At 37.9% G+C, this 72,089-nt stretch overlaps 1 protein-coding gene and 1 non-coding gene across 2 annotated transcripts; one reads left to right on the plus strand and one right to left on the minus strand.

The window, feature by feature from the left end:
* Positions 1-3,098: 3,098 nt before the first annotated feature.
* Positions 3,099-57,564, minus strand: LOC142532318 (uncharacterized). The gene is made up of 7 exons (XM_075638639.1): positions 57,444-57,564; positions 55,485-55,622; positions 7,276-7,514; positions 7,075-7,173; positions 5,728-5,861; positions 4,492-5,092; positions 3,099-3,296 (listed from the first exon to the last, which is right to left on the minus strand). Exons 1-7 carry the CDS (start codon positions 57,562-57,564, stop codon positions 3,099-3,101), a joined length of 1,530 nt encoding a protein of 509 aa, XP_075494754.1.
* LOC142534000 (small nucleolar RNA R71) lies at positions 42,618-42,728 on the plus strand. The gene has a single exon (XR_012816872.1). It is a non-coding gene; the product is annotated as a small nucleolar RNA R71 (small nucleolar RNA).
* Positions 57,565-72,089: the final 14,525 nt, after the last annotated feature.

Below are 72,089 nucleotides of genomic sequence, written 5' to 3' on the forward strand. Positions count from 1 at the left end.
GCTCAAGAGAGCTTCAAATGAATATTTATGAACAATATAAATAGGCCCAAATAAAATCAAAGATTGTCTCAATCATATATGTCTTTGCAAAAATTTATTTCAATATCAAATGAAAATCGCAGAGTTGTTTAGAATTTATAAGTGTCAAATTTACCAAATCTCATGATTGTTCTCTAAATTTTTCAAATTGATTGATGAACATGAATGAAATGCGTTATCTTTCTTCTCAACACACAAATTTTTTTCATCATTGGCCATTTCAAATAAAAAATTTCATGACTAAGACACTACAAACACACAAGAAAACTCAAAAGTAAATAAAAATACTCAAATATAACTAACACTACAAACACACAAAATAAAATTCTCTCCCCCAAACTTAAATATGTGCATCGTCCTCGATGTAAATGATCGTGAAAGTTAGGGAATACACATACCTCGGGCAATGACTGTCAGTGGTCATCGCCATCCTCATCGTCTGCTCCTTCTTGTGGTGGGTGGTACTCAGGCGGATCATATGCGGGTGGCCATTGCGGAGGTTGTGGAAATGGATTACCAGATGTGAAAGCTGATGGAAATTGTTGAGCCAAGACAGACATGAAATCCATCATATAATCCATGAATGTATCGATCCTAAACCGAAACGCGTCCATGTCTTTGCGTTGTTGGCGCATCTTCTCTTCCAAATAAGTTAATCTTTCTCGCACATTTCTTCGTTGCGGTTGTGTTCGTTGTTGTTGGGCCTGAGCATGGTCACGTCTTTCAGCAGCTCTTCGGTTGAATTCTCTTTGAGCTTCACGTGTATCTTGTTGATCAGATGTCAGTGACCTATGTGGTTGAATTACCACAATGGCATTTTTTGGTTTCAACAATTCTTCGTTTGCTGCCCAAGTCACTCCCGCATAATGGCATAAGTCTGTGATAAGAGAAGGGTGGAGGAGTCCACTAGGAAAGTTACCTTTTGCATAATCTAGCATTGAGTTCTGAAGCAATTGACCTAAATCAATCTTCTTTCCTGTTAAGATGCAAAACGTCAGGATTGCCCTCTCCTTGATGACAGTAGTAGTATGCTCAGTAGGCTTAATCCTAGCCGAAATGAAGGAATACCAATCCTTCGCAACATTTGTCAAATCAGATTTGGTGATGCGAACACGGATGGTCAGGCGCCAAGGAAAGCATGGGACCCTTTGGAGTTGCCGGAGGGACCAATCACGAGGGGACGATTGAAGAAGTTCAAGGAAGCGTTGCACGGACTTATGAGCAATGAAGAAGGTCTTACAAGCAAGGTGCAAAGTGCTGGAGGGTTTTTGATGCATGGAAGTGAGTTTGGAAGTCACAAGAACATTATTCAAGTGATAGATGAAGTTGAGTCCAGCAGCTCGGCGCACGAGCGGTCAAATATTACCGCCCGAGCGCCATACTTACTGTCCGAGCGCGAGTAGTACAGAAGCCTTGGCGCTCGAGCGGTAATATTCTACCGCCCGAGCGCGAGTCAGTTTCGGGAAGAATCCTAGTTTCCTAGTTAGAGTTTTAATTATTATGGCAACTAGAATTTTTTTTGTTATCTTTTGATATAAACATATGTTGCACAAAATTTTGGAGAAATTTTCAGATTCATTATTTGATATTTTATCAAAGTTTAGAGTTTTCTCTCAAACTTTTCAAAGCTTGGCTTTGTTATTCAAAAATCAAACTTATCAAAGTTTTTAACTTTGTGGCGTTTGTCGATCGTGCTTGTGCGGATTGTCGTCAACTTGTTCTTCGAAGGTTCATTATAATCTCGGTTGTTTATCTCGTGATTATTTGTTGCTAGACTTTTCATAGTTTAGAGGTGAAAATCACAACACACACGCTTGATTCAAAAGATCGGGAAAACAACGATTCATTGTTCGTCAGTGAATTGAGGGCGAGATTTGATTTTAATCGTGTTTGCTATTCGTTCGTACAAAGATTCACATCATGATACCAAATGATGTGAATCTTTGTACGAACGAATAGCAAACACGATTAAAATCAAATCGCGCCCTCAATTCACTGACGAACAAAGAATCGTTGTTGTCCCGATCTTTTTAATCAAGCGTGTGTGTTGTGATTTTCACCTCTAAACTATGAAAAGTCTAGCAACAAATAATCACGAGATAAACAACCGAGATTATAACGAACCTTCGAAGAACAAGTCGACGACAATCCGCACAAAGCACGATCGACAAATGCCACAAAGTTAAAAACTTTGATAAGTTTGATTTTTAAATAACAAAGCGAAGCTTTGAAAAGTTTGAGAGAAAACTCTAAACTTTGATAAAATATCAAATAATGAATCTGAAAAGTTCTCCAAAATTTTGTGCAACATATGTTTATATCAAAAGATAACAAAAAAAATCTAGTTGCCATAATAATTAAAACTCTAACTAGGAAACTAGGATTCTTCCCGAAACTGACTCACGCTCGGGCGGTAGAATATTACCGCTCGAGCGCCAAGGCTTCTGTACTACTCACGCTCGGACAGTAAGTATGGCGCTCGGGCGGTAATATTTGACCGCTCGGGCGCCGATGCTGCTGGACTCAACTTCATCTATCACTTGAATTGTGACTTCCAAACTCACTTCCATGCATCAAAAACCCTCCAGCACTTTGCACCTTGCTTGTAAGACCTTCTTCATTGCTCATAAGTCCGTGCAACGCTTCCTTGAACTTCTTCAATTGTCCCCTCGTGATTGGTCCCTCCGGCAACTCCAAAGGGTCCCATGCTTTCCTTGGCGCCTGACCATCCGTGTTCGCATCATCTGGTCAGGCTTAAATGCACATCTTCTCTCATCTGCCATTCCGCTCCCTCGATGCAAATAGTCGGAAGAATATTATTATAATCAACTTCTTCGGTCTGATATTCTTCATATTCATCATGCATGATTGGAGGGATACCATACATTGTGTTGATGGTATGAGCATCAAAAGCTACCATCTTGCCTCGCACCAAAACTTTCAAGTGATCATGCTTAACCTTAAGGTTAGCAAAAAATTCTCTTACCAACGAAATAACCGCATCCGGTGGTGGCTTGCCAAACTCCTCCCAATGCCTAGCAGTAAGCATGAATCCGATTTCAGTTACGTGGGAAGCTCAAGTCAAAGCCCCTCTCTTTCACAATGTTCTTGTTTAGAATTTTAGCATAATTCTCCTCCGCTTTCTCATCCCAAAACTTGTGTGCATCATAATTTGAAGACGAGGATGCACCCTTTGATTGTTTCTTTCTTGGAGGCATTTTGTCGAACACTTTCAACTCACCAAATTCCCCTTCAATCTAATTCACAAAACTAGATGATTCTTTCACACCCTCAAACTTGTTAACCACAATAACTACACCTCAACAATATACACACCAATTCAATCAACAATATCAAGAATGCACTCCACTAAATTTCAATTTTCTTCCATAGCAAATAACACCAATAATTTTGAATTTCAAAGCAAATGTACTATGGATTTGCTCACCTTGAGTGTAGAAATGTTTCTTGGAAAAACAAAATCGAAGCTCCAATCAAATCTTGATGAAATTTTCGAGCCCCCTTTTAAACCCTTGGTTCGGTGTTGATTGTGTGGAATGAAGATGGAAATTGAGAGGAATGAGTAAAGTTATATAGGTGTGGAGTGGAAAATTTTGGAAAAACAAAATTTGAGTGTGGAATGTGTTCTTGAGAAAGATTTTCGAAGTGAAGGAGAGATTTGGGAGAAAGGTTCTTCGGTTATGTCCAATTACTGCCCCTTTTTGAATTTAAAATGATCGACCGCGGGTGCGATCAAGAACATACCGCGGGTGCGCTGTACTGGAATTTTTTAATTTCTCGATCTTCAGCGACCGCGGGTACGGTTTTTATTGTACCGCGGGTGCGATGTTTCTACCTGGAATTTTTTTGTTTTCCAACCCTCTGATACCGCGGGTACGGCAAATAACTTACCGCGGCTGCGGTGTGGGTTCTGGAATGTCAGCGCGGGTGCACTAACAAAATAACCGCGGGTGCTCTTGGGTTACTGGAATTTTTCTATTTTTGCTTCAACATCCACCGCGGGTACGCTAACAAGATTATCGCGGGTGCGGTAAGCTCTCGGCCAATCCAATGCAGGTGCGCTCCTGAAACTACCGCGGGTGCGGTCTAGCTACTGGAATTTTAAAATTTTCGATTCAACAACTACTGCGGGTGCGCTATATTTCCAGTGCGGGTGCACTCTTTGAAATTGTTTTCTCCTCCAATTTTTAGTCCTGAAAAACAACTGAAATTCATAAGATTTGGGAAGATACAAGAACACACTATACCAAAAATACACAACCTAAAATAAGAATACAAGAATAAAAAAAAACAAAACCGAAAACGAAATGCAATAGAGAAACAAAAATTTGGGTTGCCTCCCAATAAGCGCTTGGTTTAACGTCTTCAGCCCGACTATACTAATTTTGTTCATGGTGGTTCGCTCAACCCAATGATGTCGATATTCCTTACTTCGGTCCCATAATAAGGCTTAATCCGCTGTTCATTCGCCTTGAAAGTTCTTCCATCATTACACTTTAGCTCGATAGCCCCATGAGGATACACAGTTTCCACAACAAATGGCCCTGACCAATGCGACTTCAACTTACCAGGAAACAACTTCAGACGAGAATTGAATAATAATACTTGTTGCCCCGGTTTGAGCTCCCTTCGAACAATGATTTTGTCATGCCACTTCTTAGTATGCTTTTTGTAGATCTTGGCATTCTCATATGCGTCATTTCGGAATTCTTCCATTTCATTTAGTCGCAATTTTCTGACATCGCCAGATGCTTTTAAGTCAAAGTTCAACTTCTTAATTGCCCAGAATGCTCGGTGCTCCAACTCAAGTGGAAAGTGACATGCTTTTCCAAATACGAGCCTATAGGGAGACATCCCAATAGGTGTTTTGAATGCGGTTCGGTATGCCCATAGTGCATCATCCAACTTGAGTGCCCAATCCTTCTGGTTAATGTTGACTGTCTTCTCCAATATTTGTTTAATTTCCCGGTTGGATATTTCATCTTGTCCATTCGATTGGGGGTGATACGCCAGTGCCACTTTATGATTCACACTGTATTTAGCCAAATGTTAGTTGAAAATGTTATTGCAAAAATGCGTACCTTCGTCACTTATAATGGCTCTCGGTGTTCCGAACCTCGTGAAGATGTTCTTATGCACAAATTTAGCTACAACACGAGCATCATTAGTATTGGTGGCGATTGCTTCCACCCATTTTGAAACATAATCCACAGCTAATAAATTATAAGAATTACCAAAAGAAGGGGGAAAAGGTCCCATGAAATCAATGCCCCAAACGTCAAAAAGTTATACTTCCAAAATATTCGTCAGTGGTAGTTCGTGACGTCTAGAAATGTTTCCTAACCTCTGGCATCTATCACATGATTTTACTAAGGTATAACTATCTTTAAACATACTAGGCCAATAGAAACCAGATTGCAATACCTTAGCTGCTGTTCGTGTTGCTCCAAAATGTCCACATAAGGTGACTAGTGGCATTGCTCCAGAATTTGGTGTGCTTCGACTCCATCCAAGCATCTCCTTATAACTTGATCAGCACATCTTTTGAATACGTATGGATCATCCCATAGGTAAAACTTTGCATCGTGAAAGAATTTCTTCTTTTGGTGATAACTCAAATATGGAGGGAGAGTACCACAGGACAAGAAGTTAGCTATATCAGCAAACCAAGGGAGTTTCGAATTTACCTCAAACAGATGTTCATCTGGAAATGCTTCTTTTATGGTTCCTTCATCTTTTTTATCTTCAAGTTCGAGCCGTGACAAGTGGTCGGCTACTTGATTTTCACACCCCTTCCTATCCTTGACTTCAAAATCAAACTCTTGGAGCAATAAAATCCACCTTATCAAGCGTGGTTTTGCATCCTTCTTGGCAAATAGGTATCGAATAGCTGCATGGTCAGTGAAAACAATTACATATGTTCCGACCAAGTAGGGTCTAAACTTGTCAAATGCAAACACTACTGCAAGCATCTCCTTTTCAGTAGTTGTGTAATTTTGTTGTGCAGCATCCATGGTTCGACTTGCATAGTAGATTGATCTAAAAAATTTATCACGCCTTTGTCCCAACACCACACCTACTGCATAATCACTAGCATCGTACATCAACTCGAAGGGCTCCTTCCAATCTGGTACTATCATGATTGGTGCTGTCACCAATGCCTTCTTGATCTTCTCAAATGCCTGCAGATAATCATCATCAAAAATAAAAAGTGGATTCTTTTTCAAGCAAATTACACAAAGGTTTAGTAATCTTAGAAAAAGCTTTAATAAATCTACGATAAAACACGGCGTGTCCTAAGAAACTCCTTATCCCTTTGATGTTCATCGGTGGTGGAAGCTTTTCGATTGCAACTACTTTGGCTCTGTCTACCTCTAATCTCTTTGAAGACACTTTATGTCCAAGAACAATACCCTCTTGGACCATAAAATGACACTTCTCCCAATTAAGAACTAAGTTCTTTTCTTGACATCTCTGCAAAACGAGGGAAAGGTTATGTAAACAATGATCAAATGAAGAGCCAAATACCGAGAAATCATCCATGAAGACTTCCATGATGTCTTCCACCATGTCTGAAAATATGGCCATCATACATCTCTGAAAAGTAGCAGGTGCATTGCATAGCCCAAAAGGCATCCTCCTAAAACCAAACGTTCCATAGGGGCACGTGAATGTTGTCTTCTCTTGATCCTCTGGTGCTATAGCAATCTGGTTATAACCTGAATAACCATATAAAAAATTGTAGTAACAATAACCAGCAAGTCTATCAAGCATTTGATCAATAAAAGGTAATGGAAAATGATCTTTACGTGTGGCATTGTTCAACTTCCTATAATCAATACATACTCGCCATCCAGACACAGTACGAGTAGATATTAGTTCATCATTTTCATTCTTTACCACAATCATTCCACCCTTTTTAGGCACTACTTGCACAGGAGACACCCAACAACTGTCAGAAATAGCATATATAACTCCAGCATTTAACAATTTCAACACTTCATTTTTCACTACCTCCTTCATAGCTGGATTTAGCCTCCTTTGATGATCCACATAAGGAGCGTATGACTCCTCCATTAAAATCCTATACATGCATATGGTGGGACTAATCCCCTTGATATCAAAAATCGACCACCCAAATGCAGTTTTAAATTTCCTCAACACTCTCAACAATTTCTCTTTTTCATCTAAAGTAAGAAAGGAAGAGATAATTACCGGATATGTCGACTTCTCACCCAAGAAAGCATAGCAAAGATGACTTGGCAATTCCTTCAAAACAGGGGATGAATGTATAATCTCTGAACACTTTTCTTCTTCCAACTTCTCCTTTGTGACTTCCTTCACCTTTGGCAACTCCTCAAGAGCCAAAAGTTGCTCTCTCAATTCCCAATCATCATCCACTCTACTAATAGTACTAGAAAGACATCTTTCTAATGGATCTTCTATTGTATGACCTATACCAATCTCAGCAACACAAGAGTCAATTATATCAATTCTTTTACAAGTACTCACCCCGTCGTTACCTTTAATAGCCTTATAGATGTTGAATATCACAGCTTCCCCACCAACTCTCAAGGTGAGTTCTCCTTTGTGTACATCTATCAATGCTTTTCCAGTGGCTAAGAAGGGTCGCCCAAAAATCAATGGAGAATTTTGATCTTCCTCCATATCAAGTATTACAAAATCAGCGGGGAAGATAAACTTGTCAACTTTTACCAAAACATCTTCAACAATTCCACGAGGATAGGTGAGTAACCTATCTGCAAGTTGCAAAGTTATAGTGGTTGGTTTTACCTCCCCAAGCTTCAAGGCCCTGTAAATAGAAAATGGCATAAGATTAATACTTGCTCCAAGATCACATAAAGCTTTATTAACATGATTATCACCAATAATGCAAGGAATAGTAAAACTCCCTGGATCTTTTAGTTCTTGTGGTAACTTCTTTTGGAGAATGGCGCTACACTCTTCGGTCAACTTCACTGTCTCGAACTCTTGCAGCTTCCTCTTCTTTGACATCACATCTTTTATGAACTTTGCATAGTTTGGCATTTGCTCTAAAGCATCAGCAAATGGAATGTTGATGTGAATCTTCTTGAAAATTTCCAAAAATTTTACAAATTGATCATCAATAATCTTCTTCCTAAATCTCTGTGGGTATGGGAAGAGTCGGCTTAAATACTGGAGGTTGTTCAACTTCAACTTCAGCTTTGGATCCCTTGGTTTCAACTTTTTCAACTGTCTTCTCGCTTTCTCATTCTCTTTGGATTTTTTAACCTCAAGTTCTCTTCCACTTCTCAAAGTTACAGCTTTGCATTGCTCCTTTGGATTCACTTCAATATTACTTGGGAATTGACCTCTATTTTGATCTCTCAATGCATTAGCCAACTGTCCAATCTGTGTCTCCAATGATTTCATTGTGGCACCCATATTTCCCATGTGAGTTTCCATGCCATCAAGACGAGATTCAGTCCTAGCCATCCTTTTACTAGATTCAACAACAAATGTCCCAACTAGATCCTCAAGTGAAGGTTTTCCTTCCCCCTTTGATGTATTGAACCCCGGTGGAGGATTCAACACATTCTTATTATTAGCATATGAAAAATTCTCATGATTTCTCAAATCAGGATGATAAGTGTTAGGGGAAGGGTTACCTCGATATCCTCCGTATCCACCAAAATTCTGATTGTAGATATAATGAGCCTTCATCAGGAATATGTGGTTCGTCAATAACAACCGATGCATTTTCAACCTCTGGTGGACTATCTTTATTCATAACTGCAATTTGAGTTGTTAAAGCTGAAACTTGTGCGGTCAGTGATGTAATAGGATCTACGGCATAAATTCCAGCTGGCTTCTTTACTCCTGACCTCTCAGACGGCCATTGATAACTGTTAATGGTCATCTGTTCAAGCAAATCATATGCTTGATCAGGTGATTTGGCAAATATCGTGCCACCAGCTGATGCATCCACAGTGCCTCTTGTTTGTCCATTCAGACCATTGTAAAACAATTCAATCTCTTGGTTGGTCCCTAAGAGAAAAAGGAAACAACCGCAATCGAATTATATCATTAAGAACACCATTTATCTTTACCGTGTCAGTGATTTCAAGGAATGTTCTGAGATGTAGATGAGGATCTACAGTAGCGGCTCCCCCAAACTGGTTCTGTTGAACCATGTTTATCAATGCAGGCTTGAGCTCAAAGTTGTTTGCATTAATAGTCCCTCGTGCTATGCCCGAATAATGAGCATTTAGTACCGGCCTAAAATGATCTCTAATGGGTATTGCAGGTGGATTTTCATTTTCTCTGTTGTCAGCCATTGCTTGAATCTCTTCTCTTCTCGTCTTTCTTAATTTTCTTACGGTTCTTTCGATCTCGAGATCAAAGATAAGCAAGTCAAGATTTTGAGATCTTCGCATGCACTGTCAAACAAAGATAAGAAACAAATCAATGTTTAATGTAATAAAATAAAAACAGCTCTAAATTAAAATCTAGACTAATCGGTAACAATACTAATATAAATTTAAAATAAACACTCCCCAGCAACGGCGCCAAAAACTTGTTGCGTATTTTCTTGATTGCTCGCAAGCGCACGACGTCAAGTTATTGTAAAATATATTTTTGAGTACAAGTGTCGATCCCACGAGGAATGTGTATATAAATATATATTAGTACATGTAATTAAAATAGTATAGACTTTATTTAGAAAAATCAATTAAAAGATTTGTTCACAAGAATAGCTATATTGAAAATGGATTAAATAAAATATAACACCAAACTTTTTAGCAAATAACAATGGAATAAAAGATCTAGAGGTCCGATTTCACTCAACTATCTATCATGTGTAATTTCTTGTAGCTATTTTGTAAAACTCTTTCTTATTCAATAGCCAAGAATCCTATAATTATCTACTCCCTCTCCTGAGTGTTAGTAGATTTTAGTTAACTAAAATTTGATTGCAATGTTCCCATCAACAATCTACAAATAAATAACACATCAAGCACTAGATTCTCTATAACCTTCAATAAGTATTTTTTTCTTTTTCTTGTTTATAATTTCCTCTTCCGAGTGATAAATTGTAAACATATAAATCATTCAAATTGTGGCCAATAAATTGAAAGAATTAAGATTGAAATAATACAAAAGAACAAGATGAAGAACTTAAATAGCTTAGTTCATAGATTCCAACACATGGTTTCTAGTTTTGTTCCATCATTCCTCTAAAAATAAAAATTAGTTCATAATAACACAAGTAAAACAACAAAACATGGTTCTAAAACAAGACATATCAAATGAAAAATAAAAGAAAGAAGAACTTAGAACAAGAGTTTGAAGTGCTGATTCCGTCCCCGGATTTGTGCAAAAGATTTCTCAAGAACTAGATGAACTTGAGTCTTCAATCATCTAGCAGCAGCCTCCCCTCTTTCCTTGGCTCCTCAATACCCTAGATGGTAAGAAAATGATGTATTTTATAGTCCTAGACAAGCCTCAATCCGCAGCACACCATTATCTTTGACTTCCATGTGCAGCACACCAAGTTACAGATTTTTCGGATTCTGTCGTGCAGGGACCGCGGGTGCGGTGCAGAACCTACCGCGGGTGCGGTATTGCTTCTGGTGTGCAAACGCAAGTGCGATACTCCTTTTAGCGCGGGTGCACTGTCTTACCGCGGGTGCGGTGCTACATATACCGTGGGTGCGGTGCAGCTGCTGTATTTTTCTTAACTTTGGCACTTTTCAATTCAACATTTTAATACTCCACACTCTCATTCTAAGCTTCCAAACTATAAAAACAAAAACAACAACAAATCACATAAAATCTGCTCAAGAATCATAGAATTCCAAGTTAAAACAAGTAATAAAAGTACAATAAATTGCACTTATGAACATTTCATATTTTAATCACTTATAAAAATTAAACATGCATATAACGTTTTTCTTTTAAACCAAGCATGAAACATGTCTTTTAATGTTATCATTTATTATAAAATTTCGTAAACATGCAAAATAATCATATTAACATGTAAAACAGCATTCAGGACACTGCTATGACATTTACTAATTTTCGAGTGTAAAATTATCATTTTACCCCTTGACGTAAAATTTCATATTTTTGACATTTTCTTAATTATGTTGACTCTAGACCATTCCAAATAATTATTTAAGCTTATATTAATTTTCTCGTAATTTTGTTAAGCTTAAATCAATGACTTTTCAATTTAATCTTTAATTATAACATATTACTACGTTTTCATCGCGAATTAAATCAAAATTTATTATAAAATTCCCGAACTTGAAACTTTGAATTTTATTAATTATTTAGCCCTCGTGAACCATCACTCGACACCCGTTGAGCCATGTTTCAAATCTCTAGCCAATAAAACCCTTGTTCGAACCTAAGCACTAAACACTCAAGCCATCTTATTTTTTCACGGAGCCACACCCGAACCACCCTGAGCCAACTTCGAACCAGACCCTTTATAGATCCTACTGGACCCTTAGAACCCTTAGGACTCGAATCGAAACTCAAAACAAAAGCCAAAAATCAGAAGCACAACCGACCGAGAACCATGTTGCACTAGGACTCTACGTTTTCACACCTAGGACTCTAGCCACTGGACCAGCCCCAAGCCCAGACCATTGTGCACCCTCTTAGGACCCTAAGGACCTAACCTAGCCCTCTGGCCGAGCCTTGACTTCCCAGTACGAGCTGCACACATGCACGACTCTTCTCAATGGCTCTCAAGTGGGGTCCTAGCTTGCTAGGACTCCTCCCCAGCCGTGACCCTCGAGTCCTAGCATGGCTAGGACTCCTTCCCTAACCCAAGCCAAGCCAAACCCCAGCCGTGACCCAAGTCAAGCAATGCAACCGAACCCTTGAACCCGAGCCCTTGTTCAACAAAAACCGAGAGATGGTTCCAGCTTGTGTTCTTCGACGTGTGCAGCGTGTTGTGCATCCTAGGACTCCTTAAAATTGAGTAAAACAACCCTTGATCAATGCCCTAATCATGGGAGCCCCTTAAGAACATATAAATCATGTTTTTGGATGAAAACTCAAGCTTTAAAAGATCGTGTTTTCATCAAAACGAAAATACATCAAAATGCAACTTGTTTTTCATGCAATACATATTTAAATAAATACGATGGTGTGATGGATGAGTAAGGGAAATAATATTGCGTCCCTTTGCGTAATTTACGCACGAACAACGTTGACGATTGCGAAGAACGGCTACGAACGACCTTGGCTTAAATTCCTAGCAAAAATCGGAGATTTTCCTCTGATTTTTTGGTGTGTTCCGTGAGTTTGATTCAGGGAAAAGAGTTGTGCAGCTCGGGTAGGGGCGTGCATGTGCTTTTATAAATAAGGGTAGGGTTTAGGCTTTTTAATTTGCTAATAAAACTTGTGTGCATGCTTGGGCCGATTAGTAAACTATATTAGGCCCAATAAGCCCAATTGTGTATATTTGAAATATTTTGTTTAGGAAAGTTTGTTAAATTATTAGCCGGGTGGTTAAAACATTCGTATTTTTGTTGAAAATCGAATACCGATAAAATTTACGTCCCGGCGTATAAAATCACCTCAAAACTCATTATTTTCAAAAATAATAAAAAGCATCAACCATATTGTAAATAATTAAAAACAATTATTTAATAAAAATATTTTTCATTTTTCAATCCTCAGTCTACGTTCCTCGATCGCAACTCAAATAACTTTTAAAATTACATTTTAATGATTTAAGAAGAAAAACTACTAAAACATCATATAAACATATCACATAATCAATTCAGCAATTACAATCAATTAATTCGCTATTATTCATATTCCCTAGATTTTCATGTAGTTGGATTACGTTGTCTTAATTTTAGACCTTACAATTCCTTCCCCCCTTAAATAAAATTTTGTCCTCGAAATTAGAACTTACCGAATAGCTCCGGGTAGAGACTCCTCAAGTCCCTCTCGGTTTCCCAAGTAGCTTCTTCTTCCGAGTGATTCAGTCACTTGACATTGACCATTGAAATGACTTTGTTTCGTAGTCTTCTTTCTTGCCTTCCCAAGATTTGGTCAGGTCTTTCTTCATAAGTCATATTCGGAGTTAATTTCAGAGATTCATTATTTAGTACATGTGATGGGTTTGACATGTACTTTCCCAGCATCGAGATATGAAATACATTGTGTACTTCAGAAAACATCGGTGGCAATGCCACCTTATAGGCTAATGTTCCGATTTTCTCCAAAATCTCAAACGGCCCTATGAATCTTGGACTAAGTTTGTCTTTCTTGCCAAATCGCATAACACCCTTCATGGGTGCATTTTCACAAATACGTGGTCTCCCACTGCAAACTCTAGGTCCTTTCGTCTCTTGTCCGCATAACTTTTCTGTCGGCTTTGTTCAGTCTTCATTCTATCTCGAATTTTGACTATGAGCTCAGCGGTCTCTTCTATCAAGTTCGGACCAATTTTTCTTCTTTCGCCAACCTCGTCCCAATGAATAGGAGATCTACATTTCATTCCATAAAGTGCCTCAAAGGGAGTCATCCCAATAGTTGATTGATAGCTATTATTATAGGTGAACTCTACTAGAGGTAATTTTGGTTCCAAACTTCCTTGGAAATTGGTCATACTGGCTCGCAGTAGATCTTCTAAAATTTGAATAACCCTCTTTGACTGACCATCGATATGAGGATGGAATGTTGTACTAAATAATACTTTGTCCCCATCGTTGCATGCAGACTCTTCCAGAAAGACGATGTAAATCTTGGATCTCTGTAATAAACAATTAATAGAGTAATCCCATGCAGACAAACTATCTCTCGAATGTACAGATCAACATATTGTGTCATGGTGAATGTCATTTTGATAGGTAGAAAATGCGCTGATTTCGTAAGACGATCAAATATCACCCATGTAGCATTAAACCCTTTAATAGTCATCGGCAATCCCACAACAAAGTTCATAGTGATATTTTCCCATTTCCACTCGGGAATAAGAAGTGGCTTAAGCTTTTCTCCTGGCTCTGATGCTCTGCTTTGACTTTTTGACATGTCAAACACTCAGATACAAATCGCATGATATCTCTCTTCATTCCTGGCCACCGATATAACAACTTCAAATCTTCGTACATCTTCGTGCTTTCCGGATGAATGGAATATGGTGTGTCATGAGTTTCCTTCATAATGAGCTCCCTCAAAGAGTCGTCACTAGGAACCCATAAACGATCTCGATAACGAACTACACCATCCACCTCATTATATAACTTCTGGCCCTTTGCTTCATCTCTCAATCTCCACCTTTGCAATTGTTCATCACTAGACTGTCCTTCATGGATTCTATCTCTCAAAGTCGACTGAACTGTCAAGGTGGCAAGATTAGGGGCCTCGCCCCTAGCATACACTATAAGCTCAAACCGCTGTATTTCGGACTGCAACGGTATCTGAAGTGATAATTGAGTGATAACTGCTGCCTTTCGACTCAATGCATCCACCACTACATTAGCTTTTCCCGGATGATAGCTAATCTCTCAATCATAGTCTTTCACTAATTCAAGTCATCGTCGCTGTCTCATATTCAACTATTTTTGGGTGAAGAAGTATTTCAAACTTTTATGGCTAGTGAAAATCTTGCACTTCTCCTCAAATAAGTAATGTCTCCAAATTTTCAATGCAAAAACTACCGCTGCAAACTCAAGATCATGAGTAGGGTAGTTTTTCTCGTGAACTTTCAATTGTCTCGACGCATAGGCTATAACTCGGTCATTTTGCATCAGAACTACGCTTAACCCAAGTTTAGAAGCGTTGGAATATAGAACATACTCTCCTTGTATTAGAATAGGTGTCCGTCGAGCCAAGTGTTAGCCGAGGGTTCATGTTTAAACTCTATGCCTAAACAATCTTTATTTTAATAATATTTTAAATTATTGTTTTGACTCATCTTTATCTGTATACACATGCTTGTTACATAGATAAAGTACTTGAATAGACAAATAGTAGAAACAATATGAGATGCTCATATGATGAGTATCATGAAACTCATATTTTGAATATTATATATTCTAAACAGTTTTTAGTCGATTCAGCCGCCGTTAAGAAGGATAAAGGCTGCTCAAGTTTGTGATTCGTATCTGCGATATGAGTACCACATTTCATTGGTATGGAACATTGTGATGTCCGAACATGCAGATAGGTGCACCTTGTAGAGTGCACTGAACAAACCTCCATAAAGGACTTTCCAAGTGGTTCTCACTTATCGAGTCGAAACGTCCTAGTTTATGGTTGTACACCATTAGTTCTTATGACCCGGGACAACATTGTGACTCTATATGCTAGCATTGCACTTTGAATTGTTTACCGACTCATATGGGGTTATGAGGTGGCAAGGTTGGGTGTTCTGTCGAAACATATAGGAGTCTATGCATTGTAGTCGGGGATTCACCGCTTGCCTTCGAGTATGGATATGTCATGTGATCTCATGTGTATGTAGTTTGAAATCTCTGATCAGAGTGTTAGAGGTAATTAAGAAAGGGGTTTCTTATATTACACCATCGATGCAACTATGACATGACACATAGTATCTATTCTTTGACAGCTCTCGATATACCAATAGTTGTCGAATCGGTCGGGATATATGAGATGAAGGGACCGTACTGTACGCTAACCATAATAGATTGGTTCTTGCAGGCACTATCATTTGATACCTAGGGAATCATGTAAGCGATGATGCTAGGCGTCTAACATGATTGGTTGGGTACTATTAGACTTGAGTTCTGACGTTCTTATTATCAAGGAGTTGATAAATAAGAATGGAGCAACTGGAGTATGCTCATATAAGGATATGTTTAGTCCCGAATCGCATTGAGATGCGAACCCAAGGCTAGTTGTATCATTGAACCATTGAGGGTCACACAAGTGCTAATTTTTTAGATCCCGTTGAGAAATAAAATAGTTCAATATGTTGAACGGCTTATAAAGGAATTTATAAGCGCAAAGAAGAATAGAAGTGTGACTTCTATAAGAGAATTATGGGGAATGTAGATTTTAATTTATAGAAGTGTTCCTAAATTAGAAGATGACTCAAATAAATAATTGCTACTACTTAAATTATAATTCACCCAAGTGTAGGTTGTCTGCAAGTAATATATTTCGTGAGTACGAGATCGATCCACAGATAGGTTATTTTTAGTTTAAATTTATTAATTTATAAATTACCAAATTCAAGAATGAAGTTTACAAATTATAAAATTTTGTCAAGGCTCAAGGATTTATTCTTGGTTTATGTAACATTGTTTAACTAAAAGTAAAACAAAGGAAACCACCATAAATAATGGTTCCAAGAGAAATTAAATAATTAAACACACATATAATATAATATAGTTCCCACTATAGAAAATACCGAATTAACCGATATTTTATATATGGTACCTATGATTATATATATAACTATATAAATATATAATTGCATAAAGTAAATGTTAAATTAAATCATTATATTTCATTTAGAACAACCGGCAGAGCTACGCTATTGCCTAAATGAAATATAAGATTTAATAAGTTAGTTGCGATAAAGTAAAAGTTAGATGCGAAAAGTAAAACTTAGTTGCGATAAAGTAAATGTTAGATTGTTAGATGTTAGTATTAAATCATAATATTGCATTTAGAACAACCGGCAGAGCCACGCTATCGTCTAAATGAAATATATGATATAATTATATAAATATATACACATATATATATAATATAACAATAATAATAATCGATGAAATATTTATTGTATCAAAATTAAACAACAAATCAATATAGTCACTTCAATGGTATCAAGCATTTGATGTAAATTGTTAACAACAAATAATTCGTTTTTATACCTACAATAAAAATAAGTTAGCTAAATGAAATGAAATAAATAGAGAATATACAGAATATAAACAATCTTACTTTACCAAGAATTCATCCTCTTCACCTTGACATAATAGATTAGCTTGCCATGAGCTTACTTTTGATCAACACTAAAATCATCACTCATAGTTAAGAAAATGAAAGAAAAAATATTGGAACTTAGAACTTTGATACACACTCACACTATATTTTGCAATGAGATAGAATGATTCTCAAGCTAGCACAAGGCCTCTATTTATAGGCCAAATGAGAGAAAGAGTCAAAAATTTTAATAATGTCATGTAGTTGTAATAGTAGTTTTTGTCTCCTCCAACTTCAATTCCATGGCCCTTCTTTCAATGCTATTTTTCACGACTTTAAGCACCTAATTTGACTTGGCTCAAACAAGAAACATGTAGGGAATTGTCTGTAGATGAATTTGGCCACTTGGTTCACCTCATTTGATTAAATATTGAATTATTTATGATTTATTTACTATAAGCTGGTCATAGTAAAAATAAATATGTCCTCCTTTTGATATTTGCACAATTTGATCATCTTAATAAATTTTTTAGGCAATTATGTCTTCTGCAAAATTGTAAATAATTTCTCAAGGATTCCAAACATGTTTGAATCACCTCCATTTGAATTTTGTAGCTTGGGTTATCATTATTGTACCAACACGTAGAAAACCTGAAAATAAAACATATTTAGTAAGACACTTAAATATAGACAATCAATACTGAAATAACATAATTTTATAATTTTAATGAAACTAAAATTTTAAAATATAGGTTTTAACATATAATAAATTATTAATTTTAAGTTTCATCACACCCCCACACTATCTTATTACTAGTCCCTTAGTAATAAAATAAAATTTATCAGAAAATCACAACCTAGATTCTTTATTCCTTTTATATATTCAAATATACTAACATATTCATTTTAAAAACAAAATAATATATCGATTTATATATATTTATTTATTTTTTCGTTTAATGTAATAATATATAATTAGATGTGTTTTTATTATTATTCTTATTTCACATAATATATAAAGTAACAATATATATATAATTTTTAAATTTCTAAATTTTTTATAATAATATAGTCAAAAAGATAATTCACACCACCCATCATAACATGTATAATATCAAGAATATAATTGTAAAAGCCTCAACTCCATATATTCTTTCATGTCAAAATATTTAATGAATAGCTAGTTTTCACTCATGGAGTTGGAATGAATATTAACTATCATTGAAAAAGGCTAAGTATTAAAGCAGACAATTAAATAAACTAATATTGAAAACAAAATAGGAAAATTTACAAAGAATAAAATCCCCTTTCTTTTGTTTTTTTTTCTCTTCTTTTGTTTTTTCTTTTTTTTTTAAATAACATGTGCAAAATTTTACAATAACATAAAATTTTTTTATCCAAACATTCTACCATAAATATCTATATATAAAAATATTATATAACGGATATATGCGAGTACCTTTGAAACTTATCTAGCACAAACAAATCTTTTTGTTTGTTTGTTTCTTTGTTCTTTTTTTTTTTAAGAACATATTGATAGTTGTTTTTACAACATTTTGATAGCACATCAATTAAATCTAAAAAAATAAATTACAATGAATAAAGTACTTTGCAGTCCGTTATTTATTTACTTCTTTTTTTTTAATAATTTTTTTTTAAAGGAGTTATATTCTTGTAATTAACCATTTTTCAATAATTAATAAAAGTTTATTAATTGTTTTCTCATTTCTCACCACTTACTCACAAAAGATGTGTGAATTTATACTTTTACAAAAAATATTCTTTCAATTATACATGTTAACAACCATACAAACCATATCTTTTAACTATATTCTCATAAAAATTTTAGAAATTATTTTATTTGAAAACACACACAATTATATATATAAATATATATAAATAAATAAACACATCTATTATACATTTAATATTAATTGATCAAAAAATTATATATATATAAATTGGTACATATGAAAAACTAATTTTTCTTGTAGTCTGTAATTTGAATATAATGAATTTTAAAATCTAGTGTATTGTGATTTTCCAATAATTATTAACTAATGCGTCTCAGGTGCATTTTACTGACACCTTACTCGACATTGAACTAAAAATTATTAATATTTTTACTATATATAAGTATGTATTTTTATTTTCATATAAAAAAACTAAGTGGAGAAAAAGAAGACATTATTCATACCTTAAAAAAAACATTAAAACATACCGTTGATTCACAAGTTTAGCATCACATGGATTTTCTTTTCTTACTCTTTGATGTTGGCCAATTAAGTTGAGATAAGAATGGATCTGGTTCATGACTAAATCCTTGCAGTAAATCAATAAGTTCACCTTCACTTGTTGCAGAAACTAACATCCTTCGTGAAGCTAATGAGAGAAATCCCTGTTCCACAACATCATCTAGAAACGATAACAGTTTATCATAATAATTGTTAACATTTAACAAACCAATTGGCTTATTGTGGATGTTTAATTGTGCCCAGGAAACAGTATGAAATATTTCCTCCAAAGTACCGAAACCTCCTGGCAAAGCAATGAAAGCATCTGAATGTTCAATCATTTGAGTAATTCGTTCATACTTGTTGTCCACTTTCATTTCTTCTCCTATTGTTGGTCCAGTAAAATTAGCTAAAGTAATCGGAATAATGCCTAAGACTTCACTTCCACCTGTATGCGCAGCTTTAGCAATTTTTCCCATGAGACCAACTTCACCACCACCATATACCAAATGAATCTTTTTTTCAGCAAGTGTTATTTCAAGCTTTTTTGCTACTTCTTTATAAATTGAATCTTTTCCTGCACTAGAACCACAAAATACACAAATATTTTTTATTTTACTTACCGTGGACGTTGACATGTTGAAAAATATGTTTTCTGTAATTGTTAAATCACAGCATAAGAATTTATAAGCGTATCATGCCAAAAGACAATATTTGAACAGGTATTTATTATTAATAAAAGAAAATAAAAATGACATAAAATTAAAACACATATATACAGCATAGTTGTGATTGTGGCTCACATGTTCCTCTGATTTTACGTTCAGTAATGGCTTCAACGCCTTCTATGAGTCGAGGATATGCTTCCCATCCAATTTTCTTATAAATTGGCAAACAAGTCTTTTAACGTCAGATTCCCGAGACAAAATTGTGTGTGTATATATATATATATATATATATATTACTTATTAAAATAGATATGTGTTACTACAGTAAGATCTTTGTAAGGCTGATTCCACCGTCCATATTGATATTCCTCCTGTTGAAATTGCCACCATAGTTTAAGAAGTTCATTTTGCACGTACCCACTAGAATGCGTATCAAGAACCTCTAGAAAATTATCCAAAGGCTCTTTACTCAGACCATTCTTAATGAATAAAATTTTATCTTCTCTATTCATTGATGTCATTCCAACATTTTTGCATTTCACCTTACAAGTCCACCTTGCACATTTATGATATCCACCTATACGTTTAGCTCTTCGCTTTTTGGCATATGTGCTTTTACCAAATCTTGGCATATGTCTTATTATTATTTCACTTGCTTCCCCAACCAATCGGACTTTTGCTTCAATTATCAAACGAACATCATTAGGTATGCCATAAGACATCATCAACCTTAGTCGCTCACACCTAGCTTTATATATTTTTTTCAGCGCATTATCTGGTAAATAAGCAAAATATTTACGAAGATTCACAATACACGCATTCATATTATTATTATTATATATATATTTCAATTATTTTGAAAAAACTGAAGAAACCGACTTAAACAGTCACGGAGTACCGTTATCCGCCACTTAACCGGGAAATGAACTAGAATATGCAAAAATAGAATATGAAAATATCAAACAACTATTATGGATCATATAAAGGCATAAACTCATCATTAAGAATTTCATTTTCTATAAAAAGCTTAAGTCTTTGCCCATTAACTATAAACACATCATTATTTTTAGGATTTTCAATATCAACAGCACCATGATGATAAACAAATTTAACTATAAATGGTCCTGACCATCTCGATCTTAATTTTCCTGGAAATAAATGCAAACGAGAATTATAAAGTAAAACTTTTTGGCCAATTTCAAATGACTTTCTCATAATATTTTTATCATGAAAGGCTTTAGTTTTATCTTTATAAATCTTTGAATTTTCATATGCATCATTTCTTAATTCTTCAAGTTCATTTAATTGCAATTTTCTTAATTTAGATGCATCATCTAAATTAATATTAAATGCTTTAATTGCCCAATAAGCTTTATGTTCAAGTTCAATCGGTAAATGACAATGCTTACCAAAAACTAACCTATATGATGACATCCCTAATGATGTTTTAAATGCAGTTCTATATGCCCATAATGCATCATTTAATCTTAAAGACCAATCTTTTCGAGTTGGATTAACTGTTTTTTCTAAAATTTGTTTTATTTCTCTATTTGCAAGTTCAACTTGAGCATTACTTTGAGGATGATATGGGGTAGATACTTTATGTGTAATGCCATATTTTCTTAACAAAGAAGAAAATGATTTATTTATAAAATGACTTCCCCATCACTAATTATTGCTTTAGGTATTCCAAATCGGCTAAAAATATTTTCTTTTAAAAATTTTATAACAACTTTATGATCATTAGCTCTACATGCAATTGCTTCAATCCATTTTGAAACATAATCAACAGCGACTAAAATGTAGGTAAATCCAAAAGATAATGGAAATGGACCCATAAAATCTATCTCCCAACTATCAAATATTTCAATAATTATGATTGCATTTAAAGGCATCATGTTTCGTTTTGAAATTGATCCCATTTTCTGACAGTTTTCACAAGATTTGCAAAATAAATGGGCATCTTTGAATAAAGACGGCCAATAAAATCCACATTGTAAGATTATTGTAGCTGTTTTATTGGATGAAAAATGACCTCCACATACTTCAGAATGACAAAATTTAATAACATTACTTACATCATTGTCGGGTATGCATCATCGAAAAATTTGGTCAGAACAATACTTAAACAAGTAAGGATCATCCCAATAAAATTTTTTAACTTCTACCAAGAATTTATTCTTATCCTGTGAATTTCAATGAGAAGGCATTTTATTTGTCACAAGAAAATTTACAATGTTAGCAAATCATGGCATAATAGTGGCATAAAACAACTGATCATCTGGAAAATTTTCATTTATTGGTATTTCATTATGAGATGATTTAGTTATTATTCTAGATAAATGATCGGCTACGACATTTTCTTTTCCTTTTTTATCTTTAATTATAATATCAAATTCTTGTAACAATAAAATCCACCATATTAATCTTGGCTTAGCATCTTGTGTGGGGACCCGGACGCTAATCATCTTCTTAATCATCGTTGGGATTTAATTTTTCAATTCAGATAAACAGGGTCTAAAAAATTTTTTTTCTTTTTAAAATGTAAAAGCGGAACGTAATGGAATTGAACTAATATTGTGAGGCCTGGGGCCGAAGAGGGCGGGGGGTGATCGCCGGTGCCATCAGTTGCACGGACAATGAGCGGCTCCTGACAGGCTTCTAGGTGGAGGGAACATGAATGAACCGATCCCACACCGGAATGAGAGGGATTCCGAGACTGTTCAATGTAATTGACTCTACAGTTGAAGAGGGCTTAAAAGATTTGATTTGTACTACTCATATCACGAAGGTGCATCTTCTTTTCGGTAGCTCATCGCATAAGAACTCCAAAGTTAAGCGTGCTTGACTTGGGGCAAGTTTGGGATGGGTGACCTCCTGGGAAGTTTCCCAGGGTGCGTGTGAGTGAGGACATAAGCACGCTGGACAGACTCGTCTTGATACAGTGAGGACAGTCGTCGAATCTGGGACGTTACAAGTGGTATCAGAGCCGACCTCTCTTAGTACGGTGTGGTTCAGGGAAGAACCAAGCGGAAGCTGGTGGGCATGTGAGGCCCGGGGCCGAAGAGGGCAGGGGGTGATCGCCGGTGCCATCAGTTGCACGGACAATGAGCGACTCCTGGCAGGCTTCTAGGTGGAAGGAACATGAATGAACTGATCCCACACCGGAGTGAGAGGGGATTCCGAGACTGTTCAATGTAATGGACTCTACAGTTGAAAAGGGCTTAAAAGATTTGATTTGTACTACTCATATCACGAAGGTGCATCTTCTTTTCGTGAGCTCATCGCATAAGAACTCCAAAGTTAAGCGTGCTTGACTTGGGGCGATTTTGGGATGAGTGACCTCCTGGGAAGTTTCCAGGGTGCGTGTGAGTGAGGACATAAGCACACTGGAAAGACTCGTCTTGATAATGTGAGGACAGTCGTCGAATCTGGGACGTTACAAATATACATCTCAGTATATAAGTACAATAATGTACAACAATTATTCAAACTAGTCTAAGGTTCAACTACTAAATCTCAAGTATTAAACCAAGTCTACAATAAGTCCGGAATCACCACTCTAAACTCTTCTTCTCTCATTATCTTCTTGACCTCGATCTTGTCCCACCTGTTGTCATGCACATATACAAAACAAGACAACAGCCGGATACTCCGGTGAGAATAAATCCCAGTATAAAACATGGTAGACATGCATGTACACAATATAAATCATAAAGCATACTATCATGCATAAAATCAATAACAATAGGTTTCATAGTCTAGGAAACCAACTCAAAATAAGCATGCAGTAACAATGGATTCCATAATCTCTGAAATCAAAATAAAATAAGCATGCTCAATTCAATTCATATCTTGACTCGACTCGACTCTAACTCTAGGGATCCCGGTGTGAATAAGACGTCATTGTCTGTCACCTACCCTCCCAATCGGGGTAACTGTACGTCTTATTCCTAGACTTCGGTCCTGTCTGTATCGAATGTCTACAATCGGATTGAATCTGATCCGAAGCGTCGATACCACCGAACGTCTAGTTTGGCAAGTCTGCCAGTGACTCTCTTATGTCAAATGCTTGAATATAAATCTATAAACAAGGCATCGTCATATCAAGAGATTTGAATATAATTCTATAAACAAATCAAATAATATCAAAAGATAAACAACAATTCTAGTATGTGATTTTGTTGGGAAACTCAAATTGAATCTCATTTGAGTTGTGTCTTCCCAAAACAAAACATGAATGATACCTTTGTCTTCCCGGTCTGACGAAGACGAAGTCTTGTATTCCAATCTGTACATAACCAGTCTGGCAATGACAATTGCATAAATACAATATCAGTATATAATTCGATTCAAAACCTGTTCTGATCAATACTGAATTCAGTATATAATCTGATCCATATCTGAGCAAGGTACAATCTAATTCATATAAACGATATCACGATACACTCGAGATCATTACTGAATCTGATCAATCTAAATCAACTGATGTTTCAACGGCATAACAATGAAATCTCGATAATCCCGTCAATCCCAACATCACAGATATAGTACCAGAATTCATAATCAATACCAGTACAACTCATAATTTCAATATCGGCATATTCAAAATCAGTAACAACACTACTCTGATATCAAATCTCAATCAATATCTTTCGAAAATCATAACAATTGCATAACCAATCTATTCTTTAATCCGACTTCAATTATACAATGTCTACTGTAGCATAAACATCATATCTGATTCGTATTCAATTCTGACAATATCATAAATTCAAATCATGTCTAAATGTAACAAAACTTACGTCCAGTTGTAGCCTGCGTCGATAGAAACACAGTACTGAAATCGGATTAAAATTCTAACGGTCTGATCTTTCACAATCACAAATCTAAAAAGGCGTAAGGATTTTTCTCTCAAAAGCTTCGACCCTTTTCTGAATTTTGTGAGGGAAAGGCGTGCAATTCTTATATATATACTGCATGCAACACCAGGAAACGTGGCTTATTTTTCATGCTGCACGTCGCACCGCGGGTGCGCTCATTCCATAACCGCGGGTGCGCTCATTCCATAACCGCGGGTGCGCTCAGTGTAATGATATACATCAACTTTTCCGAAAGCTTCGACCGCGGGTGCGCTCAGTCCTGTAACGCGGGTGCGCTGACCTCACTATAACAACACCGCGGGTGCGGTCTGTCTAGCACCGCGGGTGCGCTCACCCTCCAGTAGCAAATCTCATACCCTACTGTCCATACACCGCGGGTGCGGTAGAAAATGGAGTGCGGGGGCGGTGGCACTTTGCAAATAAACTCAAGGTTTGCACGTCGTTTCTCCCTGGCTGTTCTTGCATTTCTTATTCATACTATATATATCAATTCAGACATATCAACAAGAATCTCGGGCATTACATATTGTTTATTTGATAAATATTTTATGGCATGATGATCAGTGTAAACAATAGTAGTAGAACTAATTAAATAAGATCGAAATTTATTTAATGCAAATACTACTGAAAGTAATTCTTTTTAGTAGTTGAATAATTTATTTGAGCACTATTTAAGGTTCTACTAGCATAATAGATTGCATAAGATTTTCCTTCTTTTCTTTGTCCTAACACATCTCCTATAGCATAATCACTTGCATCACACATTAATTCAAATGGTAAAGACCAATCTGGAGGTTGTAAAATAGGTGATGTAATTAAAAGATTATTTATTTTTTTAAAAGCATTTTCACATTTCTGAGTCCATTCAAATTGTGTATCTTTTGTTAAAAGATTTGAAATTGGTTTAGATATTACACTAAAATTTTTTATAAATCTTCTATAAAATCCTGCATGACCCAAGAATGAACGAACTTCTTTAACCGTTTTCGGTTATGTTAAATTAGCAATAACATCAACTTTGGCTTTATCAACTTCAATTCCTTTTTCAAATATCACATGTCCTAACACAATCCCAGATTTAACCATATAATGACATTTTTCCCAATTTAAAACAAGATTTTTTTCTTCACATCTTTTTAATACTTCTTCTAGGTTTTTAAGATAATTTTCAAATGAGTTTCCAAAAACAGTTATATCATCCATAAAAACTTCTACAATTCTTCAATCATATCACTGAAAATACTTAACATGCATCTTTGAAAAGTTGCCGGAGCATTACATAAACCAAATGGCATTCTTTTAAATGCAAAAGTTGCAAAAGGACAAGTAAAAGTAGTTTTTTCTTGATCTTCTAATGATATAGGTATTTGATAATACCCTGAATACCCATCCAGAAAACAGTAATAAGAATTTCCTGCTATTTTTTCTAGAATTTGATCTAAAAATGGCAGTGGAAAATGATCTTTTCTAGTTGCATCATTTAATTTTCTATAATCAATACACATACGCCAACTAGATGGAATCCTAGCTTGTAATAACTCTCCATTTTCATTTTTTATAACAGTGATGCCTGACTTTTTAGGTACTACTTTTGTTGGACTTACCCATTTACTATCTGAGATTGGATAAATAATTCCAGCATCTGATAATTTTAATACTTCATTCTTAACAACTGTGGGGACCCAAACCTAATTCATCTTCTTAATCATTATTAAGAATCAATATAACAATTAAGAAATGTGGGACATAAATTTTTTTCTTAAAATGCAAATGCAGAAACGTAATATAAACATTCTGATATACATGTCAAAATAAAAGTACAAGTCTTGTACAACATTATTTATCTCACACACAAGTTCAGTTACTAGATCAAGTACTGAAAATCAATCTACTCTAAGTCCGGATCTCCACGCTGATCGTAATCTCTCATCCTCTTCCTGATCCTGATCATGCCCCACCTGTTTTCATGCACACATACAAACAAGACAACATCCGGATAACTCCGGTGAGGAATACAATCCCAGTATAAACAATGTAAACATGGAGTCATATAAAAACATATATATAAAAGCATGAAACACATATCAATAGCATGTATCAAAACTGAAAGACATGTATTGATATAAAACTGTAAATCAACTCTAGACTCGTCATCCCAGACTCGACTCATTTCTAATCTAGGGATCTCTATCTGAATAAGAACGCAACGTTCTCCCATCTACTTTACCCCAGCTAGATGGTAGTACGTTCTTAGTCCCAGACTTTGGCTTCTATATCGAAGATCTGCAATAGGAGTCGGTCTTCTCCTCAGTATATCAATATATATAAAAAAGTCCAGTGACTGGCGGTTCTGCCATGGCGATTCTGCCAAATACTAGGCGGATCTGCCCAACTCTAACTCATGCTTTGCTATAGATCAATAGACTAAGAATAACAATATCCAGAATTGCAAATATCAATGCAATAATCATTCAGTATGTGATTTTGGGAAACTCCAGTTAATCTAACTCGAGTTGTGCAATCCCGAATCAACATTGATTTATACATTTCTTTCAGTCGATCTAACTCTGTCGAAGTCTCGGATTTAATGTCTGTCAATACTCAATCTAGCAATGATAATATCGAGTGTATTGTATCAATATTCAGTTCATATCAATACTGGATATAATCAGAACTGGATCAAATTCTGTTTCAACAGCATAACTGTACAATCTCAGTATACCCAGCAATACATATCAACAGATATCAATTCCAACATCTCATAATCGATACAATACAAATCTGATGTCAAATCTCACTCAAATCAACTCATAAAATCATAATAATTCTATACGATATCCGTTCTTCAATCCGGTTTCGATTATACGATGTCTAACACATCAAGAACATCATATATGAATCATATCTGATTCCTTCAATATCACAATTCCAAACGGTATCAAAATATAATAAAACTTACGTCCAGTTGAAGCTCTCGTCGGTAGGAACACGGTACTGAAGTCAGATTCAAAATCTAACGGACGGAAGGATTTTCGCCAGCTTTTCTCGTTCCTTTTCTTTGTTTCAGCTGAGGAAGGAATTGTATATATATATATATATATATATATATATATATCCTAAGCTGCATGAAAGAATACGTGTCATCATTTTCTTGAACTTCAGTCGGCGCTCGGGCGGTGCTAAACTACCGCTCGGGCGCGGCATGTTCTGTCCAACTCTTTTCTTATTGCACATTGGCACTCGGGCGGTCACAAACTACCGCTCGGGCGCCGCATCCTCAGCCCAAAACATGTTCCTATTGAACATTGGCGCTCGGGCGGTCAAAAACTACCGCGCGGGCTCCAATAGTTCTGCCCCAAAAATTGTGTCATTCATATGCTTGGCCCAATCTGGTCTCGTATTGATCCGTCTATAATCATATCAGTTCAAAATCAATCATATCAGATTACAGTAATCAAAATCTCGGGCATTACATTTCTCCCCCCCAAGATACGATTTCGTCCCCGAAATCACAGGCAATCAAATCAAATATCAGAAAGAAATGTATAACAGAAGCTGAATCACAAAACTCACATCAATGAAATAACTCGGGAAATCTCTGTCTCATGTCTGACTCTGTTTCCCAAGTAGCTTATTCGATGCCATGACGACTCCACTGAACTTTCACAAGCGGAATAATCTTCGTTCTGAGTTGCTTTTCCATTCGATCGAGAATCTGAATCGGCTTCTCGAAGTAACTCAGAGTCTCATCCAATTCGGCCTCGTCTGGCTGAATGACATGTGAAGCATCGGAAAGATATTTCCGCAATAATGATACATGAAAGACATCATGTATCCCAGATAAAGAAGGAGGTAGGGCGATTCGATATGCATGATCTCCTATCTTCTCGAGAATTTAATGGGCCCAATATAATATGGAGACAACTTCCCTTTCTTGCCAAATCTGACAATTCCTCGGAAAGGTGAAATCTTCAAGAATACTTGGACTCTTGCCTCAAATACCAATGGTCTACGTCGAACATTGGCATATTTGGCCTGTCTGTCTTGAGCTGCCTTCATTCTCTTCTGAATCAGCTTCACTTTCTCAGTCATATCTCTGATCATATCAGGCCCAATCTCAGGAACCTCATAGATATCATCCCAATACAGAGGGGATCGACATTTCTTTCCGTACAACGCCTCGAAAGGAGCCATCTCAATACTCGTCTGATAGCTATTGTTGTACGAAAACTCACAAAGTGGCAATGAATCCTGCCACGTAGTGCTAAAATCAAGCACTACAGCTCTAAGCATATCCTCCAGTGTCTGGATAGTCCGCTCTGACTGTCCGTCGGTCTGTGGATGATATGCGGTACTCAGATGTAACTTCGTACCTAGAGCCTGCTGTAAACTCTGCCAGAAGTGCGAAGTAAACCGAGGATCACGGTGTGAAACAATCGACTTCGGTACCCCGTGTAATCTGACCACCTCTCTGACATAGATCTCTGCCATCTGGTCATGTCTGTACGTTATCTTGTACGGAATAAAGCATGCTGATTTGGTCAATCTGTCATTTACAACCCAAATCACATCACAACCTCGAGAGGATCTTGGTAGTTTCGTCACAAAATCCATGGAAATGTGATCTCATTTCCATTCAGGAATAGATAAGCTCTGTAACAGTCCTCCTGGTTTCTTTCTTTTTGCTTTCACCTGCTGGCAATTCAGACATCTGGATACAAACTCAGCAATATCAGCTTTCATTTGTTTTCACCAGAACTGTTGTTTCAAATCATTATACTTTTTTCTGCCACAAGGATGAATACTGAATCGACTGCTATGCGCTTCGGACAAGATCTGTCATTTCAAATCTGAAACATTCGGCACAACAAGACGATTATTCACATACAGTACACTATCCCGTACCTGATACTCTGATCGATGCCCTGCTCTGACCATCGATACCGAATTCTGCACATTCTGATCACCTTTCTGAGCCGCTTTAATTCTCAAAATCAGCTCTGGTTCGACTTGGACAGCATATAATCTCATCGGTCTACAATCTGTCTCAAATACTAATCCAGACAAACAGCAATCTTCAATCATATTCGAAACACTAATCGTCGATAAGGATAAAGAACATACCTTTCGACTCAGTGCATCTGCTGCTGCATTGGATTTCCCCGGATAGTACTTGATTTCACAATCAAAGTCTTTCAATAAATCAAGCCATCTTCCCTGTCTCATATTCAACTTTGACTGTGAAAAGAGATATTTCAAGCTTTTATGATCAGAATAAATCTCGAATTTCTCACCATATAGGTAATGTCGCCATATCTTCAAAGCAAATACAATGGCTGCCAATTTAAGATAATGAATTTGATAGAGAGTCTCGTGTGGCTTCAGTTGTCTTGAAGCATAAGCGATGACATGGCCTCGCTGCATCAGAACACATCCCAACCCTCTGTGAGAAGCGTCACAATATACAACAAAGTCACCAGTACCTGATGGAATAGTCAAGATCGGAGCACTGGTCAGTCTCTTCTTCAAATCAAGAAAACTGGACTCAGAGTCTTCAGACCATACAAACGGAGCATTCTTCTGAGTCAACTGAGTAATCGGTTTGGCAATACTCAAGAAATCTTTAATAAATCGACGATAATATCCGGTCAAACCCATAAAACTACAAATCTCGGGTACTGATGTCGGTCTCGGCCAAGAAATCACGGCTTCAACCTTGCTGGAATCAACTGATATACCATCTCCGGATATGATGTGACCCAGAAATACAACCTGTCTCAACCAAAACTCGCATTTCGACAGTTTTGCATACAGTTTCTCAGCCCTTAGAATTTTCAATACAGTTCTCAAATGCTCAGCATGCTCAATCATATTTTTTGAATAAATCAAGATATCATTAATGAATATAATAACAAAATCATCAAGGTATCTCTGGAATATGCAGTTCATCAGACCCATAAACACAGCTGGAGCATTAGTCAAACCAAACGGCATGACAATAAACTCATAATGTCCATACTTGGTTCTGAATGCTGTCTTCGAGATATCAGAATCTCTGACTCTCAGCTGATGATATCCAGATCTCAGATCGATCTTGGAATATACAGAAGAACCCTGCAACTGATCAAATAAATCATCAATAAGAGGCAAAGGGTATTTGTTCTTTACCGTAGCCTTGTTCAGTTGCCAGTAGTCAATACAGAGTCTCATAGAACCGTCTTTCTTCCTCACAAACAGTACAGGAGCACCCCAAGGGGAAACACTCGGTCTGATGTAAACCTTGGCCAGTAGATCTTCCAACTGCTCTTTCAACTCTTTCAACTCAATCGGTGCCATTCTGTACGGAGCTCTAGAAATCGGAACTGTTCCTGGCATCAATTCAATGCTCAAGTCTATCTCTCTAATCGGAAGCAAACCCGGAATCTCATCTGGGAAAACATCAGCAAACTCGCAAACTACTGGCAATTCAGCCAATGTTGGACTCGATTTCAGTAAATCAACTGAATAGACAAGGAATCACTCTGCTCCTTTCTGTAACAATCGAGTCATAAACAATACGGATATCAAAGGAATTCTAGATCTAGAACCCTTACCGTAGAACTTCCACTCATCAGCCATATCTGGTCTGAATCTCAAAATCTTTTGGAAACAATCAACTGTAGCTCTGTACTTGGTCAGCATATCAATACCGATAATACAGTCAAAATCAGACAACTCAAGTACGATGCAATCTAGCTCAATCTCATGCCCATCATACTGTAGTAAACAATGTTTCACAGAATTCACAGATATCAAACATGTCCCCAAAGGAGAAGAGACACACACTACAGATGATAATGACTCAACAGGCAATGCATGACTCAATCCAAATCTTTCAGAAATAAATGAATGAGAAGCACCCGTATCTATCAATACATAAGCAGGGTAACCACATAAAGAACAGTTACCCGCAACAACATCGTCTGGTGCTTCCTGAGCCTGATCCTCTGTTAAAGCAAATACTCTGGCCTGCTGTCTAGGAGGCTGGCTAACGGTCTGGCTATCTCCTGTCCTCTACTGTGACGGAGTAGTCGGTGGTGGTTGAAAGGAATGAACAGCTGACGATCGTCCACCTGTCTGAGCCACTGATCCAGATGACTCCGCTCCCTGTGATCTCTGGGAACCTCTCTGGGGACACACCCTAGAAAAGTGTCTCTGCTGTCTGCAGATGTTTCAACTAGCAGTCACTCCCTGGCATTGCTCAGTCGGGTGTCTCCCTCCGCAAGTCCTGCAATACACTCCAGTATAGCTCTGGCTCTGTCGAGCACCACCGGAGCTAGAAGAGCTGCTCCCTGACTTCTTTAATTACTTTCCTCTAGCTTTCAAAAAGTCCTTCATTCCACCACTGCTGCTGCCACCCTCAAATATGGGAGGTGGTTGCTGTGGTCTCGGTGCTGGAGGAACAAACGAAGCTCCTTTTTGTCTCATCAGACCGGCTTCTGCTCCTTTGGCTCTGTTCAGGGCGTCAGTAAAGTTATTCGGTCGCCCTGTGTTTGCCAATGTAAAAATCTCGGGGTTCAAGCCATTGATGAATTGATCAGCAGTAGCTTCCTCGCTTTTAGCAACATGTGGAGCAAATCTCAACAAAGTAGAGAACTTAGACACATACTCCTCAATGTTCAACTGACCCTGCCTCAGATTGGCAAACTCTGTCCCCTTGTCTTTCCTGTACGACACTGGGAAAAATCTCTGATAAAACTCAGCTTTGAAGACATTCCAGGTAATAGTCGTACCTCGATGCTCCAACGCTCTCTTTGTCGTAATCCACCAGTTCTTTGCAACATCATGTAACTGGTGTCCTATCAATCGGACTCGACGCTCATCTATGTAATCCAACGAATCAAATAGCATTTCAATATCATATAACCAACACTCACAGTCAATAGAAGTCTCTGTTCCCTACAAGGTTGGCGGTTTAAATGACTAAAACCGTTTCAACAGTGTCTCCATCGGAGTTACTGTCACATCCATCGGATTTGCAGATGTACTACCCTGTTCTGGTGTTCTTCGAGGAGGCATATCTGATTACCAAAAGGATTAGTAACCAAATACAACAAATTTGTTTCAGTCCTCCTCTGATCATCTTACTGCTGATCAAGAATCGGTTCTGATTCATTCTCAATAATACACATTACCAAATCAAATCAGATAGTCAAGTAAACATGTATTTTAACGTAGTAAGTCATGCTAGCAATCAAAAGCAAGGAAAGAAAACTCATTCTACCCCGCTCACTAGCTCCTATCTCAGTCCAAGGCAACCTACTGCTCTGATACGACCTGCTGTGGGGACCCGAACCTAATTCGTCTTCTTATTCATTATTAAGAATCAATATAACAATTAAGAAATGTGGGACATAAATTTTTTTCTTAAAATGCAAATGCAGAAACGTAATATAAACATTCTGATATACATGTCAAAATAAAAGTACAAGTCTTGTACAACATTATTTATCTCACACTCAAGTTCAGTTACTACATCAAGTACTGAAAATCAATCTACTCTAAGTCCGGATCTCCACGCTGATCGTAATCTCTCATCCTCTTCCTGATCCTGATCATGCCCCACCTGTTTTCATGCACACATACAAACAAGACAACAGCCGGATAACTTCGGTGAGAAATACAATCCCAGTATAAACAATGTAAACATGCAGTCATATAAAAACATATATATAAAAGCATGAAACACATATCAATAGCATGTATCAAAACTGAAAGACATGTATTGATATAAAACTGTAAATCAACTCTAGACTCGTCATCCCAGACTCGACTCATTTCTAATCTAGGGATCTCTATCTGAATAAGAACGCAACGTTCTCCCATCTACTTTACCCCAGCTAGATGGTAGTACGTTGTTAGTCCCAGACTTTGGCTTCTATATCGAAGATCTGCAATAGGAGTCGGTCTTCTCCTCAGTATATTGATATATATCCAAAAGTCCAGTGACTTGGCGGTTTTGCCATGGCGATTCTGCCAAATACTAGGCGGATCTGCCCAACTCTAACTCATGCTTTGCTATAGATCAATAGACTAAGCATAACAATATCCAGAATTGAGAATATCAATGCAATAATCATTCAGTATGTGATTTTGGGAAACTCCAGTTAATCTAACTCGAGTTGTGCAATCCCGAATCAACATTGATTTATACCTTTCTTTCAGTCGATCTAACTCTGTCGAAGTCTCGGATTTAATGTCAGTCAATACTCAATCTGGCAATGACAATATCGAGGGTATTGTATCAATATACGGTTCATATCAATACTGGATATAATCAGAACTGGATCAAATTCTGTTTCAACAGCATAACTGTACAATCTCAGTATACCCAGCAATACACATCAACAGATATCAATTCCAACATCTCATAATCGATTCAATACAAATCTGATGTCAAATCTCACTCAAATCAACTCATAAAATCATAATAATTATATACGGTATCCGTTCTTCAATCCGGTTTCGATTATACGATGTCTAACACATCAAGAACATCATATATGAATCATATATTATTCCTTCAATATCACAATTCCAAACGGTATCAAAACATAATAAAACTTACGTCCAGTTGAAGCTCTCGTCGGTAGGAACACGGTACTGAAGTCGGATTCAAAATCTAACGGACGGAAGGATTTTCGCCAGCTTTTCTCGTTCCTTTTCTTTGTTTCAGCTGAGGAAGGAATTGTATATATATATATATATATATCCTAAGCTGCATGAAAGAATACGTGTCATCATTTTCTTGAACTTCAGTTGGCGCTCGGGCGGTGCTAAACTACCGCTCAGGCGCGGCATGTTCTGTCCAAGTCTTTTCTTATTGCACATTGGCGCTCGGGCGGTCACAAACTACCGCTCGGGCGCCGCATCCTCAGCCCAAAACATGTTCCTATTGAACATTGGCGCTTGGGCGGTCAAAAACTACCGCGCGGGCTCCAATAGTTCTGCCCCAAAAATTGTGTCATTCATATGCTTGGCCCAATCTGGTCTCGGAATGATCCGTCTATAATCATATCAGTTCAAAATCAATCATATCAGATTACATTAATCAAAATCTCGGGCATTACAACAACTTCCTTCATATGTGGATTTAACCTTCTTTGTGGTTGTTGATATATTTTAGTATTTTCTTCCAAGTGAATTCTATGTGTGCAAATTAAAGGATTTATACCTTTTATAACTTTCAAAGTCCATCCAATTGCATTTTTATATTTTTTTAAGTAAGTTAAATAAATCTTCTTCTGGATTTGGTAAAAGAGTGGAAGAAATTACAACAGGGCATGTTTTACTTTCACCAAGAAATACATATTTCAATTCTAATGGTAAAACTTTTAATTCAAGTTTTATATTATCATCTTCTTTATTTTCAGACTCAAAACTTTCAATTGAAAAAACTTCAGATTTTTGATTTCCTTCTTGTATATTTTCTTCCACAATTGTTTCTATTTCATTTCTACTTGGTTGTTTACATAAATTGAACACATTAAGTTCTAGAGTCATATTTTCAAAAGACAATTTCATTATTCCATTTCGACAATTAATTAAAGCATTTGAAGTTGCTAGAAATGGTCGTCCCAATATTACTGGAATTTCATTATGTACTTTGGTTGTGTATCCAAGACAATAAAATCTACAGGATATATGAATTTATCAACTTGAACCAACACATCTTCTACAATACCTCTAGGTATTTTGATTGACCTATCCGCCAGTAAGAGAGTAATAGAAGTGTGTTTTAATTCACCTAAATTAAGTTTTTCATAAACTGAATAAGGAAGTAAATTCAAACTTGCTCCCAAATCTAACAAAGCTTTTTTAATTTTATTTTCTCCAATAATACATGAAATTGTTGGACAACCAGGATCTTTATATTTTAAACTTGAATTATTTTGTAGAATAGAACTTATTTGTTCAGCCAAGAATGCTTTCTTTTTCACATGCAATTTTCTCTTCACAGTACATAAGTCTTTTAAAAATTTTGCATAGGAAGGTACTTGTTTAATAACATCTAATAATGGAATATTTATCTTTACTTGTTTAAAAACTTCATAGATATCAGAATTATTTTTTTGTTTTTTATGATTTGTTATTGCATGAGGAAATGGTGGAGGTTTATTTGACTCATTTACTATTTCAGATGATTTATCATTCACCATATTATTCTTAGAATTTAAGGTATCCCCATTTTCAAAAGTATCAGGATTATCATCCTTACTCTTTGATTTTAAATGATTTTTGTTTTCATTACTATATGGATCATTAACTATTTTACCACTTCTAAGCAGAATAACATATTTTATTTGATAAATTTTTTCATTTTTTAATTCATGATTTTGATTTTTAGGATTGTGTTGAGGTTGAGATGGAAATTTTCCTTTTTCATGAATATTAAGTGCAGATGCAAATTTTGCAAGAGTTTCTTTCAAATCACTCATAGATTGACTGTTTTGAATATTGATAGTCTCTTGCTTTTGGATAAATGCATGAATTACATCTTCAAAATTTTTTCTTGGAGGTGTAACATAAGGAATATAACCTTGATGATTTTGGTTATTTTGAAAATATTATTGTGAGGGTTGTGCATTATTATCATTCCTCCAACTAAAATTAGGATGATTTTTCCATCCAAGATTATATGATTGTGAAAAAGGATCTAATATTGGTTTTTTATAATTGTTAACATAATTTTCTTGTTCATGGAGACATTCTTTAAATGAAGGTAATTGTAATGCCCGAGATATTGATTCTGTTAATCTGAGTTTATTGATTATGAATTGATGTGATTATAGCCAGTATTTTGAGATTGATTTTATCAGAGTTACTTCGAGTTATATTATGATATTATATTTCTTGAATTATTATTCCAGAGTGAAATCAGAATCAGTAAAAAGAAAGATAATTCAGAATGAATACTATTATGCTGTTGAAAGTGCAATCGAGCGGTTAGAATATCGAAGAAACTATTTGGAAGACAGAATCCGAGATGAGACAAAGATTCCTGAATTGTTTTATTGAGGTGAGTTTTCTGTTGGCTTCTGTATATAACTCCTTTGGTATCTACGTTGAGATATGATTTGATTGCCTGTGATTTCGGGGACGAAATCGGATCTTACGGGGGGAGAAATATAATGCCCGAGATTTTGATTCTGTTAATCTGAGTTTATTGATTATGAATTGATGTGATTATAGCCGGGCCATTCCGAGATCAGATTTGGGCAAAGCATATGGAATTATACAAGTTTGGATCGAAGGTGCTGCGCCCGGGCGGAAGTTTTTGTTCGCCCGAGCGCCAATGAATTAGGCCAGAAACCCGAACATCTCGCGCTCGGGCGGAAGTTTTATCCGCCCGAGCGCCCTTGTTTAAAATGAGAGGGCCGAGCACGTCGCGCCCGGGCGGAAATTCATGACCGCCCGAGCGCCAATCAAAATTGAAGAAGAACGTAACACGTTGCTATCACATGCAAGATGATATATATATATGTAATTGCTTCATTTCCTCAGAACAAAAAGAAAAACGAAGGTCAGGGGAAAGCTTTAATTCTTAATACAAAAATTCAAGTTGCGAGAAATCCGCCCGTTAGATTTTTAATCTGACTGCAGTACTGAGTTCCTATCTACGCAGGCTACAACTGGACGTAAGTTTTACTAAGTTTTGATATGATTTGAAATTATGATACTCCCAGAATCAGATATGATCCATATATGTTGTTCTTGCGATATCAGACATTGTATAATCGAAACCGGATCGAAGAACAGATACCGTATGGAATTATTATGAATTTTCAGAGTTGATTTGATTGTGATTAGACCGATTTGATATTAGAATTGCGTTGTCACCAATTATGAGATGTTGGGATTGATATCTGATTGATACTGTATTGCTGGGTATATTGATATTATTCAGATTTGGATCAGATGAGTTGTTGATTCGTATATACTTATATTGTATTGCCGGTATTGCGAGATTGTACAGATTTGAGATTATGATATGTTATTGTTAAGATTATGGGTTGTACTGATATCGATTATGAACCATGTTATTATATCTGTGATGTTGAAATTGACGAGGTTATTGAGATTGTGTTGTTATGCCGTCGAAAAATCAGTAGATTGATATTAATCAGATTCGTTATTGATTGAGATTGTATCGTTGTATCGTTGACATTGATCAGATTATGTCTTGATTTGAGTATTGATCAGAACAAGTCTTGAATTGAGTTGTACATTGACATAGTCTATTCGATATTGTCATTTCAGATTTGATATGGACAGATTTGACTTCGAGACTTCGACTTCGTCAGACCGAGAAGATAAAGGTATAAGTCAATGTGGTACCGGGAGAACGACTCGAGTAGGATATACTTGAGTTTCCCTAAATCACATACTTATTGTTATTATTTACATTGATTTGATTTGATATGCTTGTTCTATGGATTTATAGAAAACATGTATTAGACGAGTATTAGACGAGAAATCTTGTGACATATGTGCCGAATAGTGATGGAATCGTTACTGGCACATTGCACATTGTCACAGGATAGTGATTTGGCAAAAGTGCCAAAATCTGTGACGGATAGGGCAAGACACCGGATGTTTGATTATATCGAAGTGGATAGAATTGGAGTTTCTTCTATTACTGATGTTCGATATAGGAATACCGACGTCTGGAAACCGGGATCCCTAGACTAGGATTGAGTCTAGTCATAGACGTGGAATTACGAGTTTGAGTGACGATTTTATATTGATTATGTTTTAGATTTTGATACATATTACTAATATCTGATATATGCTTTTACATTGTTTATATGATTGCATGTTTCGTTGATTTATACTGGGATGTATTTCTCACCGGAGTTATCCGGCTGTTGTCGTGTTTGTATGTGTGCATGACAACAGGTGGGACATGATCGGGGTCGAGGAGATGAAGAGAGAGATCGTGATTAGAGTGGAGACTACGGACTTTGATTTGAGATAGGGTTTGGACACTTGATATTTAGTTGTTAAACCTTAGTTTAAATGATTGTATATAGTACAAGACTTGTACTTTAATACTGACATGTATATCTAGAATGTATTCCATTACGTTCTGCATTTAATACTGTATTTAAAAAATATATATATATATATAATTTAGACCCTGTTTATTATAATTGATCACCATTGTGGGCCATTCCGAGATCAGATTTGGGCAAAGCATATGGAATTATATATGGTTGAGTTTGTATTGAAATGTATGAATTGCTGACAAATGAAGACAGAAAGAAAGAAACCAGGAGATTGGTTATATAGCTTATCGATTCCTGAATGGAAATAGGATTACATTTCCAGGGATATCGTGATGAAGCTACCGCATTCCTCTCGGGATTGAGCATTGATTGAGTTAGGAGTGACAGGCTGATCTAGTCTTCGAGTGCTAGCTCATACATGAAGACGTACAGATATGATTATATTAGTGAGATTTCTATCAGAAAAGTGATCAGATTACACTGAGTATCGAGAGTTGATTATATCAGACCGTGATTTTGGTTGACTTTGCACGTTTGGCAAAGTGTACAGCAAGATTTGGGTACGAGATTATATCTGAGTACTGCATATCATTCACCGATTGACGGACAGTCAGAGTGGATTATCCAGATATTAAGAGATATAATTAGAGCTGTAGTGCTTGATTTTAACACTAGCTGACAAGGTTCGTTGTCATCGTGAGAATTATCGTACAACGACTGTTATTAAACAAGTACTGAAATAATATCGTTGAAGGATTATACGAAAAGAAGTGCAGATTCCCTTCTTTATTAGAATAATATCTCTAAGTTCCTGAGGCTGGACCTGATATGATTAGAGATGTGACTGAAAAGTGAAGCTGATTTAGAAGAAATGAAGACAGCTCAGAATAGACACACTAAACATTGCCAACGACAGAAGATGACCGGTGATATTTGAGGTTGAAGATTGAATATTGAATTAACTGGAATTAAACAGATTTGATAACAGCTGTTGATGTTGATTTGTTATGAGCTGTTGATTGGTATATACGGATGTTGTATAGCCAGTATTTTGATTTTATCAGAGTTACTTCGAGTTATATTATGATATTATATTTCTTGAATTATTATTCCAGAGTGAAATCAGAATCAGTAAAAAGAAAGATAATTCAGAATGAATACTATTCTGCTGTTGAAAGTGCAATTGAGCGGTTAGAATATCGAAGAAACTATTTGGAAGACAGAATCCGAGATGAGACAAAGATTCCAGAATTGTTTTATTGAGGTGAGTTTTCTGTTGGCTTCTGTATATAACTCCTTTGGTATCTACGTTGAGATATGATTTAATTGCCTGTGATTTCGGGGACGAAATCGGATCTTAGAGGGGGAGAAATATAATGCCCGAGATTTTGATTCTGTTAATCTGAGTTTATTGATTATGAATTGATGTGATTATAGCCGGGCCATTCCGAGATCAGATTTGGGCAAAGCATATGGAATTATACAAGTTTGGATCGAAGGTGCTGCGCCCGGGCGGAAGTTTTTGTTCGCCCGAGCGCCAATGAATTAGGCCAGAAACCCGAACATCTCGCGCTCAGGCGGAAGTTTTATCCGCCCGAGCGCCCTTGTTTAAAATGAGAGGGCCGAGCACGTCGCGCCCGGGCGGAAATTCATGACCGCCCGAGCGCCAATCAAAATTGAAGAAGAACGTGACACGTTGCTATCACATGCAAGATGATATATATATGTAATTGCTTCATTTCCTCAGAACAAAAAGAAAAACGAAGGTCAGGGGAAAGCTTTAATTCTTAATACAAAAATTCAAGTTGCGAGAAATCCGCCCGTTAGATTTTTAATCTGACTGCAGTACTGAGTTCCTATCTATGCAGGCTACAACTGGACGTAACTAAGTTTTGATATGATTTGAAATTACGATACTCCCAGAATCAAATATGATCCATATATGTTGTTCTTGCGATATCAGACATTGTATAATCGAAACCGGATCGAAGAACAGATACCGTATGGAATTATTATGAATTTTCAGAGTTGATTTGATTGTGATTAGACCGAGTTGATATTAGAATTGCGTTGTCACCAATTATGAGATGTTGGGATTGATATCTGATTGATACTGTATTGCTGGGTATATCGATATTATTCAGATTTGGATCAGATGAGTTGTTGATTCGTATATACTGATATTGTATTGCCGGTATTGCGAGATTGTACAGATTTGAGATTATGATATGTTATTGTTAAGATTATGGGTTGTACTGATATCGATTATGAACCATGTTATTATATCTGTGATGTTGAAATTGACGAGGTTATTGAGATTGTGTTGTTATGCCGTTGAAAAATCAGTAGATTGATATTAATCAGATTCGTTATTGATTGAGATTGTATCGTTGTATCGTTGACATTGATCAGATTATGTCTTGATTTGAGTATTGATCAGAACAAGTCTTGAATTAAGTTGTACATTGACATAGTCTATTCGATATTGTCATTTCAGATTTGATATGGACAGATTTGACTTCGAGACTTCGACTTCGTCAGACCGAGAAGATAAAGGTATAAGTCAATGTGGTACCGGGAGAACGACTCGAGTAGGATATACTTGAGTTTCCCTAAATCACATACTTATTGTTATTATTTACATTGATTTGATTTGATATGCTTGTTCTATGGATTTATAGAAAACATGTATTAGACGAGTATTAGACGAGAAATCTTGTGACATATGTGCCGAATAGTGATGGAATTGTTACTGGCACATTGAACATTGTCACAGGATAGTGATTTGGAAAAAGTGCCAAAGTCTGTGACGGATAGGGCAAGACACCGGATGTTTGATTATATCGAAGTGGATAGAATTGGAGTTTCTTCTATTACTGATGTTCGATATAGGAATACCGACGTCTGGAAACCGGGATCCCTAGACTAGGATTGAGTCTAGTCATAGACGTGGAATTACGAGTTTGAGTGACGATTTTATATTGATTATGTTTTAGATTTTGATACATATTACTAATATCTGATATATGCTTTTACATTGTTTATATGATTGCATGTTTTGTTGATTTATACTGGGATGTATTTCTCACCGGATTTATCCGGCTGTTGTCGTGTTTGTATGTGTGCATGACAACAGGTGGGACAGGATCGGGGTCGAGGAGATGAAGAGAGAGATCGTGATTAGAGTGGAGACTACGGACTTTGATTTGAGATAGGGTTTGGACACTTGATATTTAGTTGTTAAACCTTAGTTTAAATGATTGTATATAGTACAAGACTTGTACTTTAATACTGACATGTATATTTAGAATGTATTACATTACGTTCCGCATTTAATACTGTATTTAATATATATATATATATAATTTAGACCCTGTTTATTATAATTGATTAAATTGTCCCAATAATGATTAAGAACATGATTAGTGTCCGGGTCCCGGACAATCTTTTGTAGAATGATCATGTGTATCACATATATGACAAACAATTTCTTGAATACTTTTTAATTGACCACTCCTTTTTATTTCTAATGACTCAATTTTTCTTGCTAAAGATGCAAGTTTAGCTTGAATATCTATATCATCTTTAAGATTATAGACACCACCCCCATTTGTTGAATTATTGATTTTAGTTGTTGGTGGTTCTATTGTACCTATATTATCCCAATTATGAGCATTTTCTGCTAATGAATCCAAATACTCGAAAGCTTCATTTGGGTTTTTATCTTCAAAAGTTCCATTACACATGAATTCTATCATTTGCCTATCTTTAGGTATAAGACCTTCATAAAAATGAGAAACTATTCTCCATGTTTCAAAACCATGATGTGGGCATGTATTAAGTAATTCTTTATATCTATCCCAACATTGATAAAATGTTTCTCCTTGTTTTTGAGAAAAAGTTGTAATTTGTCTTTTAAAAGAGTTTGTTCTATGGAAAGGGACAAACTTTTTGAGAAATTGTTGTTGCATTTCTTCCCATGATCTTATTGAACTTGATCTTAAATTTTGTAGCCATGTTTTAGCTTTATCTTTTAAAGAAAAAGGGAAAAGCTTTAATCGGACTATATCCATGCTACAATTTTGATCATTATAAGTATTACAAACTTCCTCAAATTCTCTTAGATGTAAATATGAATTTTCAGAATCTAAGCCATGAAAATTTGGTAAAAGTTGAATAATTTGAGGTTTAAAGTTGAAATTAGATGCATCAGGAGGAAAAACTAAACAAGATGGGGCACTAGTTCTAATAGGATTCATATGGTGCCTAAGTGTTCTTAATTGATCATGTTCTTGATTATTATTATTATTATTATAATAATTATTATTATTATTATCTTGATTATTTGAATTATCATTCATGTTTAAATTATTTTCAAATACTCGAATAAGTCTACCACTTTTTTTGCGACTCCAAATACTCATACAAGTAAAAACAACACATCACTTATAAATAACACATAAATAACAAATATAAACTTAATTTATACCTCCCTGGCAACAGCGCCAAAAACTTGCTACTACTTAAATTATAATTCACCCAAGTGTAGGTTGTCTGCAAGTAATATATTTCGTGAGTACGAGATCGATCCACAGAGAAGTTATTTTTAGTTTAAATTTATTAATTTATAAATTACCAAATTCAAGAATGAAGTTTACAAATTATAAAATTTTGTCAAGGCTCAAGGATTTATTCTTTGTTTATGTAACATTGTTTAACTAAAAGTAAAATAAAGGAAACCACCATAAATAATGGTTCTAAGAGAAATTAAATAATTAAACACACATATAATATAATATAGTTCCCACTATAGAAAATACCGAATTAGCCGATATTTTATATATAGTACCTATAATTATATATATAACTATATAAATATATAATTGCATAAAGTAAATGTTAAATTAAATCATTATATTTCATTTAGAACAACCGGCAGAGCCACGCTATAGCCTAAATGAAATATAAGATTTAATAAGTTAGTTGCGATAAAGTAAAAGTTAGATGCGAAAAGTAAAAGTTAGTTGCGATAAAGTAAATATTAGATTGTCAGATGTTAGTATTAATTCATAATATTGCATTTAGAACAACCGGCAGAGCCACGCTATCGTTTAAATGAAATATATGATATAATTATATAAATATAAATATATATACATATATATAATATAACAATAATAATAATCGATGAAATATTTATTGTATCAAAATTAAACAAAAAATCAAGATAACCACTTCAATGGTATCAAGCATTTGATGTAAATTGATAACAACAAATAATTCATTTTTATACCTACAATAAAAAAAAGTTAGCTAAATGAAATGAAATAAATAGAGAATACACAAAATATAAACAATCTTACTTCACCAAGAATTCATCCTCTTCACCTTGACATAATAGATTAGCTTGCCATGAGCTTACTTTTGATCAACACTAAAATCATCACTCATAGTTAAAAAAATGAAAGAAAAAATATTGGAACTTAGAACTTTGATACACACTCACACTATATTTTACAATGAGATAGAATGATTCTCAAGCTAGCACAAGGCCTCTATTTATAGGCCAAATGAGAGAAAGAGTCAAAAATTTTAATAATGTCATGTAGTTGTAATAGTAGTTTTTGTCTCCTCCAACTTCAATTCCATGGCCCTTCTTTCAATGCTATTTTTCACGACTTTATGCACCGAATTTGACTTGGCTCAAAACAAGAAACATGTAGGGAATTGTCTGTAGATGAATTTGGCCACTTGGTTCACCTCATTTTGTTAAATATTAAATTATTTATGATTTATTTACTATAAGCTGGTCATAGTAAAAGTAAATATGTTCTCCTTTTAATATTTGCACAATTTGATCATCTTAATGAATTTTTTAGGCAATCATGTCTTCTGCAAAGTTGTAGATAATTTCTCAATGATTTCAAACATGTTTGAATCACCTCCATTAGAATTTTGTAGCTTGAGTTATCATTATTTTACTAACACGTAAAAAACCTGAAAATAAAACATATTTAGTAAGACACTTCAATATAAACAATCAATACTAAAATAACATAATTTTATAATTTTAATGAAACTTAAATTTTAAAATATAGATTTTAACATATAATAAATTATTAATTTTAAGTTTCATCAATAATGTATTTGAAAATTGTGATTTTCATAAACATTATTATGGACTAAATTAAATTAATTCAAGTGTTAAATTAATTAAACACTATTGGACCTAGTAGAGTCCAAATAATTAAATTAATTCAAATTTTGAATGAATTAAATAACATTGGATCTTGTAGAGCTCAATTAGAAATAATTATTCAACTAGTGAGCTTGACTAAATTCAAGTAAAATTTAATTGATCTCAAATTTGTTTGAGAAATTTATATTAAAGTCCACGGGCTTTGTAATTGTTACAAGTCCAAATAAAATTGCATGATTGTTGGGCAACTTTTTCAACAAACAATGCATGGCATGCTCATGCAACTTTTAACTTTTTACACAACCAAGAAAAGTTTTCTTCTCTTCTCCAAGCAATACATATGGCCGGAATTTCTTCTTAAATTTACTCCAATTTTCTTCTTCATTTTGGTTGAGAAAAGTAAAAAACTTCTCAAAGAAAAATGCTCTAATTTTTCTAGTGCAAAATTAGAGTGGATCTACCTTGCTAGTGGTGGACCTAAATTGAAGGAAAGAAGGAATTTGAGCAAGGAGTACTCAAGGGAAGTTTATATATTGTCTACCTTCAAGATCTAAGTTTTTCACAACTTAGTTGGAGCCAATAATCAATCATTTGTGATTGATAGGTGAAATTTTAAAACATTCTATGTATGAAATTTTTGTATTTTATGGTATTTGCTACACACAATAAGTTGGGGTGCTCGGTTTTCTTGTAAAATATTTTTTTTGAAACTCACGTTGTGTATCCAGGCACCGTAATTGATCCGCTTTCAAGTGGTATCATGAGCTATGATTACCTTTTTGTGTAGCAAATACATGATATTATATTGAGGTCAATTTCTAACTGCATGAGATAAGCGTCGCAAAAAATGGAAGGCCAAATGGGGGCTATGCTTCGGCTCCATGTTGCTGCCCATTTCAGGCAGCCGAATGCCCGTTTTGGGCAGCAAGGCAGCCCAAAACCCCCCCCCCCCTCCCCACCCCAACTTTTTTAAAAAAATTGTGTATGTTGGCAAGAATCTAGCGACTGAGCTCCGGCAACGATGATGACGACTAGGCTTTTCAAAATTGTTTTGGAATATCAAAGTGTCATGGACCTTGAGTTGTTAGGCCATTAGATGGCTAAAATTATTTGTGAAACTTAAATTGGCCAAAATATTTGGTGAAAAATGTCTTATTGGACCCTTAAGTTTAAATCTACGAAATTTGTACATATTTCTCAAAAAAAAATAATTGAAGTTGGACTTTAATTATTTATAGTAAATGGTGATTTACAAGAAATTCGGTTATAAATAAATAAATTAGAAAATAAACAAAAGAGTTTGTTTACTTTGTTGATATAATTTATAATCGGGGCGGTTAGTGATTGGATCAAGATATATAATATTGGATCAATTAATTATGGTGTTAATTAATTGTTGGTGTATGATATGTGATATTATGCATGATAGGATGATCAAAAGCCCAAGACCAATATTCTAGGTGTATGCTATGATATTTTGTATTGAATGATCGTAATAATTATCAATTTATAAGTGGGCTTGGTTTATAGTTCGTTCCCACCCCATGAGATGTATCCCTATTTGCCATGGATATTTATTTGTAAATATTAGTATAGTGCAAGATCAAGATTGGAAGATGGTGGCCTTGATGATTATGAAGATCGAAGACATGTAATATTGGAAGCTTATGTAATTGTGCATTTGCATCCAATGCATTCCCTAGGATTGGACCTAGACTCGTGTTTTGCTCACACGAGCCATTAGTTTTTGATGCGATTGATCATCCTTATTTAGTTTACTGTTTATAATATATATTATAAATAATGACTATGTGCGTTATTATTATGATAATAACAAAGTTGCAAGAATCTGACAAACATACGATCAAACATGGCGAGCTTTTAAACAAAATTAATTATGAGACCTTTCAAAATTAAAAACACTCAATTTGAATAAGATTTAAAATTAATATCAAGCCCGAAAAGGGGAACTATAAAAGTGTTTATAATATTCATGTCTTCCATCGACAATGGGTTCATGATGAAAGTTACCCGTGCTCGGGGCTCGGCTCATATTATTTCGGGAGCCCTGGAAACCGGAAAGTTGTGACATCCATTGGCATGGTGATGTTAACTACGTGGTACTCCCATGATTTCGGCTCATATTATTGAGGGAACTCATGGCGACCGTCCATTAAGGTTCATTATCGATGGGTAAGACTTGACACGTAAAGATGAACGACGCCGTATTATTGAGTCCTAATCAAATGTGAGACAAAATTTTACGTAAAGAGTTGCATGGAGATGAAATTGGAAATTACCTTTTATAAATTATGATTGGCTAATATTATTCGGGATCAGAATTTGCTAATTGGACCTTACGTACCTATTGAGGAAAGGAGTTTCCCGTTTTCACTAGAAGGTAATGAAATATGTCAAAACAGTGGGAGTGAAAATTTATGAAGTAAAAGTCCTTACTTTATATCTTACTAAATATTTTAAAATAGTCATTAACATATATATGTTCTTACTTTTCAGTACAAATTTGACAATGTCTTCGATACGCAGCCCATTATCTGCTATACTCGACAAACATATTTTGACCGGACCTAACTAACTCAATTGGCTAAGAAACCAAAAAATCATCTTAAATTCGGAAATGACAGCATATACACTTACTGAGTCGCACCCTGTTGAGGCTTCGACTAGCTGTACTCCTGAGGAATTGCAGACTTACAAGGATTGGTGTGACCATGACTTACGAGCCAATTGTTATATGCAGGCTTCTATGATTAATGATGAGCTGCAGATGCATTTTGAGGGTGCAAAGAATGCTGCTGACATTCATATGCATCTCAAAGAGCTCTTTGGTAAGAAAACACGGCCTCTTAGACATGCTACCGTCAAGGAGCTAATCACTTTACGCATGCGAGATGGGGCTTCGGTCCATGAGCATGGCCTAAAGATGATTGGGCTTGTGGAAAAGCTCGTTGGCATGGATCTTAAGTTGCCTTCGGAGTTGACCACTGGCGTGTTGCTCTTGTCACTGCCTAGCTCATTTGATCCTTTTGTTGTAAATTTCAACATGAACAAGCTGGAGCCTACCCTTGAAGAGTTGGTGAATATTCTTGTTACCTTTGAGTCCATCATCAAGAAAGAGAAGTCGGTTCTTTATGTGGGTTCTTATCTGGTACGAAGACTGTCACGCCCCGTCTCCGAAGCGTCGGTGACATCCGGCATTGTTTTACGATTTCTTGAAAACAATTAAGCCTCGTATCGAAATGCCAAAAACCAGTCTTTTTCATAAATTAAACATTGTCTTTATATTGACAATAGAAATAAGAATACATCAGAGTTGCAAATGCGGAAACTGAACAAAAGAAAAATAAAGTCTTGATTTCTTGTATCTTGCTCATCGGCTACCATCCCCAAAAAGCTTCTTGTCCCTCTTCATTTATTTGCTCTTCATTTTTATCTGAAATTTGTAAGGGGTGAGTGTTTTGGAAACACTCAGCAAGTGGGGGTCGATCGATTTCCAATGATACATATAGAACTTAATCTTTAAAACATTTCTTTAACAAACTTTCAAATCTTATTACTTTTAACTCATCATAACAGAAACGAAACAAATATGAGACAGAGGTTTCAGACGATTCAGAGCAATTCAGAAACATATCAGAACAATTCAGAACAGAACAGATCGGAACAGACAGAACACTGTTACTCATCTCATTTCCATGGTCAAATTGTCCCCAATATGTTAGTCCTTTAAGGGGTGAGGCCAGAACACGGTTTTATACCCACCATGGGGGCCAGACAGAACATGGTTTTATTAAACCCACCAATGGGGGCCAGAACAGAACATGGTTTTATACCCACCAATGGGGGCCAGACAGAATCACAATTCTCATCCCATTTCAAATTCGAATCGTAACAGTGCAACACAGATTCAGAGTTTACCAGACAGAACGTATCAGAGTTTTCAGATATCAGAGTTTCAGACGGATTCAGCGGAACCAAAGAATTTCGAATAACAGACTGAGCATATAATCGATCGAAATTTTAAATGGACAGACTTCATATTTTCGAAAATGGAGACACACAATCATGCATGTCATAATATATATTCAAGTTTAAAAATACAAACGAATATATAACAAAAGCCCACTTACTGAAATGCGAAGGTATAGTCCTAATGTTTGCTTGACCTTCGAACAGACTTCTCCCGAAAATTGGGCAGCACTTCGTTTATTTCTTTGAGAAGAATCAGGCACGATTTTAGCAGCACTTTGACATCGAACTTCTTCCTTGCTTTAAACGAAATTTTGGAGAGTTTTGTGGAGGGGTGAGGGCCAAATTCTTCAAGGCTTTTTGGTGCACTTTTCATTCAACCTTGAGGTAGTTTTTATAGGTGAGGGAAAGGCTTTTCATCTTGCCATGGCCGAAATCTTGGGCGTCAAGGATGAATTAATTGTGGTCAAGCTCCATCTCAAGCACCAAGGGTCATTTCCTGCATCATAAATGTGTCTTAGCCTCTTAGTTCCTCCCTTAGCTCATTCATTGGTTATTTCAATGGTCATTTCTTGCATACTAAGTTTGTCCAAACTTTTAGCTCCTCCTTTAGCTCTCTTTTTGGTCTTTTTAGGACAAGGATGGTTGAGCTTCTTTGAGTTGGAAGATCGAGCTCATAAGCTAGGGGTTTTTTCCCCAAGAATGAATGAACTTCCTTGAGCTGGGGGCTTTAGCTTTTGAGCTGAGAGTTTCTTTTCCAAGAATCTTGGAGCTTCCTTGAGCTGAGGGTTTTAGCTTGTGAGCTGAGGGTTTCCTCTTCCGAGCGACGTACCCTCAATTCTCAAGGTTTTGCATTGTCTCGGCTTCTTTTTGAGCTACTTTCCGAGATTTTTGAGGTGCTTTGCTTCGAAAAATCCGGGTTCTCACATCCCACCCTCCTTATTGGAAGTTTCGTCCTCGAAACTTGGGTTAGCTTAAATCTTTAAAGAGGTGAGGTTGCCGAGTGCGCATACGTTCTTTAAATTCCCAAGTTGCTTCTCGTTCCATATGATTTGACTATTGTATCTTGACATGTGGAATTGTTTGGCATCTCAGCACTTGGTCTTTGGTGTCCACTATTCGAATAGGGACTTCTTTCCTTCGTTTAGTAGCGATGCAACTTTAAAATTCTGACTTGGATCTGAGACATACTTCCTTAGCTGTGAGATGTGGAAGACGTTGTCAATCCTTGACATGCCTGATGGTAAACCCAGCCGATAAGCTAGGTTTCCCACTTTTCCCAGTATTTTGAAGGGTCGACATACCTTGGAGTTAGCTTTCTAGATTTGCTGAATCAAACCACTCTTTTTATAGGGAAACGTTATCGTAAGCTTTCTCACCGATTTGAAACTCCAATGGTTTTCACTTTAAATCAGCCCAGCTCTTTTGTCGATCATGAGCTGCCTTGCGTTTTTCCTTGATAATAGCTACTTTATCAACAATTCAAGTACCATGATAGCTTTCTCTCTGATTTCAATACTTCCATGATAATTATTGTTATCGGAAAATTCAATCAAGGGGAGTGTTTATTTAATTCCTCCGAGGTCCATGGCACACGCCCTAAAATATCTTCAATAGTTCGATCCACCATCTTTGCCTCATGTTTAATTCCTTTTGTGTGAACAGTATTTGAGGTTTTGATGATCGATAAATTTCACACATTTGCCACCAAAGAAATTGATTCTCTGGATCTTTGGCTCAAATATAATTGTGGCTAATTCACTATCATGTGTTGGATAATTTTGCTCACATGATTTTTGTAACGAACCGTATTCTTTACTACTTAAAATTTGCGGAAAAATTAAAATTTTCTTGAATATAAACATCCATACGGTCGTCAACTCATCGTTCATAAAAATATCTTTGAAATCATCCAACACCAATAAAACTTGCTAACAAAATACTTGTCCCAAACATCTCTCACCGAAACATAAAAAAAATCAGAGTATTTTAAACTTGCATAAAAATGTTAAAATAACATGGGCGGTCCTCGGGTCTAGCCTTCCGCTCAGTCCAAGCCTGCCCCTTGGTCGCCACCTCCGGTCTCCTCATAGACATCCTCACCTGCATCGATCAAGTCTAGTGAGTCTAAAGACTCAACACGTATAAACTGGAAATAGCAAGTACTACATAATAAAACCACATGTAACTTTAAAATAGAACATACATACTTGAAGATTGGATTTGAAATGAACTTGAACTTGCATACATACATAGACGTGCCATAACTTGAAAGCTTTCATAAACATGCTTACATATTTGATCATACTTAAACATACATGATTTCATTTTTGCGTAGAGGATGTTTCAAAGCAAGTGACCCATACATAATAAACGCCTGATCAGACAAACCACAGTACTGGGCTGACAGTGACGTATCCACTGCCACATACATGAGATCCCTGTTCATAATTTAACGGGCTGGTTGGTCCCCGTTCATAATTTAACGCTTTCCAACCACGATCTAACCCGTTCATAATTTAACGGGGTGGAGAGGTCTTCGTCCACGTTCACCGACTTCCAAACTCATTCATAATTTGGTCACAAGACAATTAGCATACCTCAAAAACTTAAAATATTTTTCTTGCACGTCAACATACTTACTTGGTGTTGAGGGATTCGTTGGACTTCGATCGGGGGCGTTGCTGCACCTACTAATCATGAATTGGCATGCTTATCTGCGTAACTTAGACATAATTTCAAGCTTACATAAGAACTCATTCAATTCCTTATTACGTTGTAAATTCCCATGACTCGACTGCGTAAATCACTGAACTAAAACCATGCCATCAACCCCCCCCCCCCCCCCCCCCCCCCCCAAAGCATACTATAGAAATTTTTCCCAAAGTTGTGAAGGACACGGACCCCGTGCCTACCTCCGTGTAGGGGTCCGTGTAGACTCGGATGAGAAGGTTCGAAAGGGAAGGTGGACACGGACCTCGTGTCAGGGTCCGTGTGGGGGTCCGTGTAGACTCTGGAAAAAGGCACTTCGGTGGAACAAGGGCACGGACCCCGTGTGGGGGTCCGGGTGAGGGTTCGGGTACCTACTGTGAACGCAAACTTACGAAAATTTTGTACATGATTCGCTTAACTTTCTAAACTCGATTGCGCGGACTATGAATCGACACTCCAAGGCTCATCCTAGCACGCCATAACCTCAAACCAAATTCGTACAAATCCCCAAGGCGACTATGTTCACCCTACGACACATACCATTCAAAACATTGTAATTGACATCAAAAGTTACCCACGACTTTTAATTAAATCGAGCGCCTATTGACATGAACCGAAACCTCAAAAATTCTCCCAACATCGTACTAAGCATACCTAAACACAGCAACGATCATCCGACGATCCCCAACGAAGCTTGCAACAATAAAATCTCAAGAACACATCAAAACATAATCTCTGAAAAACGCAGTTTGAGCAGTCCCACGAAAAACGCCATAACTCACTCAATTTTTTTCCAAATATTTCGAATTTACTGTCAAATCAAAGGTATCAAAAAGTTCTACAATTCTTTAGTTGAAAGTTTTATCAAAATATCGACTGAAATCGTACACATGATTTTACGCATAAATAACAACGCACGCATAATATGACATGATCGATGCATCAAGAACAGATTATACGTGCCTTTTGATGATAAACTTTACCGAAACGACGACACCGAAGCGGAGATAGAAGCGAGGTTGATCCGGGACGAACGTGACGCGATTTTCTTGCAATAAAATCGATCAAAACTTGCTGAAAATTGACAAGGGAAGGGGCGGCTGCTGTTCTCCTATTAGAACCCTATTGCTCTTTAAAAAATAAAAGAAGTGGAAATCTGAATGTGTGTGTGTTTAGGCGTTATTAGTGTGTGTAAAAGTGTGTGTGTGTGTGTGATTAGTAAATTAGGAAAATCACTTAATTAAATAATAAATAAAACTATTTAAAAGACTAACACTCTTTAAACTTCAAAAAAAATCCCTCAATTAAAATAATGCACAAAAAGAAAGAAGCTAATTTTAAAAGTTTCAAACTCTTAAATCACTAAATAAATAAATTTTAGGCCTTAAAATACTAACAACTTAGTAAGTCCTTTAAAATGCTTCATCCTCAACTTAAAATAAAAGTACCACATTTTAAATTGCCAAGAATCGTCCCCGGTCTCTTTTCCTCAATCCCGTCTCGAATAATCGCTTGAAACATGAAACTCGAAAAACATTTTAACGTGCATCACAATAAACATGGATAATTTAAAATAATGTATTTTCATAATTATGCATGGCTAAAACTCTTTTAAAATTAATTAAATGATTTAATAATTAAATGAATGCATGGATTAAACGTGCACTGAATTTGGGCACTATAGTTCCTCCCCTACTTATAAAAATTTTGTCCTCGAAATTAAATCTTACCGAACAACTCCGGGTAGCGAAGTCTCATATCTGCTTCTGATTCCCAAGTGGCCTCTTCCACCGATTGATTTAGCCATCGGACTTTGACTAGCTTAGTCACTTTGTTCCGGAGTCTGCGCTCCTGTCTGTCTAGGATTTGAATCGGTTTTTCCTCGTAAGACAAGTCTGGAGTCAGCTGCAACGGCTCATAACTCAGAATGTGCGAAGGGTTAGCCAGATATGTCCTCAGCATCGAGACATGGAACACATTGTGTACCCCGGCCAGGTTCGGCGGAAGGGCAACACGATAAGCTAATGTTCCAACTCTTTCCAAAATCTCGAATGGTCCAATAAACCTCGGACTCAGCTTGCCTCTCTTCCCAAATCTCATAACACCTTTCATAGGTGCTATCTTGACGAATACGTGATCACCAACGGCAAATTCGAGATCTCTCCTCCTCTTACCAGCATAACTCTTCTGACGACTCTGGGCGGTCTTCATTCTATCACGAATCTTGACCACCACGTCTGCAGACTCCTGAACTATTTTTGGTCCAAGTTCCGCTCTTTCTCCGACCTCGTCCCAATGAACTGGTGATCTGCACTTTCTTCAATATAAGGCCTCGTAAGGAGCCATACCAATGGATGCTTGGAAAATGTTGTTGTATGTGAACTCCACTAGAGGTAGCTTAGACTCCCAAGTTCCCTGAAAATTAATCATACAGGCTCTCAGCAAATCCTCCAAAATTTTTATCACACGCTCAGACTGGCCGTCTCTCTGCGGGTGAAACGCTGTACTAAATAGCAACTTCGTCCCCATAGCTGCATGCAAGCTCTTCCAGAAGGACGATGTGAACCTCGGGTCCCTGTCGGAAACTATGGAAACTGGGATTCCATGCAATCGAACGATCTCCCTGATATAAAGGTCCGCATACTGCGTCATGGAGAAAGTCGTCTTCACTGGCAAGAAGTGCGCCGACTTAGTGAGTCGATCCACTATAACCCAAATGGCATTAAAACCTCTGACTGATCTAGGCAATCCAACGACGAAGTCCATCGTAATGTTCTCCCATTTCCACTCTGGGATGGGGAGTGGCTTAACCAACCCCGCTGGCCTCTGATGTTCTGCCTTCACCTGCTGACAAGTGAGGCATTCTGACACAAATCGGCGGATGTCTCTCTTCATCCCTAGCCACCAATACAAAATCTAGAGGTCCTTATACATCTTGGTACCTCCCGGATGGATAGAATACGGAGATGCGTGTGCCTCTGTCAAAATATCCTGTCTGATCGACTCACCACTAGGCACCCACATTCTACCTCTGTATCTCACAATGCCGTCTGTCGCTGTGTAAAAACATTGCCTTGGCTTCATCTTTCAGTCTCCATTTCTGTAGCTCCGCATCTGAAGACTGTCCTGCTCGGATACGGTCTAGCAAATCAGATTTGACTATCAGATTAGACAGTCTAGGGGCTCTGCCCTCACGATAAATCTCTAGACCAAATCTCTGAATCTCCGACTGAAGCGGTCTCTGAGCTGACAACTGAGCGCAACTGCCACTTTTCTGCTCAAAGCGTCTGCGACAACATTAGCCTTTCCCGGATGGTAGCTAATTTCGCAGTCGTAATCTTTCACCAGTTCCAACCACCGTCTCTGTCTCATATTCAACTCTTTCTGCGTGAAGAAATATTTGAGACTCTTATGATCGGTGAAAATCTGGAATTTCTCGCCGTATAGGTAGTGTCTCCAAATTTTCAGTGCGAAGACAACGGCGGATAACTCCAGGTCGTGAGTCGGGCAATTCTTCTCGTGCACCTTCAACTGCCTTGAAGCATAAGCTATGACCCGACACTGCTGCATCAATACTGCGCCTAACCCGAGCTTAGATGCATCGGTGTAAAGCGCAAATTCACCCTGCCCTGTCGGCATGGCTAGCACTGGCACCGAAATAAGAGCTTGCTTCAAAGTATCAAAGCTCTTCTGACATTCTTCACTCCACACAAACTTAGCATTCTTCTTGGTCAGGGAAGTGAGTGGCACTGCTATGGATTAAAATCCCTTAATAAACTTACGGTAGTAACTAGCTAAACCCAAAATGCTGCGGATTTCTGATGCATTCTTCGGCTCAACCCATTCCTTGACAGCTGCTACTTTCGCTGGATCCACCTCGATTCCACTGCTAGATACTATATGCCCCAAAATGCAACTTTCTGCAGCCAAAAGTTGCACTTACTAAACTTCGCAAACAACTTGCGACTCTGCAGAACCTGTAAAACTGTCCTTAAGTGTTGGTTGTGCTCCTCATGGCTCTTCGAGTATATGAGAATGTCGTCAATAAACACGATGACGAACTGATCCAGGTAGGGCTGAAATACTCGGTTCATGAGGTCCATGAAAATAGCTGGAGCATTTGTCAGTCCGAACGGCATCACCAAGAACTCGTAATGCCCGTATCTGGTCCTGAAAGCTGTTTTGTGGACATCTGCATCCTTCACATTCAGCTGATGGTACCCTGATCGAAGATCTATCTTAGAGAACACGGTAGCTCCCTGCAATTGATCGAATAAGTCTTCGATTCTAGGCAACGGGTACTTATTCTTGATCGTTACCTTGTTCAGCTCACGGTAATCGATGCACAGTCTCATGCTCCCGTCTTTCTTTTTCACAAAAAGTACTGGTGCGCCCCACGGAGAGAAACTGGGGCGGATGAATTCCTTGTCGAGAAGCTCTTGGATCTGCTGCTTGAGTTCTAACATTTCAGCTGGAGCTAATCTGTACGGTGCCTTAGAGATTGGCACTGTGCCTGGCATGAGATCGATTGCAAACTCCACCTCTCTCTCTGGTGGAAGGCCTGTGACGTCGTCAGGAAAGACGTCGGGGATGTCTCTGACTACTGGCACATCTGATAGCGATGGAGTGGGCATGTCAGGTGCTGCGATGATGCTGGCCAAGAAATCCTGACACCCCTTAGAAATTAGTCTCCTCGCCTGCGTGCACGAAATCATGCGAGGGAAACTCCTCTATCTAGCTGGCTCAAATAGGAACTGCTCCATGCCCAGCGGTCTGACCAACACTGATCTCTTCTGAAAATCGATCAGAACTTTGTTCTTAGTCAGCCAGTCCATTCCCAATATGATGTCGAATTCTGGCATCTGCAATAGGATTAAATCTGCATATACTAGGTGGCCATGCAGTTCTAGATCGATATCTCTGACCACACTGGTAGCTAACAGCTCTTCCCCTGATGGGACTGTCACTGAAAAGTTCACGTCTAGGCCAATGGACTTGAGGTCCAAATGATTAGAAAACGTCTCCGATATAAAGGAGTGAGTGGCTCCTGAATCTATCAGTGCCGTTGTTGCTAATCTCTTTATGAAAATGTTTCCTGAGGGATGCGTTAGCACAACACAAACTTATATCCCAAAATTACTAACATAAACCTCAAGCATAATAGAACTCAATATCCCAAGGCACACAAAATATTACTGGCACACTAATAATCCCAAGTAAAAAAAAAATTCAACATGCAAGGCAAAATATTACTGAGCTTAGGTAGCAAAGTTTACCAGTCAGTAAAGTGGTGTCTGGGTCCGCCTCCTGTGTATGCATGGCGAATACCCTGCCCTGGGTTGGCTGCTTCCACTGCGGGCACTCTTTCAGCATGTGATCCGTATCTCCACATTTAAAACACTTCCCGGATCCCCATAAGCACTGACAGGGGTGCTGGCGATTGCATTTCTGACACACTGGGAAGTTACCAGGCTTCTGAGGCACCCCTTGCTGCTGGATAGGACCCTTGCCTTTCGGCGGTCCCTGATAGGGTTTCTTTCCCGGTTGCCCCTGGTAAGGTTTCTTGAACCGAGGCCTCTGATGCTATTGCTGCTGCGGTGGGGCCTGATAGGGCCTCCTGCCCTGCCTGTCTGCCTCAATATCCCGCTGGTCTTGTTCTGCCGCCAAAGCCCTAGAAACGGCAACTGCGTATGTAGTAGGGCTAGCTACCCTCACATCACGGCGCAAGATCGGCCGCAAACCATCCATAAAATGCCTCAGCTTTGCCTGGGCATCCTTCGCAATGAGAGGCACGAAGTAACATCCCCTCTCAAACCTCCTAACAAACTCTGCAACACTGCTATCTCCTTGTCGCAGCACCATAAATTCCCTAGTCAGCCGGGATCGTACTTCTTCAGTGAAGTACTTGGCGAAGAACACTTCTTTGAATCCATTCCAGGACAACGTCTGCAAATTAACTGCCACCGACGCACTGTCCCACCAACGTCTGGCATCGCCTGTTAAGAGAAATATGGCACAACGGACTCTGTCTGCATCCTGCAGCTCCATGTAGTCAAAGATCACTTCGATGGACTTAATCCATCCCTCTGCTACCATCGGGTTAGTAGATCCCGAAAACTCCTTAGGATTCATTCTCTGGAACCTCTCATACACCGCTTCTGGTATAAGCCTCTCCCCCGCGCCAACTGCAGCCTGATTCCTCGCAAACTGTGCGAAGAACTGAGTCATTCCTGCCAGCATCTGCGCTTGCATATCTGGCGGTGGAGGTGGAGGATTGGCTCTCTCCTAATTTCGGGTCTCTCGATCCTCTTCCCTTGCTTCTCGGTCAACCACACATCTAGGAGGCATTCTGTCCCATCAATTACCCAACACGTAAACCCACTATGCGTGAACATGATATCGATGACATAGGATGCACGAAATCTAAACTCAAAACATGGATATGCTGAATTCATGATTCAATGCTTACTACATACATAATGCAAAAATTAAAACTTACAGACTTGAGGTGTGACTTCGAGAGCTTCTTGCGACTGGCAGTAGGCATAACTCTTTATAGGAACCTCGCTCTGATACCAACTGTAACGAACCGTATTCTTTACTACTTAAAATTTGCGGAAAAATTAAAAATTTTCTTGAATATAAACATCCATACGGTCGTCAACTCATCGTTCATAAAAATATCTTTGAAATCATCCAACACCAATAAAACTTGCTAACAAAATACTTGTCCCAAACATCTCTCACCGAAACATAAAAAAAATCAGAGTATTTTAAACATGCATAAAAATGTTAAAATAACATGGGCGGTCCTCGGGTCTAGCCTTCCGCTCAGTCCAAGCCTGCCCCTTGGTCGCCACCTCCGGTCTCCTCATAGACATCCTCACCTGCATCGATCAAGTCTAGTGAGTCTAAAGACTCAACACGTATAAACTGGAAATAGCAAGTACTACATAATAAAACCACATGCAACTTTAAAATAGAACATACATACTTGAAGATTGGATTTGAAATGAACTTGAACTTGCATACGTACATAGACGTGCCATAACTTGAAAGCTTTCATAAACATGCTTACATACTTGATCATACTTAAACATGCATGACTTCATTTTTGCGTAGAGGATGTTTCAAAGCAAGTGACCCATACATAATAAACGCCTGATCAAACAAACCACAGTACTGGGCTGACAGGGACGTATCCACTGCCACATACATGAGATCCTAGTTCATAATTTAACGGGCTGGTTGGTCCCCGTTAATAATTTAACGCTTTCCAACCACGATCTAACCCGTTCATAATTTAACGGGGTGGAGAGGTCCTCGGCCACGTTCACCGACTTCCAAACTCATTCATAATTTGGTCACAAGACAATTAGCATACCTCAAAAACTTAAAATATTTTTCTTGCACGTCAACATACTTACTTGGTGTTGAGAGATTCGTTGGACTTCGATTGGGGGCGTTGCTGCACTTACTAATCATGAATTTGCATGCTTATCTACGTAACTTAGACATAATTTCAAGCTTACATAAGTACTCATTCAATTCCTTATTACGTTGTAAATTCCCATGACTCGACTGCGTAAATCACTGAACTAAAACCATGCCATAAACCCCCCCCCCACCCTCCCAAAGCATAATATAGAAATTTTCCCCAAAGTTGTGAAGGACACGGACCCCGTGCCTACCTCCGTGTAGGGGTCCGTGTAGACTCGGATGAGAAGGCTCGAAAGGGAAGGTGGACACGGACCCCGTGTCAGGGTCCGTGTAGACTCTGGAAAAAGGCACTTCGGTGGAACAAGGGCACGGACCCCGTGTGGGGGTCCGGGTGAGGGTCCGGGTACCTACTGTGAACGCGAACTTACGAAAATTTTGTACATGTTTCGCTTAACTTTCTAGACTCGATTGCGCGGACTATGAATCGACACTCCAAGGCTCATCCTAGCACGCCATAACCTCAAACCAAATTCGTACAAATCCCCAAGGCGACTATGTTCACCCTACGACACATACCATTCAAAACATTGTAATTGACATCAAAAGTTACCCACGACTTTTAATTAAATCGAGCGCCTATTGACATGAACCGTGTAGAACCCGAAACTTAGACTACATATAAACCATGCATAATTCTAATATTTAAATTAAAATGATTTTTGTTGCATGAGTATTTAAAGTGCCTTTCTTTAAAGTTAATTATTTCATTTCAGTAGTTTTAATTTTATTCTTTCAGTTATTTCAGTGAGGCCGGACTGGAGTTGGAGCTTTGAGATAGAATTTAAGATTTAGAAAACATTTCCGGAATTTATTTTAGCTAGCAAGTAAGTTCATTTAAGCTAAAAAGGAAGTTTGAGGATTTAATTTAATTACTTGAGGTGAGTAGGAAAATAAGCTCATTTGAGTTACTTAATTAAGGGATTAATTCAATAAATTAATTAAGGGATAGATAAGGCTCTTAAGGTATTAATATTTAGTAACTAAACAATTTCTCCCCTTCATTTTATTGTATTTTCCGCCTCTTAATAGATTAAGCATTACCATGCCAACTCATCACCCTTTTGACCCATTCTTTTTGGTGTTAACATGCTAATCTTTCTTTTATGATTATTCCACCTTAATTAATTAATTATTGAGCATTATCTTAGTTTAGAAAGCTTAAGATTTCGGCCCCCACCTTCTAGAGCCATCCATCAACTCATTTGATATCAAACAACAATTCAAAATTCAAAATGAGGGAGACTTGGTCTTGAGTTGCCCCTTATATTTTGCACCCACTTCCCTCACTCCCCTAACCATCTTCCCCTCTCCCTAAGCTCGAAATTCAGAGTCATTTTAGAGGCAAAAATCGAGGTGCTAAGGGAAAACAAGAGAGAAAAATTCAGAATCAAGCTAAGTAGCAAAGCGCTCCACCTCCTCCGCGCCGGATCGTCTCTTCTTTTCGTTTTTCTTTCAAACGAAACCAGGCATGCATATATTCTTCCTTGACTCTTCAATCAAGTCATACTATCATATTTTTATGTTTCATGATCCCCCTTTCATGTAAAAACCGAAATACATCAGCATTTTCAGAAAAAAGAACAACATGCAGAATTTCGGCCCCTTTCTTTTCAAGCTTCACGGTTTTCTTTGATGTTGTGGTTTCAGGTATTGGTTCGGTTCCAGGATCCCAAGGCAACATCTAGACATGTTCTAGGATGGATTAGGATCACTTTAGTCCAGTACTTCAACCCCCATGCTTGCTGGAAATTCAAAAATGCCAGCAACTCCATTGGTGTCCATTTGTGTTCGAAAAAAATTCAGTTTGCTGTCATGAGGGTAAAGGATCTGAATTTGGCTGCCCCAGGGGCCTATAGCCATGGTTAGATCACTTCCCTAACATGTCTAAGACATGACAAAGTCGTCCTTTTGGTGGCTTGGTCCATGGTTAATCGGTTTTTAAATCAAACGCAAGAACAGCCTCTCCCCTTCTCGGCCCCTTTGATTTTGACAGCATGTGTTGGTTCGAGTATGGTGGAATGGTGTGGATCTTGGTTGGCCTAAAGCCCTTAGCCACGGTTCACACCATGCCCCAAGATGTCTAGATCGTGCCATGGTCAATCAAATGGCCACTGGAACAAGACGAGACAACAAGCGAAGCACAACATCCCTCACGCGCGCAAAGGTGCTCTCGGGTGAATCTTTTCGGTTGGTTGCTGGAATGCTGAGGATTGTGGCTGGCATAGGGCCCCTAGCCATGGTTCAAATCATTCCTTGGGATGTTGGTAAGAGGTTTTAGTCGGTGGTTAAAGCCCCAATGGCAATTAACCTCGCAAAATGACGCAAGCAAACCAAGCACGGTTGTTGTATTTTTGGGACAGCAACTTGCTGTGTCGGTTCGGTGGCTCGTTCGAGTTCTTGGTTGGCTTTTAGCCTATGACCTTGGACTGGACAGTGCCTCATTGAGTTGAGAAGGTCATGTTTTTGACCGTTTGTCATTCGGATCATTTTTGAGGTCGTACGAGAATATACGGTGCGATGTGCCAAATTGACTCTCGAAAGAGCGTTTCATGTTTTGGCCTCCATTCACCTAGATTTCGGCCATCACCATTTTAGGAGCATTATTTTATCATTTTAGGCATATTTTAATCATGACTACATGACGGTTCAGTGTTGGTTCGGGTTGGTTCGGAGTCATGATTAAATACGATGTCTGTAGGCGTAATTGTCACATTTTAGAATGTTATTGCATAGTTTGGTCCCATAAATCTATTGCATATTTTTCATGACATATTTAGGTTAAAGCGAGCCTGGGAACGATCCAATCCAAGCAGTAAATTATTACAGGATATTTAATTGTGCCATTTAATAATATTAGGTGCATAAATATATAAAATGTTCATTTTTGAGATTATGCGATATTGCTTGTTGCCATTTCACTATCATGGGATTATTGCTAAATCCGGTCGCCAGTTACCGGTCCGGTCGCCAGTTACCAGTCAGTTGAGTTTGTTTCACCCAGTATACTGTGGCTACAGTCTGATCAGACGTTTACTATTTTATCCGGTCGCCAGTTACCGGTCATGGGAGCATTTTATTATCCGGTCGCCAGTTACCGGTCAGTTTCAGTGCAGGGGCCACTTGCGTATACCATAATCTCACCAGAAAAATTATTACAGGCTATTTCAGTACAGGGCTCCAAGGAGCAAACATTTTTACCATGATATTTTCAGTTCAGTTATGCACGTATTATAATTAATCATGACACGACATTTTTATTCCATGAAATTTTACTATAGTATTTACTCGTTATTTACGATATATGCATGTTGAGTCTTTAGACTCACTAGACTTGATTGTTGTAGGTTCTGATGATGCCGGGGCCGAGGGCGGGGACCAGTGAGCAGGCTCGAGTCGACAGTAGTAGGACCCGAGGACCTCAGTTCAGCATTTATTTTTAATTGATGGCTCAAACGTTTTAATTATTGTTGGAAAAACTTTTTACTGTTATTTCAAAAAATGTTAATTCTTCCGCTGCCACATTGAACATCAAACTTTATTTATAAGTTCATTTATGAAGGAGGCAATTTTAATTATTTAAAAAGAAAAATTTTAAATTTTCCGCAAATTTCCAAGTAAGGATTTTAGGCCTTTACAGATGGTATCAGAGCGGTGGTTCTGTATAGGGTTGTACTACTACTGACCACGAGAAGCTCTCGAAGTCACGTCTTCGGTCTGTAAGTTTATATTTACGCATTTTCTTTAAAGCATGAATTATTTTCTTAACGGCATGATTTCATGTCCAGATTCATTTTATTTGTTCAGTATTTAAATTTAAATAAATTATGGAATTATGCATGTTAGTTACGTATGGGTTATGTATGGAACAGTATGGCCCCTAGACATATCCTTGAGCGCCCTACTGGGGAGGAGCCTCGCCGAGAGGACAGAGAGGAGCCGAGGCAAGAGAGAGACTTACCACCTCCACCTCCACTGGACATGAATGCCCAGATGTTAGCTGGGATGACTCAGTTATTCGCACAGTTTGCGGGGAACAATGCTGTGGCGACCAGGCCGACAGGTCCCGAGGCTGTCTACGAAAGATTCATGAAGATGCGTCCGAAAGAGTTTTCTGGGACGTCTGACCCCATGATTGCTGAGGGCTGGATCAAGTCTCTCGAGGTTATCTTCGAGTTCATGGAGCTTGGAGATGCAGACAGAGTCCGATGTGCCACATACTTATTCGGAAGAGATGCCCGCTTATGGTGGGAAGGAGCATCGGTAGCCCTGAACATGGCTACGCTGAGTTGGGTATGCTTCACGGAGGTGTTCTACTCCAAATACTTTGCTGAGGAAGTGCGCACCAGGTTGACCACTGAGTTTATGAGCTTGAGGCAAGGAGATATGACTGTTACGGAGTTCATCCGTAAGTTCGAGAGGGGTTGTCATTTTGTACCCCTGATCGCAAACGATGCTAGAGCCAAGATGATGCATTTTCTGGTGGGTCTACGGCCGATCTTGCGCCGTGATGTTATAGTGTCTGACCCTACTTCTTATGAGGTCGCTGTCTCCAAAGCCCTAGCCGCAGAGCAGGATCAGCGTGATATCGAGAGAGATCGCTTGGGAAAGCGACCAGCCCAGGTACCGCACCGCCCTCCTCCTCAGCAGCATCAGCAGCAGAACAAGAGGTCTTTTCACGGGCCGCCTAGAAACAGAGGCCAGTAGCAGCAGCGGGGACGCCCGCCCCGAGGGCTCCTGAGCGCCCAGTCTGTCCTAAGTGTTCACATCGCCATCTTGGAGCATGTTTTTACGGCTCAGGAAAGTGTTATAGGTGTGGTAGTCCAGACCACTTATTTCTGCAGTGCCCTCAGAGGAACCTGCCTACCCAGGGCAGAGTGTTTGCTCTCCATGCGACGGAGACGAACCCCAATACTATGCTGATGACAGGTACCTTAAGCTTTGAGTCTGCATTTGGAACTTAATGTTTTTGGTTAATATTTTGAACATAGAATTGCGTTAGGATTGCATGCTCTACTTTGTAATATTTTGGAAATTTAAGTTAGAAGAACTTCAACCTTTGCATGTCTATAAGTTTAGTCTTTGTAACTATTGGGTTCAACTTAGAGTTCCGATCTTTTAGGGAGAATTTTTATATCCGATTTCGCTACGAAGGCCTTGATAGATTCAGGGGCCACTCACTCATTTATTTCAGAGGTCTTTGCTAATTTCCTCAAAGTTAAGACCATTGGGCTTGATATAGCCTATTCCGTAGTACTGCCGTCTGGCGAGGAGATGGCAGCCACCAGTGTGATCCGAGACATAGATCTTGAGCTCCATGGCAACCTTGTTTATGCGGATCTGATCGTACTGCCGATGCCAGAGTTTGACATTATACTAGGGATGGATTGGCTACTGCGGAACAGAGTTTTGATTGACTTCCAGCGGAGATCTGTTCTATTCCGACCGCCTGGAATGACGCAGTTCTTATTTGAGCCAGACAGGTACTTTCCTCTACCACGTATTATTCCATATGTTCAGGCTAGGAAGCTCATGCATAGAGGGTGTCGGGCGTTTCTAGCAACCTTTGTATCTGTCCCCGAGGCGCCCAGTCAGTCACCCTCAGATGTTCCGATTGTTAGAGACTTCTTAGACATTTTTCCTGAGGACGTCTCTGGTATGCCACCTGAGAGAGAGGTGGAGTTTTCCATAGAGCTTATGCCAAGTACGGCTCCGATCTCAAAAGCACCGTACCGACTTGCACCGACAGAGATGGCAGAGCTTAAGAAGCAGATTCAGGAACTTCTTGACAAGGAATTCATTCGCCCTAGTTTCTCACCTTGGGGCGCGCCAGTCTTGTTTGTTAAGAAGAAGGATGGCTCTATGAGACTTTGTATTGACTATCGGGAGTTGAACAGGGTTACAGTGAAGAATAAATACCCACTTCCGAGGATTGAGGATCTGTTTGACCAGTTGCAGGGAGCTTCGATTTTCTCTAAGATAGATCTGCGTTCCGGTTATCACCAGTTGAAGGTGAGAGATGCTGATGTTTCAAAGACAGCTTTCAGGACTCGTTATGGTCACTACGAGTTTCTTGTGATGCCGTTTGGTTTGACAAATGCGCCAGCGATCTTCATGGATCTCATGAATCGCGTATTTCAGCCATACCTCGACCAGTTTGTGATAGTATTCATAGATGACATTCTCGTCTACTCCAAGAATCGGGAGGATCACAACAGGCATCTGGCCACAGTGTTGCAGACATTGCAAAAGCACAAATTATTCGCAAAGTTCAGTAAATGCGAATTCTGGTTAGAGAAGGTGGCGTTCTTAGGCCACATTGTATCCAGCAGTGGTATTGTGGTAGACCCAGCGAAAGTTGCAGGAGTCAGAGATTGGCTTGTGCCGCAAAATGCATCAGAGATCCGCAGTTTTCTTGGCTTAGCAGGATATTATCGGAAGTTCATTAAGGAATTCTCTTCGATTGCAGTTCCACTCACAGCACTGACCAAGAAGAATGTGAAATTTGTTTGGAGCGAGGAGTGTCAGAAGAGCTTCGATACTTTGAAGAAACTCTTATCTCAGCACTAGTTTTGGCCGTGCCGTCAGGGTCCGGTGAGTTTGTTCTGTATACCGATGCTTCGAAGCTCGGTCTTGGCGCAGTATTGATGCAGCATGGGAAGGTGATAGCTTATGCTTCTAGACAGTTGAAGACTCATGAGAAGAACTACCCTACCCATGATCTAGAGTTGGCCGTAGTAGTTTTTGCCTTGAAGATTTGGAGGCATTATCTGTATGGAGAGAAGTGTCAGATCTTTACCGACCACAAGAGCCTCAAATATTTCTTTACGCAGAAGGAGCTGAACATGCGTCAGAGGCGTTGGTTGGAGCTTGTGAAGGATTATGACTGTGACATTAGCTACCACCCGGGTAAAGCTAATGTAGTTGCGGATGCATTGAGCAGAAAAGTCGCAGTGATGGCTCATTTGACAGTGTCGAGACCTCTTCAGATTGAGATGCAGATGTTTGATCTTGAGAATTATCCTCAAGGTAGAGTTCCCCGTCTATCTACCTTGACCAATCAGTCTTCCCTTTTGGACCGTATTTGCAGTGGTCAGTCATCAAATGAGCAGTTAGCAAAGTGGAAGCAGAGGGATGAGGCCAAGGGCAGTGTCTTATATTCAGTCAGTGATGGTATTGTGAGATACCGAGACAGGATATGGGTTCCTAGCAGTGATTCTATACGAGCAGATATCTTATCAGAAGCCCATACGTCGCCGTACTCTATTCATCCAGGGAGTACGAAGATGTACAAGGATCTGCAGCTATTGTATTGGTGGCCAGGGATGAAGAAGGATATCAGGCGATTTGTGTCCGAGTGTCTGACTTGCCAATTAGTGAAAGCGGAGCATCAGAGACCAGCAGGTTTGCTCAAGCCTCTCCCTATTCCCGAGTGGAAGTGGGAGAATGTTACCATGAACTTTGTGACCGGATTGCCGAGGTCAGCCAGAGGATTGAATGCTATCTGGGTGATTGTAGATCGTCTTACCAAGTCAGCGCACTTCTTGCCTATTAAGACGACTTTCACCATGATTCAGTATGGAGAGCTGTATATCCGAGAGATAGTCCGACTCCATGGTATTCCAGTTTCTATCGTATCTGATAGAGATCCTAGATTCACTTCCTCATTTTGGAAGAGTTTGCATTCGACTATGGGTACGAAGTTGCTGTTTAGCACAGCTTTTCATCCGCAGACAGATGGGCAGTCAGAGCGAGTCATTCAGATTTTAGAGGACCTTCTCCGTGCTTGCGTCATTGATTTCTCAGGGAGTTGGGAGTCGAACTTGCCATTGGTTGAGTTCACCTACAACAACAGCTTCCAGTCTTCCATTGGTATGGCTCCGTATGAAGCACTATATGGCCGCAAGTGTAGATCTCCTGTTCATTGGGATGAAGTAGGAGAGAGAGCAGAGTTGGGTTCAGATATTATTCAGCAGACTGTCGATGTAGTAGCCCGGATCCATGATAGAATGAGGATTGCTCTGAGTCGACAGAAGAGTTATGCCGATCAGCGGAGGAGAGATTTAGAGTTTGCTGTCGGCGACCATGTCTTTGTGAAGGAGGCACCTATGAAGGGTGTCATGAGATTTGGCAAGAAAGGGAAGCTCAGTCCGAGATTCATTGGACCATTTGAGATCCTCTATAGAGTTGGGACGCTAGCTTATCGTGTGGCTCTTCCGCCGAATCTGGCCGGAGTACACAATGTGTTCCACGTCTCCATGCTGAAGAAGTACATGGCGAACCCTTCGCATGTCCTAAACTTTGAGCCGTTGCAGCTTACTCCGAACCTATCTTATGAGGAGAGGCCAGTGCAGATCCTAGACAGGCAGGAGAAGAAGCTTCGGAACAAGCTGGTTAAGCGAGTCAAAGTCAGATGGCTCAACCATTCAGAGGAGGAAGCTACATGGGAGTCTGATTCGGAGATGAGAGATCGTTACCCCGAGTTATTCGGTGAGTTTTAATTTCGAGGACGAAATTTCTTTTAAGGGGGGAAGGATTGTAGAACCCGTAACTTAGACTACGTATAAACCATGCATAATTCTAGTATTTAAATTAAAATGATTTTTGTTGCATGAGTATTTAAAGTGCCTTTCTTTAAAGTTAATTATTTCATTTCAGTAGTTTTAATTTTATTCTTTCAGCTATTTCAGTGAGGCCGGACTGGAGTTGGAGCTTTGAGATAGAATTTAAGATTTAGAAAATATTTCCGGAATTTATTTTAGCTAGCAAGTAAGTTCATTTAAGTTAAAAAGGAAGTTTGAGGATTTAATTTAATTACTTGAGGTGAGTAGGAAAATAAGCTCATTTGAGTTACTTAATTAAGGGATTAATTCAATAAATTAATTAAGGGATAGATAAGGCTCTTAAGGTATTAATATTTAGTAACTAAACAATTTCTCCCCTTCATTTTATTGTATTTTCCGCCCCTTAATAGATTAAGCATTACCATGCCAACTCATCACCCTTTTGACCCATTCTTTTTTGTGTTAACATGCTAATCTTTCTTTTATGATTAGTCCACCATAATTAATTAATTATTGAGCATTATCCAAGTCTAGAAAGCTTAAGATTTCGGCCCCCACCTTCTAGAGCCATCCATCAACTCATTTGATATCAAACAACAATTCAAAATTCAAAATGAGGGAGACTTGGTCTTGAGTTGCCCCTTATGTTTTGCACCCACTTCCCTCACTCCCCGACCCATCTTCCCCTCTCCCTAAGCTCGAATTTCAGAGTCATTTTAAAGGCAAAAATCATGAGGTGCTAAGGGAAAACAAGAGAGAAAAATTCAGAATCAAGCTAAGTAGCAAAGCGCTCCACCTCATCCGCTCCGGATCGTCTCTTCTTTTCGTTTTTCTTTCAAACGAAACCAGGCATGCATAAATTCTTCTTTGACTCTTCAATCAAGTCATACTATCATAGTTTTATGTTTTATGATCCCCCTTTCATGTAAAAACCGAAATACATCAGCATTTTCAGAAAAAAGAACAACATGCAGAATTTCGGCCCCTTTCTTTTCAAGCTTCACGGTTTTCTTTGATGTTTTGGTTTCAGGTATTGGTTCGGTTCCAGGATCCCAAGGCAACATCTAGACATGTTCTAGGATGGATTAGGATCACTTTAGTCCAGTACTTCAACCCCCATGCTTGCTGGAAATTAGAAAATGCCAGCAACTCCATTGGTGTCCATTTGTGTTCGAAAAAAATTCAGTTTGCTGTCATGAGGGGAAAGGATCTGATCGTGGCTGCCCCAGGGGCCTATAGCCATGGTTAGATCACTTCCCTAACATGTCTAAGACGTGAATAAGTCATCCTTTTGGTGGCTTGGTCCATGGTTAATCGGTTTTTAAATCAAACGCAAGAACAGCCCCTCCCCTTCTCGGCCCCTTTGATTTTGACAACATGTGTTGGTTCGAGTATGGTGGAATGGTGTGGATCTTGGTTGGCCTAAAGCCCTTAGCCACGGTTCACACCATGCCCCAAGATGTCTAGATCGTGCAATGGTCAATCAAATGGCCACTGGAACGAGACAAGACAACAGGCGAAGCACAACACCCCTCACGCGCGCAAAGGTGCTCTCGGGTGAATCTTTTCGGTTGGTTGCTGGAATGGTGAGGATTGTGGCTGGCCTAGGGCCCCTAGCCATGGTTCAAATCATTCCTTGGGATGTTGGTAAGAGGTTTTGGTCGGTGGTTAAAGCCCCAATGGCCATTATCCTCGCAAAACGACGCAAGAAAACCAAGCACGGTTGCTGTATTTTTGGGACAGCAACTTGCTGTGTCGGTTCGGTGGCTCGTTCGAGTTTTCGGTTGGCGTTTAGCCTATGGACTTGGACGGGACAATGCCTCATTGAGTTGGGAAGGTCATTTTTTTGACCGTTCGTCATTCGGATCATTTTTGAGGTCGTACGAGAATTTACGGTACGATGTGCCAAATTGACTCTCGGAAGAGCGTTTCATGTTTTGGCCTCCATTCACCTAGATTTCGGCCCTCACCATTTTAGGAGCATTATTTTATCATTTTAGACGTATTTTAATCATGACTACATGACGGTTCAGTGTTGGTTCGGGTTGGTTCGGAGTCATTATTAAATATGAAGTCGGTAGGCATAATTGTCACATTTTAGAATGTTATTGCATAGTTTGGTCCCATAAATCTATTGCATATTTTTCATGACATATTTAGGTTGCAGCGAGCCTGGGAGCGATCCAATCCAAGCAGTAAATTATTACAGGATATTTAATTGTACCATTTAATTATATTACGTGCATAAATATATAAAATGTTCATTTTTGAGATTATGCGATATTGATTGTGGCCATTTCACTATCATGGGATTATTGCTAAATCCGGTCGCCAGTTACCGGTCAGTTTCAGTGCAGGGGCCACTTGCGTATACCATAATCTCACCAGGAAAATTATTACAGGCTATTTCAGTACAGGGCTCCAAGGAGCAAACATTTTTACCATGATATTTTCAGTTCAGTTATGCACGTATTATAATTAATCATGACACGACATTTTTATTCCATGAAATTTTACTATAGTATTTACTCGTTATTTACGATATATGCATGTTGAGTCTTTAGACTCACTATACTTGATTGTTGTAGGTTCTGATGATGCCGGGGCAGAGGGCGGAAACCAGTGAGCAGGCTCGAGTCGGCAGTAGTAGGACCCGAGGACCTCAGTTCAGCATTTATTTTTAATTGATGGCTCAAACGTTTTAATTATTGTTGGAAAAAATTTTTACTGTTATTTCAAAAAATGTTAATTCTTCCGCTGCCACATTGAACATCAAACTTTATTTATAAGTTCATTTATGAAGGAGGCAATTTTAATTATTTAAAAAGAAAAATTTTAAATTTTTCGCAAATTTCCAAGTAAAGATTTTAGGTCTTTACAAACCGAAACCTCAAAAATACTCCCAACATCGTACTAAGCATACCTAAACGCAGCAACGATCATCCGACGATCCCCAACGAAGCCTGCAACAATAAAATCTCAAGAACACATCAAAACATAATCTCGGAAAAACGCAGTTTGAGCAGTCCCACGAAAAATGCCATAACCCACTCAATTTTTGTCCAAATATTTCGAATTTACCGTCAAATCGAAGGTATCAAAAAGTTATACAATTCTCTAGTTGAAAGTGTTATCAAAATATCGACTGAAAACCCGCAGTTTCAACCAAAACAGTAAAAACGTGATTTTTGATCCCTAAAATGGTTTCAAAAGTGATCCCAACACAATTGCTCAAACTTCTACACATCGTACACATGGTTTTACACATAAATAATAACGCACGCATAATATGACATGATTGATGCATCAAGAACAGATTATACGTGCCTTTTGATGATAAACTTTACCGAAACGGCGACACCGAAGCGGAGATAGAAGCGAGGTTGATCCGGGACGAACGTGACGCGATTTTCTTGCAATAAAATCGATCAAAACTTGCTGAAAATTGACAAGGGAAGGGCCGGCTGCTGTTCTCCTCTTAGAACCCTAGGTTTTGCTCTTTAAAAAATAAAAGAAGTGGAAATCTGAATGTGTGTGTGTGTTTAGGCGTTATTAGTGTGTGTAAAAGTGTGTGTGTGTGTGTGTGATTAGTAAATTAGGAAAATCACTTAATTAAATAATAAATAAAACTATTTAAAATACTAACACTCTTTAAAATTTAAATAAAATCCCTCAATTAAAATAATGAACAAAAAGAAAGAAGCTAATTTTAAAAGTTTCAAACTCTTAAATCACTAAATAAATAAATTTTAGGCTTTAAAATACTAACAACTTAGTAAGTCCTTTAAAATGCCTCATCCTCAACTTAAAATAAAAGTATCACATTTTAAATTGCCAAGATTCGTCCCCAGTCTCTTTTCCTCAATCCCGCCTCGAATAATCGCATGAAACATGAAACTCGAAAAACATCTTAACGTGCATCACAATAAACATGGATAATTTAAAATAATGCATTTTCATAATTATGCATGGCTAAAACTCTTTTAAAATTAATTAAATGATTTAATAATTAAATGAATGCATGGATTAAACGTGCACTGAATTTGGGCACTACAATTTTAATTTCATCGTTGCATAGGCAATTACTTGCCCTTTTGAATGAGAACACATCACAATCCTCTTTTGATGCATCATTATAAATTGTGAAATTCTTGCCTTCTTCGGGAAGTATTAATACTAGCGTAGAAATGAGTTTCTTTTTCAAGATCTAAAAACTCTTCTCACATTCTTCACTCTAATTGAATTTAGAGTTCTTCTGAGTGAGCCTGGTGAGCGGAAGAAAATCCTTCAACACATTTTCTTAATAGTCAACTAATCCCAAAAACT

This window comes from Primulina tabacum, chromosome 18 (assembly GCF_025594145.1).
Source record: "Primulina tabacum isolate GXHZ01 chromosome 18, ASM2559414v2, whole genome shotgun sequence".
NCBI classification, from domain to species: domain Eukaryota; kingdom Viridiplantae; phylum Streptophyta; class Magnoliopsida; order Lamiales; family Gesneriaceae; genus Primulina; species Primulina tabacum.

Excerpts from the sequence above, each read along its gene's own strand:
- LOC142532318 (XM_075638639.1), bottom strand. The coding sequence starts at position 57,564 with ATGGTGCTGCGACAAGGAGATAGCAGTGTTGCAGAGTTTGTTAGGAGG. Across the intron at positions 7,515-55,484 it reads GGGTTTAGCTAGTTACTACC|GTCATACAATAGAAGATCCA; the intron begins GTAAGTTTATTA and ends AGATTGGTATAG. Across the intron at positions 5,093-5,727 it reads GTAAATTCGAAACTCCCTTG|TGTGAATCATAAAGTGGCAC; the intron begins GTTTGCTGATAT and ends GGCTAAATACAG.